Raw genomic sequence first — 66546 nt, 5'->3', positions numbered from 1 at the left:
CCAACACCGACTACCTGGCGCACTCACTCAAACTCTTCCCCTCACTCTTACACGTGCCAGGCTGGTCGGTCGAGTCATCCGAGGTGTCCTTGGAGGTGTCCTTGGGGCCGGCCCGTCCTCGGGGGGCCCATACGGCCGCCCTGCGCTCGCATACGGCGTGCTCGGGGGCCACTTTGAAGCGGCGCGGGCCACTCGGGCTAACTCCGCCACCCGTCCAGTCCACCCCACTGCCCGACCACCGGCAGCAGCTTGGTCAGCCAGCCCGGTCGCACGCGCCCAGGGAGCCGGGAGAAGGACTGCTTCCGAGGTCCCGCTCTCTCTCGCACTCGTGGTGGGACTCGCATGGGCGCGAGAGAGACAGAGCGAGGGAATCCGTCGCCAGAGGCGTTCCGGCAGGGGCCACGTCATCTACCCTCCAGGCTGCACCTCCTTCCAGACGGCTGGCTGCACATCCTCGACAGGCCGCTGGGCTGGCCGAGGGGCTGGGGGCGGCGGGGAAGTGGAGCCAGCTGCTGGAAGGGGCGGCTGGGGGTGGCGGGGCGCGGCTGGGGGCGGCTCGGGGGCGGCGCGACGGCGGCTGGGGGTGCCTGGAGGCCGTGGAATGAGTGAAGGGCTGGTAAGTGCCTCGTGCCTCTCCCGAAAAGGTTTCCAACTAATCCAACAAATGGCGTCGCCCGTACGGAGCGGCGACGCGGAGAGTGCACCCTGCGGCGCGCCTCGCCTCGCCACGGCACTGTAACCGCCCGATCGACCAACACACCGACACGGTACACTGAGGCGGATGATTGCTGCAAATTACAGCGACCCTCCGCCATCGGCTGCACCCAGCAAGGCCACGCCAAGTTTTATCCTTCTTGCCTTTTTTTTCTTCCCCGTTTTTCTTGGCTGCCAGTGACGAACGCGAGGGCCAGAAAGAAGACGACTGAGTAAAAAAAAATTAAATGGTTGACGAGACTGAAGCTGTCAGTGCAATGCAGTCCGTGATTATTGAATTACGTGCCTCGTCCGACTTCTTCAGCCAAGACCATTGGACCGATAACCTCAAATAATATCAAATAAGTTTGACAAAGACAAGTTTTAAGATTAGTTGGACAACAACGTCCACAGCAACAAGCAAAACTGACTCGCGCAAACAAACAAACAAACAAACAAACAAACAAACAAAAAAAGAAACAAACAAGCAAACAAACAAACAAACAAACAAACAAGGAAAGAAACAAAATCTCCTTCTCCATTATTGCTGTTCCCGGTGAAAGCACCTTCCATTGTTTCCTGTCAAGTCGGTGTACACAAGCCGCTCCGCTGTTGTTGCAGTTTGTCGTCGGGCTAAACGGCGCGCTCCAGAAATCCCTGCCGCCGCCTGCCGCCATTTGGCAACGCGATGACTAACGACGACCCTCCAAGTCGGAGCGCCGCGCTAACCAGGCCAAGGTCCAGGCGGGCCAAGCCTGCTACGGTACACAGAAGGTGGGCCCGAAAAATTATTTACATCGGGAGCAACACGAGAATTTATGGCCGCCACTAAGTCCCAAATTGCAGCGGGATTCGCCATAATTCACAAAGCGGAGAGGTTCGGGATGGAAGGGGAGGGGGCTGCCGGCGGGGACGGGGGTGGAGTGGGGGGGGGGGGGGGGGGGGTGAAGCTGTAGACGGGACGAAGGGCAAATACTGCTGGAGAAAGCATTTTCAGGGTGAAGCAGGACAGGAAGGAGAAGAAGTGGTGGAGGGGAGCGGGAGCCGGGCGCCGGCCGTCCTGTTTTCATACATCTTCATGTGTCTCTCTACGTGAGTGCCTACTCGACGGTCCCTATCGATAGGCGCGTAAGTCCGAGCGGCGAGAACGTAAGAGCGCAAGTCCGTCCGCCCGGGACATACCGTCGTATCTCGCCCGGGTCGCGACGTAGCGTGCTATGTAGATACGGAATGATGCAAAGATAGCACGCTACGTAGCGACCCGGGCGAGATACGACGGTATGTCCCGGGCGGACGGACTTGCGCTCCTACGTTCCCGCCGCTCGGACTTACGAGCCTATCGATAGGGACCGTCGTACTCCGATCATGGCGAACCTATTTTTCCATCACTCTGGCGCGCATTTCTGGAAACGAGATTCTTTTTACGGCAGACACCGTGTCTGTGTGTGCGCCTGTCGGTGTTGTCCGCACCCGGTCATTCCGTGGGCGTTCATTTGGTAATGGTGCGCACGGGGCCCGCACCTACGAGCCCCATCAGGCAGAAGGGAGCCAGCTGCGCTCAAAACAGTTCCCTGTGTGCGCTCAATAATTGCCCGGCCATTCGTGCGGCTTAACAGCATTGCGCCAAAGAACAAAATGATTGCATGTGTAAATGCAACTCTGTGAGAGTGGCGCTACCGTGCCTTCGCTTTCCATCCCAGGACGACGCTCACGGACTGACAAGCAGCCGCGCTTACACTGACAAGAAAGTGTTTTCCTCCGGGAAGAAAAACAATGAGCAGGCCGTGCCATTATGTCAGTTACGCCATGCCCATTACGTTAGTGTTACGCGAGCAGGGACTCTATTCAAATTGGGGCCGTGGAGGGGGAGGGGGAAAGGGCCTGGCTCATTATGTGCCCTTTCTTCGGCCTAATCTAACAGCAGGGGGTGGGCCCTGTAACGCAGTAACGTGTGACGAGGTGCGTATGCAAAAGAGAGTACCGGTAGGGACCCGGCCAAAAAGACGAGCAAGGAAAAGGGCATTTCAATGCTGAAGAGCAAGCGCCGTGTCGCTTTTTATGGGACGCTGCTAATGCATTTCTAAACCGGACCAGGTCACTTCAGCTGGCACTCCCAAGAGCGTCCCCCCTCCCTTTGTTTTTGAGTGGGAGTAGGAATCCGGTGAATGCAGTTGAGTGACGATGCAATGCAGCCAGGCGTGTACGTGACCCGGAAATCTGGCAGGACTGTTTTATGGAACCCTGCAAATAACGGTGGAATTACGAGGTTGCGCCAAAACAAGGTCGGCAGAGAGGTGAGAGGTGGCGGTAGGGAGAGAGAGGTAGAGGGTGGTGGCGGGCGAGATGAGAGAAGAAAGGTCGGACGGATTAACGAGAGAACGGCCACTTGGGCAACTTTGCGGGGCTTCGCCAGGGCCGCTGCAATTTCACGCAGCTTGACCGCTTCGCTATCTCGCTTGCCTTTGCCGGCCTACCTCCGCGGGGCACCACCGGGGACCCGACCCAGCGGGGGGCCTCAGCTTGGGGGTGGGTACAGGCAGGGGCAGTGGCGAAGGCACCAAAGGCGTCAACAACAGTACGACTGAGTCGAAATCGCAAGGCGAGCGGCGAACCGACTACCTTGTCGTCGTAGGGTGATCGAGTTCCAGAACCGCGGCATCCCTCATGTGCACATCATGGTCTGACTGAAGTCATATGACTCTAACAAGCTGTCACACGAGCGCCAGCGTTCACCTTGAAAGTGAAGCCGCACCGCGGGTGGTTTTGAAAAACCTCTCGGACTACCCCACAACGAAGCAGCACCGCGTTGGGATACTCCCCGCTGTTCCAGTGGACTGTGAAAATGCAAATTAAAGTGCACGGGCACCCTTTGCTCCCTCGGCGCACGCGAGGAGACACACTGAGCAACAATTGGGTGGCCCGTGGCCAGGAGGGCGTATGTCGCGTGGGAGTTTTGCTCTTGTGACCGCGGCAGTGGCTGCCAGCCTGCTGCACTGCCTCGCGGTCCGTTCGCGGTGCCGCCCCGGCCGAGCTGGCAGCGCAGAGCAGTGCAACAGGCCGGCCTAATTGGGCACGATTAGCTCCTTACTAAACAACTGCCGTGGGCGTGGCCGGCGGCGTGGCCGAAGGGCCGGGGCCGGACAAACGACCTACCTAGGGCCGGGCGGAGCATGCCCTGCAGGGCTCGCCAGCCAACCGTGCCTAGGCCCAAGGACGCGCCATAAATAACATTGGGCCACACACACTTTGAGGCAGTGGCCCGATTCCACACGGCGCTCTCTGTCCCACTGGCACTCGTGGGGCTCGCCCTGGGGATGTGAGGGAGACAAGCGAGGAGACGAGGCTTGGATTGGGCCTGCGGGCGCTCAACCTGTTTCGGCCTGCTGGCTTTCCACCCGCGGCCGGCCGGAGGGAAGGACTCCGACTGTCAAGGGCAGGCTGTGCAGTGGAGGTGCTCTTTTTGGGGCGGCCTGTAGTAATGGTGTGGCAGTAATCCGAGGCGGCTGTTGTCAAGCCGAATGGACGCGTCGCCGGTCCGCGCCCCCAGCCCGGCAAGTAGGCAATCCACCGGCACTCCGTGCACGGCTGTGCTCGTGGTGCCTACCTCCCAGGCGTTCTCGCGCGGCCGCTGCTGGTGCATGATTGCTTTAACTCGTTACCGAGTGGTGGTGCGACAAAGTTAATCAAAGCGTAGCCAGGTGCGTCAAAAATTTTGTTTTGGTCTGCCACGACCCTTACTGTAAACACGCCGGTGGAAGCGGTGCGTGCTCGGCCGTCCTGGACTGTATATTTGAGGTTCCCGCGTTTCGGAATACTGTCCTTCCACCTCTGCAGCGGTAGTTGAGGTGGTCCTTGTGCAAACCTACCAGAAGGCCGGCTTCGAACAGCTGGTCTGTCGTGCTCTCTCTGCCTTGCGGGACAGCCCGTGAGTGCGAGTGAGGCGGGGAGGCCCTCGGGCTGCCTTGTTTGCACGGTGTATCGCCGCTATCGCCGCGGCGCACACTTTGAAACCGTTCGCACCGCGAGACTCCCCAACCGGGACTGGGATCGCGTTTCTCTCTGCGGTCCCCTGCCGCCGCGGGACGCAGCCTGCCCCAACAGCGCCTCTATCACTTGACTCCCTCGCACCCGTTCCGGGTACCCCATCAGAGTGAGAGGGACGGAGCGACGTCTGGAATCAGCCTACAACTGGCGGGAAGACCGCCTGAGGCAAAATGCGAGGCTGCTAGTTCTGGACTTTGCTTTTCTGCTTTGTGTTATGAATTTCGTCTTTTGGTGCCCTCATATATATCCTGCTGGACGAACAACTTCAAACGAAAAAGTTATATCTGGAATATGCTCCAATTTTCTGTATTCATCTGAGATGAGTCAAGATGTGATGTTCCCAGTCACATTCGGATTTGAAGTGGAGCGCATCGATAATTTTTTTGACTAAAATCATAAAAATAGTCAAGTTACGACCCTCTCGGTGGTGCCAACTTTTTTAAGGCGGCCCGGCGGTATCGGGTACCTATGGCCAGCGCAGCCAGGCACCGATTTCTCCCTACCTCGTCAACCCTCCGCCGGCCCTTCTTTCTCCCTTTTCCAGCCTCCCACGCACGCCACTGCTCGGCCACTGCGAATAGTCGCCTGCCATTTCGGACGAGTGCGAATAAAGGTCCCCGGTCAAGGCAACGCCGCCACATGGCCTCTGAGCCGCACGACGACGGGAGCCACATGAAAGCGCCGATGGCTGTCAGCGCCAAGAGCAACAAGAGCCAGGCCGTGCATCGGGTAGGCCGCCTTAACTTACTATTTAGGTACACAATCCCTCTAATTTACGAGTGGGCCGTAAATTTTACGATTCTGCGCGCTGCGTGTTCTGCCAATGCTCTTTACGACGGGCCGGGTTCCATTCCTCCCTCCGCACCTTGCCCCGCCCCGCCCCGCGTCAGGCCTCGTCTCTGTTTCCAGGGGAAATCGCTGGCCGCGATTGGCGGAAAACCACTGCGCGCGCCGATTAACATCGATTTTGAGCTACTCAGCCAGTCGTTTTTCGTTCCTAGCGATTACTGTGATATATTTGTAATGCTTCGCTCAACACATGAATTCCCCCCCCCCCACACACACACAGCGCATAACTGCAGCCATATCCAGCCCACTTGCTCCTTCCCATTATTCCAAAATAAAAGCCGACTCTCCTACCCTGCAGAGCATACGCCTCTCTCTCTCTCACACACACACACACACACACATTCCGATTTCCCGGTTCCAACAACGGTCGTCGCTCACTCCCATCCCGCACCACCTGAATGACGCACTCAACCAGGTGGCAGATGCTGCCGAGCTGCTCCGGTCACCTCACCGTCACTCCGGAGTACTCGCAAAGCCAGCACTGCTTGCACTGCCCGCATCGCCCGGCGGTTCCAGTTTGTTCGGGATCCCATCCACGCGCGTCGGTCGCCCCACAGTGGGCCAGAAGACAGGTGGAGGCGGCCAAAACTCTAGACGCGTTTTGAGCTCCAGAGTCGCTAAGTGGGACTCGAACCGAACGTGTGACCCCACCAATGGATTGCTCTTCGAACGAGGAATCCATTGGTGGGGTCACACGTTCGGTTCGACTCCTGCTTAGCGACTCTGGGGCTCAAAACGCGTCTAGAGTTTTGGCCGCCTCTATCGGTCTTCCGGCCCACTGTGCGCCCACCGCATATTCGACTTCGTGGAACGGCAGGCCGCGAGGGCGGCGATGGCGGTCGGGAACCAGTGGTGGGTACGACCTGCGTGCGGCAGCAGTCTGGCCAGAACAGGCGGCGGTCGAACACCACGAGGAGGTACTTTACGGGGTACCCCCCCGAGGAATTTTGTCCATGCGAGATATTTTATGGAGTTGTCCACCCCTTTATGTGTCCTTGGCGCGACTTTACAGCGAGTCGATGGCCGCGGCCGGGGGTGCGGTGGTGCGAGGGGCGGGGTGGGGTGGGGTGGGGTGGGGCGGGGTGTCCAGGTGGAATTAGGCTGCGGCATGGCATGTGTCACTGGAGCCGTAAAGGTGTCGCACCGCATCTGGAAGTCGATGCGACAGCGCACGGAAAGGAGCGGGTAGCGAAGAAGAAGAAGAAGAAGAAGAAGAAGAAGAAGAAGAAGAAGAAGAAGAAGAAGAAGCTAATAGGACGAATAGGGAAGGTCCTTGAGGTTTGCGAAATCTCGTTATCCTCATTCGTCGTCTTTTTTCCTTGACGCGAAATCTTTGCGCCCCGGAGAGCCTTTCCACTATGGCCCTTTACGCTCGCACGGCAGGATAAACCAGGTCACAACGTGACTTGAACGACTTTCAACCGGCACACACACAAACACACACACACACATGTACATTTACATTTGATGCACAGATACGCAGACTCAAACACACGCATACACACACACACACACACACGCCCAGCCAGAAGCCCCCTGCCGGCCTCGCCTGCCTGGCTAGGCGTAATCCCTCGCTAATTGAGAACCGCAGCCGTAAAAAAGAGAGAGATAAAAAGATGGTGAGCTTCGATGAAAGGGAATCGGGCCGAGAGGGAACCGAGAGCGAAAATGACTTTTGGTAATTAAAAAGAGCTGGGACAACAATGTGAGTCAACCCCACATCCGCGCGTGACCTCGCTGCGAGCCAGTAAATTTCTTGCGCGTCTTTCAAAACTCTTGTTTTGCTTTTAGCACGCGGAGATTAAACGAGCTCTATTGCTGTGCCTCTGCTGCTGGGGATGAAAGTGTCAAACGGTTAAAAAATTGGCTCCAAGGAGAATGTTTTTAACATTTTATTCTTGTCAGGACGGGCTGTTTTGGTGTGATTTTCCACAAACCAAAACTCGAAAAAGGAGAAAACAGGGGATAACCCGGTCGCAAATGGGTTAGCTGCCTGGCCTCGAGCTACCATGAAAACGGAATAAAGCATGAAAATAAAAAAGTGAGTTTTAATTCACTTTCAAGCAGGCCGTTTGCAGCACCACACGCGTGAAGCGCCGACCGCCATCCGGGGGCGCCTGAAAAATTGACTCTCTCTTTTGCGTCCGGACTAACAATTAATTCATCCTGCTTTCCCGCGTCTCTAAAAATCACATTTTGTCTTCCCTTCTTTTCTTTCCCCCCTCCAAATTCGGCTCTCAATTTGTTGAGAGCTTTCGGAAAGTCGCCCCTCCGTCCTCCGTCTGACGAGAGGGACGGTTCTGATAGCCAATACTTCGGGGGGAAGGCATGACGGAGGGAGCGGCTCCAAGTTTTCGACGGCCAGGCACGTCTTTTTGGAACTTGGTAATTTCGTTTGTCAGCCATCAACTCTGGGAGGACCGGCGTGCGTGTTACTACCCCCAGCACAGCAGCCCTCGGGCTCGGGTACCGGCGGGTGCTGGGGTATCGAACTGAGGGCCACCCATCGGAACGGTCGTGTCGTTTGCTCACAAAAAAAAAAGACAAAACAGGGAGCACCATAAAAAAGACGAGAAAAATGACACCTCGTGCTGAAATACTGTGGTTGACAGTCCAGTGAATTCGTAGACTGAAGTGCCGCATTAAGTGTTCAACAAGAATGATCTCTGGCGTCGTTTCAGAAAGCTCGACTCATACGCTGATTGCACCCCACGACAGAAATACGACGGCATTTCTGTCCGTAGAATGCCCCACAAGCAGCCAGGCTGTGTCGTGTCCGATCTCTGGACCCTTGATCCCTGGGCCTTGTGGAATTTGGAACTCCTGATACAGCCCCGGGGGTCCCACTTCCTTGGGTGTACTACCGGGGTCCGGTGTGCGACAAAACTTAAAAAGATTGCTTTTTTTACAAAACAAAAAACGGAAGGCACGCGTTACAAATGCGCAGGGCACGAGAAATATGAAAGTTTAATTAAGTCATTTCTTCCTCTTATCTTGGTGTCGCCCCCAAGGGACGTCCCAGTTTTTGGGGTTTGACAGAGTGCAGTCGGCAGAAGTCTAATCCTCCCCCCTGACGGCCTGACGGCCTGACGGACAGGCGCGCCGCCCGCCCAGCAACAAGTTGCCCTGTGCTGGCGCTGGCTGGCGCCGCGCCCTGCGCCCCTACAAGCTTGCAATCATTCCGCAGCGCGGCCATCTCCAGTCCCCTCCTCGCCGACCGACTCCGTGTCAATCACCCCGGCCCAGGGTCCGGCACACACTCACCCTGGAGGCGGCGACGGCGTCCTGGGCGACACGGCGGGGACGGCGGTGGGGCGCGCGCCGCGGCGAGGCTGCCGGCGAGGATGCGGGGATGCGCGACACCGGGGCGCGAGCGGCGCGACTCGGCGGGGCGAAGGGGGCCCGCGCTGGGGCGCAGGGCACAGTGTACGTCCGGCTGCGGCGAGGGTGGCGGCAGCAGTGGCGCGACGCTCGGCTCCGGCCGGACCGCGCTCGGCTCGGCTCGGCTCGGGCGCCGCTTCGCTTCGGGAGCCCCCTTCCCTTTGCCGCGCCGACGGCCACGCCGCCGACGCCCTCTGCGGGGCCGAGCGGGGCGTGGGGCGGAATGCACGGGGGATGATAGTCCCCCTCTCGCTCTCTCTCGCGCGCGCGCGTGCGCCGCGGGGTCCCGGCTGTCTCTTTCTTTGTCGCGCCTCCACTCTCTCACACACACACACACACGCACACGTGGACGCACGCACACGCAGAGCCGCGTCGAGGGGGAGCGCCGGGGGTCATAAAAGGGGAACACCCCTCCTCCCACACATACACACACACGCAAGCGCACGCACGCACACGCGCATTCATTTGCGCGCGTGCAGGCACTCGCACAACCCCTAAAAAAGAACACTCTCCGCAAGCAAACTTTGCCGTGTTTTAAAAGTTGTCCAACATGTTTTCGGCCCGATGCCACGCGTTTTTGACCACCAAGGCCGAGGTATGTGTGCCTTTTCTGTGGGTAATGTGTGTGTGGAAGAGAGAGAGAGAGAGAGAGAGAGAGAGAGAGAGAGAGAGAGAGAGAGAGAGAGAGAGAGAGAAGACGCTACTAAATTAAGCAGACACTGCCGGGATTCGAACCCAGGAAGTGGCGTGCCGATGCCGCGTGTGGCTGGGCACACAGACGCACCACCGCCGCCCTGGGGACATCCTAGGAAATTAATTTTGCGTTCCTTGGACGTGCGACCCTGCCGCCATTTCTTTCACGCCCACGCCAAAGCCCCCCTTCCCCCCCCCTCCCATTTTTGCTTACCTGCTGCGCTTCCAATTAAGGGCTGTTCCTCTCTGAGGGGCGTCACCGCGGGAATCGAGTCACCTACGAGGGACGTGGAGGGACTGGCTGGAAATAATCGACTCGTTTTTCGGGCCGAACATGGCGGCGCTGTGGCGGGGACGGTGGGGACTCGGACCCCGTGGGAATCATGACCCGCCCGAAATCCTGCTCCCTTTCTCGGCCCTTATAATTAATGTTTGCTCCGTTTCTAATCAATGGAGTCGTCGTCCGGACTGGTGGCGTTCGCATCGCCCCCTTCCGGCGCCGAGGGGAACGAACGGAACGAGGAGAACGAACGGAGAGAACGGAACGAGTGGAACGAGCGGAACGAACGGAACGAACGCATTGAACGCCGAGGGCACTGACCAGCAAATCCCGTTTCGAGATATCGGTCATTTCGGGCTCTCCGGCCGAGTCGGGCCGGGGGGCCGCGCGGGGCTCTGTCAAAGTCAAAGGAGCGAAATCATTTCGATATCTTGCCAGAAGTGCTCCGTCAAGACGCCGGCTGTGCTGGCTGGCCGCGCCCCGGAAGGAGGGCGACGGCACGGCTTGGCTCGGGTCAACAGACGCCTGGCCTTTGCCCTGCGAAGGGTCTGGCGACCCATCTGACCCTCCGACCCGTTCGACTCATCCGACCCACCCAACCCGTCCGACCCATCCGACCCTCCAGCCTCGCAGTCCGGCGAGGACGGCGCGATGTGGCGCTCGCCGCCCTCCTCTCATCTCGTTATAATATTTAATTGAGCGAGATTTTATAAAAATGAACGCCCACGAACGCTGCTGGAAATCCAAAGAGGAAAAAACCAGAATCAACTCAAAATTCTGTGCGACAAATTGACGGATGCGGAAGTATGAGCACTTTCAATTATCGCCTTGTATGAGAAATTTTGAAGCCTGCCCTAGATTTGCGATGCTGGCGTCCCCGACAGCAGCGCTGACGTGAAGCTTATGACGGGCCACGCCACGTCCCGTCACGCCCTGCCAGTGGGAAATTGGATTCCAAACGTCGATAAAGTGAGATATTCCATTATGCACCTGACAGATGCAGCCTCAGTGACTCGAATCCGACCCCGGTGCCGAGAAATGTGCCCACTTTGTTCCTAGACGACGTGCTAACGTCTCGAGGGGTGGCCCGGAATCGAACCTGCAGCTACTTAAACAACGGCGTATGCTTCGGTCTTGAGCGTCACCGCGGTGGCTTGGCAGACCCATGCCAAGAATGCCACCCAAGGTCACATGAAAAGGGGAGGGAGAGAAGAAATATAAGAACAAAATTGGCATTTCTTTATTTTTTTATCACACTTGTGACTCCACTCTATATCGATGTGACGTTGAGCAGCTCTCCAGGAATTCAAATTGGGGCGAGCTTGATTTCGAGGGCGGGTGCGGACAAGAAGCTCCCCCTTCCCCTTCCCCGCTTCAGAGTGGACTGCACGCTCCTTCGTGTTGTCCCCATACAGCGCTGGATTGGTGGAGGGGGAGATAAAAACATCGGTTATGAATTATTCAACCGTATTCATTACTCCTGACTCTCCCTTCCTGTCCCCCCTTCGTCCATATTTCTCCCGTAATCCCCGTTCTTCCCAAACTCCGCTTTCCTCACAGATAATTTCACGGGGCGTCCGCGACGCCGTGAGGCATCGCCTCCATCCTATTGGCGCTTAAGGTAATCGCCGAGGCTGGATACCCGGCCCAGCCGCCCCAGGGCAAGCCCCAGGGCCTTCCCAACCCTTGCCGCGCGGCCAGTGGCGGATCCAGAACTAGTCGGATGGAACGGTGAAAGCCCACTTTTTGCCTGCTTACAGGTGAAAGCGACTTTTGCCCACTTCTCAGGCGGCTATCTAGACGCCAGGTAGGGGAGTCAGTAATCTCGTGCACCGTGACAATTTTCACCTGCTAATACGGCAGCACTGCGCTGGAGAAAGACAGTGGCGCGGTGAGGTCTGGGCGACGAACGCCCAGGAGGTAGTCACCACGACGGCACGCACGCTCCGCAGGCCAGCCCGCCCTCCATTACCATTACCATTAAGGGCTAGACCACACATGATATCGCTTGGCGCTGGGCCGGCAAAACACCGTTTGCAGAGCCGTGAGCGAAGCAGCGAAGCAGCGAAGCACAGCCCGCGCCGCGTGGCCCGGCAGCCCAACTGGCAGCGGCCGCGCGCTGGAAAGTGCGCGGGAATTTCTGCAAGTTCCAAGAGAAATGTGGCAACGACAAGGTGTGGCAGTGCTGGTACGTTGAACAGCGGTAACCCTCTCTGGTGCCCAACACCACTTACCTCGACCTTACCACGGTGTGCTCCAAGCTAGACACGTTGCCCAGTTAACTTAAACTTTGTTTTGTTCAAACCTACCATGAAGCACCATAAAATATCAATAAATCTGATTGTTCGAATAGCGAAGCATTTTTTTTGTTGAGCACTCGCAAACGTCCGACTTTTGACACATACACATGGCTTAAAAACAGAGCCATTTTATGAAAAAGTTAAAAAAAATCTCATTCAACGAACGTTAATGAAAGCAGATGATACTCGTTTGGTTTTCTTCTACGGGGTAGTTGGGCTCATTCCAAAGATAGTATTTAAAAACTGAGTCCTTTGTGCCGTGGCCTGCACCTGCAACTATTATATTTGTAAATTTGAACGTCCCTTTACCACCCGGGCGCCGGCCTTCCCGCCATTTTCCCCGAGCGCGGGGCGGCGTGGCGCTGGGGGTCAGATTCTCGACTCGTGCTGCGGTTGATCGATGTCTCCATGTCGGGATTTTGGACAGTCGATACAGTGGAGTGGCCGAGTTCGGCCGAAGTGGCCCGTGGGCTGATGCTGGTGCCGATGGGCGTGTCTCCGAACCGCGGCCGGCCGGCCAGTGTACCGGTCCCGACCGGCATTCCCGTCGCTGTCTCCCTCACACCCAACCGGGACATCCATGAGTGCGAGAGAGACAGTGACGAGAGCGACTCTCGGAGTCGGTCTGCGGCGGCTTCACTCCGAACAGTCGCTCTCACTCGCTCGCGCCCCGACGGGACGCCTCGCGAGAACGAGAGCGCAAACCGACCGCACAGTGGGCCAGCAGACCGGTGGAGGCGGCCAAAACTCTGGACGCGTTTTGAGCGGCAAAGTCTCTAAACAGGACTCGAACCGAACGTGTGACCCCACCAATGGATTCCTCGTTCGGAGAGCAATCCATTGGTGGGGTCACACGTTCGATTCGAGTCCCATTTAGCGACTCTGGAGCTCAAAACGCGTCTAGAGTTTTGGCCGCCTCCGCCGGTCTTCTGGTCCACTGTGGGCCGGCCCGATTGGCACCACTCCGAGCTTAAGCTTTGCACTGTAGTGCACTGGAACGGCAGGGCCGGGGGCGGCCTTTCCTCGAAGGCGGCCGTTCTGGTCGACGCGGGGAGAAATAGCACGCAGGAGGACGCCGCGGTGCTATTTCGGCGCGGCTTAAGGTGGGAACGTCACGCGCGCTTCGCGCTTCGCTCCGCCAGCGCGATCTTGGAAGAGGATTTCCTCAGACGACGAACCCGATGCAGTTCTCGGCGGCCCGCTCCGCCTTGACAATAAGACTCCCCCAATTACCGAGAGCTGGATTAAGGGGGCGGTGACCGGGCCCCGGCCGCCCACCGCCACCGCCAGCCTGTGCCACAGAACGCCGTCGAGTACTTCAAGTTGGAGGGGCGGCCGTGCTGGGCGTGCTGGGCGCGCTGGCGTGTCGGGGTCTGTTGAACCCGTTCCATTCAGTTCACAAGTGGGGTCGGCAAACCTTGTTTTCTGGCTGGAAGATCAAGCCCGCTGCCTTCCACGAGTCCCTTGAACCGGCCGGCCGGCCGGGCCGCGGCGTCGGGAGTCCTGGGAGGGGCGGCACCCTGCGTCGCCCTGGCTTCCCTCGGCATCCACGGTTCCTGATTGTCACTTTGACGCGGAAAAGACTCCTTTGCAGAGATGAGCCAATCAGTATCTCATGCTTAGTGAATCGGCCACATGCCGCTCGCTACTGTCCACACATGGCACGGCACCGGCACACAGTGGGCCAGAAGACCGGTGGAGGCGGTCAAAACTCTAGACGCGTTTTGAGGTCCAGAGTCACTAAACAGGACTCGAACTGAACGTGTGACCCCACCAATGGATTGCTCTCCCAACGAGGAATCCATTGGTGGGATCACACGCTCGGTTCGAGTCCCATTTAGCGACTCTGGAGCTCAAAACGCGTCTAGAGTTTTGGCCGCCTCCACCGGTCTTCTGGCCCACTGTGCGGCAGCTTCTCTTCGGCACAGAAACGGCGGCGCCACTGTGTGGGAAGCTTGCACACCGCGAACTCCGTATGCCCGTGGATGGCGACGAGGACTCCGCGCGACGCTACACGCGTGACGTGTCCCGGCGGCGCCCGGGTCGGCCGGCCTGGCTCCGAACACGGCGCCGTCGTCGCTCTGTCTCTCTCGCACCCGCGCGGACCCAGAACGCGGCCCACCGGCGGCGTGGCCCGCGCGGACACAGACCCGGAATGGCGACGGACATCCAGGCGCCGGGCCACCGTAGGCTGACGTCACATTGTCTTCGGCCGCCGTCCCCGGTTCGGTACCCGGTCCGCGGGTCGGGTCCGCGGTGCCGGCCGGGTCGTCGCGAACTGGCCGCCGCGCCGGCCGGAACTACACACCCGTTGGCGAAAAAAAGATATCCATAGCCCAGCCGCCGGCGCCGAGAGAGAGAGAGAGAGAGAGAGAGAGAGAGAGAGAGAGAGAGAGAGAGAGAGAGAGAGAGAGAGAGAGAGAGAGAGAAAATAATGTTGTTGTTGGGATGTTCTATGGTCTTTTTTGTTTCCTTTCCAGCATTTTTGAGCCGTTCAACGAGCGATAACGACGGGAAAAGGTCGTCAAGTTCACTCCAAATATGCGAACGTCCGGGACACCCGTCGGGCATGCCTTGGGTGTGTGTGAGAAGGTGTGTGTGTGCGCGCGTGCGTGTGAGCGCGTGAGGTAAGTAGTGTGTGTGTGCGTGTGTGCTTGTGTGTGTGCGTGTTTGTGTCTGTGTGTTTTCGTGAGTTTGTGTGTGTGTGATAGTTTTGCCCGAACTGATCCGCATTTTTATCGAAAATTAGGAGGTTAATTTAAGCGGTCATTCCCTATCCTTCTGGAGAAGGCGCCTTGGGAGCAGCGCGGCCGACTTTTGACGTGCCGGCGCGTGGACGGGCGGGCAGACAGATAGGCAGACAGACAGACAGGCAGACAGACAGACAGACAGGCAGACAGATAGGCAGACAGACAGACAGACAGGCAGACAGACAGGCAGACAGACGCACGGACGGACGAGCGGACGGGCGGAGGCGGGAGATCCTCATTCCAGCGCCTTGAATGGCGGGCGGGGACGCGTTAGCGTTGGCGCCACAAAAATGTGCCGCATCGGTGTGACTCGCCAGGAATGAAATAAAACGTGTGATAATGTTGTGCTGTTGTCGGTGGCGGCGGGCTGGATCCGGGCCGCGCCGCCGTGCCGCCGCGCCGGCCGAAATATAAAGGAAAGTTCGTCAGAGGCCGGCGCCGGCGTCACGGCGTCACCGCGCGAGGCTCACCGCGTCAGGCTCACACGAGTCGTGCCAGATGGGTCTCCGTCGTCACTGAGTTCCGCTTATAGACCGATGATTACTCGCAGTCAGAGTATCTTTCTCCGGTTCGGAAACGAAACTGGGGCCACCCGTGGGGATGATTACGCGTGGGAGGGAGGAAGAAGAGCGGGGCGGTCTCGAATTACGTTCGAGAATTATTTCGAGAGTGATTGCCATCATCATCGTCTGGATGTAGCCCCGTCGCCACTGCTCAAATTAACCAGCCAAAATGCTGAAGTCGGCAGACCCGGTTTATTTTTGGCAGTGCAATGGAGATTCATTGGCTGACTGTGTTCTGCAGCTGCTCCTGTGTAAATCTTCACTGGACTGTGACGACGTTGCGCAAAAGTATAAAGCCAAGCTGCTAAGACTTGTAATTCAGCGTTGATCAAGGTGTTTTTTTCTTGGAAAGCACTTGGAAAACTTAAAATGTTTCCCAATGTATTGGTCCATTTGCAAGAGTATTTATACACGTTCCCTAAACAGCTGTCGCTGGAAATACCCGAGGCACTCGAGGAGCAACCTGCTCTCCCGATTGCAGGTGATATTTTCGTAATTGTCTACCCATATAGACACATGCGTGGTACCCAGCCGCCACGGGCCAAGATAGAGGTATGTCGAAAAGTCTTGAGTATTCCCGGAACGCTATCTGCCGGTGGGAAACGACTAGGTATCCCTGTGGTAAACTGCAAGCATCGAGTCTATTTTTAAAGCAAGGTAGATTTAGCGTTATTTTTGGTTTAGTTTTCACTGTAAGAAGAATTTTTCTATCAATTTTACTCTGAAGTGTATCATGAGTTATTGGAAGATGAGTGCATCAAATTTCTTACTAAAATCGAAAACTTTTGGTTGAATTTAGCCAAGAGAACGAATAGCAGACATATATGTATGCTGTTTGTTCTCTAACTGATTTTCGAAAAAGCGACACTCGGTCCGTTGGGGAATCTCCTCACCTCTGCGAGGGCATCGGTCGCCCCGAAAGTGAATTATTTGTTTACAAAGTTGCCGATGTTGTTGTTGTTGTTGGCGATGTCGTCGTTGGGGTTCGTCGCGAAAAGGATGCGGCCGTGCGACGACACTCCGTGACGCAACGCGTGCGAAAACAGCGTGCCGGCAGGCCGGCGGGCCGGCGGGCCGGTCGCCCCGGTTGGGGGAGAAATCGTCCAGTTTGGAGAATACGTCACGGCGTTTGTGTTGATACCTCCAGCACAATGGTCATCTGGCGGAGTCCCCCTGTGATAGCACACGCACGTGGTGACGATCGCTGACTCCGGGGGGCACGGCACGGCACGGCCTGGTACGGCACGGCACGCCGGACTCGTCCGGACGCTGCAGGGATGCGCGTTGGGCCCACGAGTAGTGGGGGCTCGCGAGCGTCATTTGCGTTCCTGCTGCAAAACGTTCAGTTTTCAATAGATTCCCGTCGTTTCGCGCCTAATAAGTTGCTGTTTTCACATTGATCAAAATCCTTCATGGCCGTGAAAGCAGTAGTCCCAGGTGCAGTAGTAAGGATGGCCCATTGTACTAGAAAAGGTGGCTCATTGCAGTAGTATGGGTGGCCCATTGTAACGGCCGCCTGCCCCTGTAACACTGGCCACTCACGGCCCTGTGATGCGCTGGGGGCCCGTGGGCTGCGCGTAGCCTGTCCTTTGCTTACACCGGAACCAACGCACCAATCCTACACATGAGCCACACCACGTGACTGCCGTTTTGGCTGACGCAAAAATGGGCACTTGTTGATGCGTGGTCTGCAATGCGGCGCCCGCCGGTGGGTAATAGCTTCCCAGACGATAGTGCGCTAATGGAGGCACTCCCCATGCCTGTCTGTCTCTTTCTCTCTCTGCCGCCCCCTGCAGGCCCTGCCCCGCACCGCGTACGCACCGCGTGGCATTCCGGCCGAGGGCCATGCAGGCGGTTCGCACCGATACGAGGCGGCCGAGCGGGCCTCAGGCAACTCGCATACCTCCACCATGCAACAATTATGGCTCGCGACAGCAGCGTCGGGCCGTCCTGGGGCCGTACTGTACTGGGGCAAACGGAGCAGCGTGGTGAACAAGCGAGCGAAGCCCTGGAGGAGCCAAAGCAGCACCAAGGCACCCAATGAAAAGCATCATTCTGGACAGACTCCCACGAAAATATTCCTGAAGAGCCGTCTTGGAGAGCGTCTCCTGAGGAATCTCCCCGCTGGGCTCACTGGAGAGCTGTCCTGGAAGACCCTTGAGGAACTACTTCCTGCAGAGCCTCCTTCGGGAGCTGCTCTGGAGAGACTCCACGGAGGAACTCCTCACGGGCGCCCTGCGCCATCCTGTGTATGTTGTATTCCAGCACCCAAATTGCAGGTGGCGGTGGGCATGTTCGCACGGTAAGCCGGGAAATGGCAACCATGCGCGAAGCCCATCCACGACCATCCATGGGCCATCCATGGGCCATCCACGGGCCATCCACGGGCCATCGACGGGCCATCCATGGGCGCTCCATGAGCCGTCGGTGCGGTAAGGCTTCGCACGTCTGCAAGCAGCGCAGACACGGCGGTCGTTATCAATGATGACCGTGTGTGAAGGTAAAACCCCGCAGTCGGCCGCTGCAGACGTTGTGTGTGTGCTATGTGTGAGTGTGAGTAGGTGGAGGGGAGGTGGTCGGGTGAAAGAAAAGTAAACACTGGATGCATATTCACGTTGTGCGCTTGAACGCTGCTAGATTCAGCCGGCTTTATATGAACGCTGGAACGCCAAACCAGCTGATTTTCTATTATTAACACTAACACCAGAGAAGAAGATTAATTTTTGAAAAAATATTGAATGAATGACACCGAACGAATTTCAATTGTTCCCGCCGATCTGATAACTCTGTTTTTCTTTCCAATCCAGTTTTTTCTTTGTTGTTCCCACCGGTGTGAGAGGATTCGCCCCGCGGGGACCAGTATTGCAATGCATTCAAAATCAATACTTCTTTTCCCCTCCTTTTTTTGGGATGCCAGGCCATGCGCGCGCCAATCCGTGGCCACACCTGGGCCCGCGGCGCGGCGTGCCTGCCCCGGCCCGATAGACGCGCTGCTGCGTATTCAAAGGAGGGGGAGGGGGAAGGGGGGTCGGATTGACAAGCATGCACACACTGGCGGGGGTGGGGCGGAATGCGCGCGGAATGACCCAGTGTGCCGTGCTCGCCGTGCTCCGGGCAGACGTCACCGGAACAGCCCAAGTCGCGTCAAGACGTGTCGCGCGGGGGCCGGCCGGGCCCAGCCCGGAGTCCGGCGGGGGGAGGGGGGCGGCCGGTGCGGCCATCTCGCCAGCTGAGTATATCTACCGTGGACGGCCGCTGGCCGGCATCAGTCCGCCAGCGACCTCCGAGCGAGCACAGCCAGCCAGCTCTCGTGTGCACTCTCTGCCCCGCCGAGCCAAACCCGTGTGTTGTTTGCGTGTTTTCGTGCCGCTCTCGCCGGCCTACACCAAGACCCGCCCCGCCCCCTTCGCGCCGGGACTACCACCCCTTTCTTCAGCTCTTTCAAGCTCCAGACAACAACAACAGCAAGATGGAGGCGCAAAAAGCGACCGTGGTGTGCGCCGCCCTGTTCGTCCTGCTCGCCGCATGCGGTAAGTTTAATTAAACGCAATGCCAGTTAGGTGAAAAAAGGGGCGCTGTGCCCGCACCACGTCGATGGGAGCCGTCAAGTTGGACGCACGCCGGCGGGTTTATTGTCGGCACTGTTTTTTCCTCTTTCTCGTTGCTTTTTTCGCACCCCTCGGCTCGCCAGGGTCCGTCCGCAAAGTGCAAAGTGACTGGCCGGCGTAATTAACTATTAATCTCGCCTCCTGGGGCTTTATGTACGGCCCCGGTGAATGAAACAGGGGTTGATGGGGCAGTAGCTCCCCCGGCGAGCGTCAGTCCTCCAGGACCATGCCTTGAACCTGCCCTTTGCTCTCTGCTGCAGCCGAGGCCGCCGTGCCGCTGAGCTCCAGGACGACCTGCACCGACCCCGAGACCAACAAGGTCCACTCCCTGGACGAGACCTGGTTCACCACCGGTGAGCGCGGCTGCATGCGACTCACCTGCGACGGCGAGGACACCATCAGCGGACTCACGTAAGTTCAAGTGCTTTTAAGTTGAAGTTAGCGCCTCCGTTTAATCAGCGCCTCGTTCAAGGATCCCAGACGCAAACGATGAACTAACGGTGTTCTTGTCCTACTGCAGGTGTGCGCAGTTCCAAGTGCCGTCCTGGTGCTCCGTGAAGCCCGGCAACCGCAAGGCCGTGTACCCCGACTGCTGCCCGACGCCGGTGTGCCCCGAGGAGAACGCCATCGAGGGCAGTAGCGCCAGCACCAAGGCGGCGCACAAGGGGGACTTCGGCGGCTACCCGTACCCCCCTGCCTACTGAGAAGCCTGCCAAGACGGACGGCCAACGCCAACCAGGGCAGGCCCACCACGGCCCCGGTGACCGACTCCAATGGAACAAGCCCGTCGGCAAGTCAGTCGGCAAGCCAGTAGGCAAGCCAGTCAGCAAGCCAGTTAGCCAGTGAGAGGACGACGGCGGCCTCAAGGCGCACCGAGTCCAAGGTCCGGGATCTGTCCAGACGCGCGAAGCGTGTGACGTCACGTCACGTGTACGTCACTCGGACGTCGCGTGGACGTCACGCGCGCAGCGCTGTGACTACTGTTGTGATAGTGGCACGCCACGGCACGCCAGCCGCGGATCTGCCACGACCCCAATGTGATAGCTTCGAACCGGATGCGTCCCTGCCCCAGTCAGCGACGTTGTGACGTTGTACAAGCCAAAGAGACTCCCCTTATTTATGAAGACGTTTTCTGTGTGTGAATCAGTGTGTGAGTGCGGAGGTGGTGTGAATCGGTGTGAGAATGAGAGCAAGAGCGACCTCGTGGCCAAAACCCTCGAGTTTATCGTGTGACTGAATTTATTTAATTTAATAAAATATTAATTTCGTGAAATTCTCCAAGTTGTAATTTCATCCCTTGTACCCCCTCGACCCTCTGAAGTTCCCAACTTGCCACAGCTGGGTTGGGAGAACTCGAACTGTGCCTCCACCACAAGGTCGTCGAAGTTTTCCATACGACCTCACTCCACCGCATTGTGGTCCCGGGGCGGCGCCGTGCGGGTAGGCAACCCATCGTGCGGGCGGCCGACTGGCGCCCTCGCCGAAAGGCTCTTTCTGCCCCTGCGGGCAAGTAAGTCCACCGTGGATTCAAGAGGCGGGCAGCTTTTGGCGGGCAGCGGTGACCGACGGACCAACGCGCTGTCAAAGAGTCGCACAGAACACATCGCCCCCATCCGTTATTGTCACTTTGAATAGCGCCGGTCGGGCTGCCGATCTCACACAGTGGGCCAGAAGACCGGTGGAGGCGGCCAAAACTCTAGACGCGTTTTGAGCTCCAGAGTCGCTAAACAGGATTCGAACCGAACGTGTGACCCCACCAATGGGTTGCTCTTGGAACGAGGAATCCATTGGTGGGGTCACACGTTCGGTCCGAGGCCTGCTTAGCGACTCTAGAGCTCAAAACGCGTCTAGAGTTTTGGCCGCCTCCACCGGTCTTCTGGCCCACTGTGAGCCATGTGCACAGCCCCGCCACTGGCAGCCGGCAGCCTGGGCTACAGCCGATACCGGCGAGAAACAAAACGGGTTCGACCTCCCGCCACGAATAGATGACCTGTGCACTGCTTCCCGGACGTACACAACGGCGGTGGAAGTAATTATTTTGGCGGTGTGTCTGGCGTGCCTCGTGTGCTCCCACGCCCTGGCTCGGCTCGGGGAAGTCCTAGCGGGGATTCCCCGGAGCTAGGCGCGCAGGGCGTACCTACCGCAGCCCTGCGTGAGCTTCGCTGTTGCGAATGGCCATCGCCATGAATGCGAACGAACACCCATCAGGGAATCCCGAGGTACATTCCGAGCCAAAGGCAAGGGCAAATGCCTTACAGAACCCGGAACAGAGGCCGGACGGCGAGTCTGAGCTGTTCCGGTTTTGGAGGCTGCAGGATGGAGCCTGTGCAATAGGGCACTTCCGAGAAAAGCAGACGTTGGTCTTGGAATACAGCTCGGAATCGGCAGAACGGCGACGCAGACGCTCATTCTCGAGAATTTACCATACTCTGTTCTTCTTCATTTCTTTTCAACTTCCGTTCCATGATGTCCGAAAAGTACACTTCTGTTTACATCGGCCTGCGGTTACACTCCTGTTACACGGATCGCGGTCCCGCCGCCGATGACACCGGTCTGCCGGGTACAGTCACGCACCACAACAAAACCCATATGCGCACCGCCGAACCAGTTTCGTCGCGACGTCACTTTTTAACGCGCGCGGTGACGCTCAAGGTGAGGAAGAGGTTGCCGAGCCGTCCAGTCTGCTAGTCGCTGCTGGACCGGCAGCAAGTCATGTCGAACACGACGGCGGTGGTGGTGCTGGCCCTGGCCGCGCTGCTGGTGACCTGCGGCGCGCGCCAGACTGCAGTCCAGCCTGCTGCAGGTACGTTCAGTGCCGGATCCTGGCCGAGCAGGGGGCCCGCAGGGTCGCCGCCGGTCAAACCGCCGAGAAGCTGAACCAGCTCGCTGCCTTCAAAACAACCTCATTGTGTGTATTTGGTGTCTTTGAAAGTTTTTTTTTTCCTTGACCAGTTTGAACTTTGAAGAGCGATAGCGGTCTCAAGTGGTGCTTCCAAAGCGCCATTATCGCATTGGACAAGTTCCTGATGACATAAACAGCGGCAACCTGTGCTCCACGTTTTGCGAGAGTTACAGCCATCCTTATTGATTGGCTTTTGAGTCAGGGTTCGTGCACAGATCATGGGCAATGGTTAATTTACAAAACGCTTACGTTTGACGATTGAGAGCTGCCGATGATATCATGGAAAACCTGGAGTTCCAGATTTGTTTAAATTGTAGGGACCGTTTGTTCCCAAGTCATAAAAAAATCATCTGCCTTTTCTTTAAAAAATTTAGTTTTTTTGAGTGGCGCGGCAGTAACATTATCCCGATTGCGCGAGTGTTTGCGAGGCCCGAAAGGTCATCCGGCGAGTTCAAGGCACGAACGTTGGACACTTTCAAAGACAAAAAGAAGCCGCTCTCCGATGGTGGATGGATTAATTCTCGGCGGAGACAGCGGCAGTTTAAAAAGTGAAAAGGAAAAAGTGTCTGCGCTCGCTCGGACGGATTTAATGACTGTCTATTTCCTCAAAGGAGCAGAAGTTTAGCGAGTGACAAATAGGGCGGACTGGCTTCCCGTTCCATTGGCCCATTCGAGCAGCCAAATTCAGTTCGGCAGAGCAAAGTTAGTTGGATTTCTGTTATGACACCAACAAATAAAATAAGATGAGAATGAGGGCCGGCCGGGAGGGGCGGGGCGGGCCGGGGTTCGATCTGATTGTGCCATCGCGAACTGTCGCGCGATATGAGGCAGAGCAGAGAGTAGCTCCAAGTTTTCGACAGCCACTGACACTCTTTCCGCAACTCCGTAATTTCGTTGTGCTAGCCATCAAGTCGAAGACCCGAGGAGGGAGGGAAGTTGGGTTTGGCGTCCGTCGACCCCACCGCCAGATGCATCTGAAGCAGCCCTGGAAATCAGCGTCCGTTCCAGATGCATTCGTCCCAGATTCCGAATATCGACAACTTGGAGAGCGGATGAAAGCGGCCAGATTAAATGCTTCTTTCTTTTTTGGCTGAGTAGAGTCTTTCTTTTACCATGACGCCGCTGGCTGGAGCAGCGCTGATCGGCTGAAATAACTGGCAACAAGTTCTATATTGAACCCCATTTGACCAACCTCGGTCTTTCTAACGTAATCAAAATCAAACCCAGCCAAACCAAGCCTGAGATCTCTGCAGTGAAAATGCTAAAGGGCCCCAGAAGAGCCTAATTGCGTATGAATCGTTATTTTTGCAGAGACGGTCGTCGGTTGCGAGGTGGACGGACACCACTTCGGCGTCGGCGAGGTCTTCAACACGGGCCCGGAGTCCTGCAACACCTACACCTGCCACGACCACGGCGCCGTCGGCGCCCTCACGTGAGTCGGGACCTCGCAAATAAAAGTAGCCTAATTGACTTTTGCCGACGACAAAGTTGCCAAGTCGTTGTTTACAGGTGCGGCTACTTCTCGGCCGGCGAGGGATGCGAGATCGTGCCCGGCCGCTCGGACCCGGACGCAGTGTACCCCCACTGCTGCCCCTCGGAAATGTGCAACGACAACATCATCAATGTGGACTGAGCGAGCCAGTCAACAGCTATTAGTGTCCTGCTTATTCAGCCTGCTCGCTGCAAACCCACCGTCACGTTCGAAACGGCCGTTGGCAACGGTCTGTGAGAGGGGCGGGGGAAGGGCGGAGCAAGACAGCCACTGATGGAGCAGTTTTGTTTTTAAAAAATTACAGGAATATAATACTTAAGGAGACTGGTGAAATATATTCCTGAGTCGTACTTGTGGTTGGGTTTATCTCCTGCCCCTGGTGTTGTACACCCAAGTTCCACAGTGATGCGTTTAATTAAAATGTGTGTAAACTGTCGTACCTTTACGCAATAAATGAAAACAACTTAAGACACTGGAATCAACGTCGAAGTCCCAGAGAGCCGACTCGTGAACCGAGCGTGATTTGGCGTGGAGTATCGCCAGTCGCGGTGGTGCCGTTGCGCCCTCAGCCCTGGAGGGGTCGCCACTTGTTGCTCGGCAATACCCCGCGCTGGGGCGACGATACGCCTGCCGGGCTGGCGATACTCCGTGCTGCGCGATCCAGCCTGGAGTATTCACCCAGCGCCCTGCCGAAGTCATGCCCGGTCTTGGCTGATTCTCGTAGGAGAGCGAGCGGACATGAACCGCCCCTGAGAAATTGTTCGTGTATTACGTAACCATACTTAACGCTGATGCTTCATAGCACTGTCCTCGTTACCAGTGGCGGATCCAGAGTTGGCCCGGGGGGGGGGGCAAAGTAGCACTTTTTGCCTACTTACAGGGGCAAAGTAGTGCTTTTTGCCTACCTTTCAGGCGGCTATCTAGGGGTCAAGGGGGCAATTGTCCTTACGCCCCCCGCCTGGATCTGCGCTTGCTCGTTACTCATTTGTGTACAAAAAGCACAGTCAGGGAGACGGTTCCCTTGGCTGCACGCGATGACAGTCAAGCTGCCTCGAGCACTAGAATCTCCTTCTCGGGAGCGGCATTAACGAGCTGCTACACTGCGATCCACACAAAGCAGCATGTCCGTCAGCTTGTCGTCCACGCGGTCACCGCGCGCTTAAACACGACGCGCTCCGCGGCACGCGACCGACTGCCGTAGATTGCGGTGCGTCTAAAAGTCCGGCAGTGTGGCAGTCGAGCCAGCGCGGCGAGCAGAACAAGAACGAGGCATGGATCACCTTGCGGGCCGCGTCGCCGTCGTCACCGGGGCCAGCTCCGGCATCGGGGAAGAACTGGCCTTGCTGCTGGCCCGGGCCGGGCTCGTGGTGGTGGCTGTGGCGCGGAGGAAGCAGCGTCTCAAGGTGCGTTCCCTGTCACCCTGTCTCTCTCGGACTAGTGCGCGCCGCTGTGGTCCAGTCCTTAATGGTAATAGTAAAGACAGGGGCGAGGTAGGCCACCCGCCTCACACCTGTGCGGTGCAGTCAGCCGGGCTGCTGGCAGGCGCTACAGCCCCGCGGAGTGGGACCCTCCACTTTTAATCGAGTCATTTGTTCATTCGGAAGGATCTAGCCGCCAGGGCGGCCAAAGTCAAAGGCAAGCTGCATCCGTTCGTCGCCGACATGGCCGAGGCCGGGGATGTGGCCAAGCTCTTCAAGTGGGTGGACACGGCGCTGGGCGGCATCACCATCCTGGTGAACAACGCCGCCATCCTCCCCGTGGACCCACTGCACGGTAGGTGGCGGGCGATACCCCACGCCTTAGTGGCCGCTCGCGCGTGGAGTATCGACGGGCACAACCCTGCTTCGGTGTTGAAACTGAATTTCGGGCGCAGACATGGAGCCGGCCAGGATACAGCAGCTCGTCAACACCAACCTGACCGCCGTGATGCTGTGCTGCCACGAGGCCATGAACAGCATGAGGAGGCACGCCATCAAGGACGGCCACCTCGTCAACATAAACAGGTACAGGAGGCTTTTTTGGAGGGGGGTGCACTTTTTGCCTCGGGGTCTGACTGTGACACGTTGCAGCATCCTGGGCCACACCGTGCTGAACGGGGCGTTCTCCGCGACGGCCTACGCCGCCACCAAGCACGCCGTCACCGGGCTGACCAGGGGCCTGCGCTTTGACGCCCTGAGGATCGCCGGCTTCAACATCCGCGTCTCGGTGGGTCTAGGCTCTTTGTCGAGCCATGTGTTAGGGCTTCTTTCTCCCGTTTCCCAATTCGCAACTTTCGCGGATTCTCCCGTTGAAAATGCTCATCTGGTAATCCTGGCTTAATGGTACCGGCGTCGCGCAACAGGCGGCGGCGTTTACCTGTCTGCGCCTTGAAAGCCTTGAAAGCCTTGAAAGCCCAGCCCCTCGCCAAGTTGTGTTGTTCTCTCGGCTCAGGGAGTAAGCCCCGGCGGCGTCCTCACGGACATGATCTCCCCGCACGTGCCTGACTCCATGAAGCAAGTGATGCTGCATCCGAAGGACGTCGCCGAGACCGTCATGTACATCATCTCGTGCCCGCCGGGCGTGGAGGTGAGGGACGCCTATCGCGCCACTCTCTTCTGGTTTCGGTTGATATTACACTGTTGCCGTTTTGTTTCTTAGATTTCGGAGCTGGTTATTCGCCACCCAGCTGAAGCGGTTTGAGTCTGGAGAGAAATGAACCTCTTCCCTCAATCCAGGCACATCCCACACCCATGCCTTAGAAGCGCCTGCCAGCGGGCAAAATGTTTGGCAAATGCATAGCAATCTCATACTTTTCAGCATGCCCCCACTTGGGTAAATTAAAGTTGTACTACTTATATTCGGTATTGAGGCACCAGTTTATTCAAATATTTTTCAATGAAACGGGCGCGCACAATCTCAGTTTCCTTAAACACGTAACAAGACAAATAAATAACAGAGTATCATAAGGCACAGTGTATAGAAACATATTTTGTTGCAATATTACATTAAAATTCGTATGGTTTTGGTATTAAAAAAATTAAAACTCCTAAGAATTAATTGGATTAACATACTTGCAAAAGCATTCGCCCTGACAAACCATTTCTTGTTTCGAGGGCGTGGGTCCACAAACCCACTCCAAACAGCGCTCAGTCGCAACAATCAGATTGTCGCTAAAGAGTGTCTTTGTTTTCGCCTAAACTCATCACTCAGCACACATGTTCAAAGAAGACACCGGAAATAAAATCAAAAATAGCAAAATATCCAATTACATCAAAGTTGAGGGAGAAAAACGACTTGGCTTTTGTACAGTTGCCGGTGTATAGTGAACCACAAAACTTAGTTTTAGCCAAAATAAGAAGAGCAACATTTAAAAAAAAATTGTAGTGTGTGCTGCTCTTCTGTTTTGCTGTGCTTAGTATATGTCAAACATAAACGAAGTTATTTCACCCGCAGCCAGCCGTCTACAAGTCTGATGTATCCGGATCTGAAACAAAACGAAAACCACGTCAGGACCTCGGGGCGTTCAGAAGACAAAGCTACACCGAGAGGAGGAGGAAAGCGGGCCAACACTTTGCGGAGGGAAAAATAATTGTCCTCTTTCCGCTTGTTTTAGTCATTGCGTTTAGGTCTAGTGAGAGGGAATACCAATCATCAAAAATATTGGCCCTCCTCATTGTTTTGAACACAAAATCTTTTGGCCGCGAGTTAGCATTCCACGTCTGTGAATACAGGAAATCGTACAAACATGCTCGAACGAGTTATTCTAGCTACGGCAATCATCAGGCAGGGCTCAGGCAGGGCGAAGCAATTCCTTGAAAATCAACTCAACTCAACAGGTTTTACACAATTCAAATAAAAATCCCCAGGATGTGAATATCCATCTGCGGCCTTATCATCCCGTTAACTCCTCTGCTCCAACATTGATCATGCCTGCAGGATTGGGTGAACAACATATTGTTCCAATCATTCACTCATCAGATTTTCTCCTTAGTCCGTTAGCACAAAAAGATTGGAAGCCGGGATTAGTACACAAGCAACACCAAGAGCTGTAAAAAGGGAACGTTTAGTGTCACGGAAATATTTCTCTTCAAAAAAGCAAACTGCACCTTTCTGTTTCGCGCAGTCTGGACTAATGAAACATACAATAGTGTTCAGGCAATGTTACATATTAGTCCTATTGACATACAAAACACGCATCACTTCATAATTTACTGCATCGGAATTAGTGGCAATAATTACTTTTTGAACGATTTAAAACGTGAGACAGAGGCCTCTTTAAAAAAAGGGACTGCTTTTGATAGCAGACAGGAAAAAATAAAAAAAATTTGCGCAAGAAAAATAAAGGACTATAGCAACGATATAGATAACATTTCAAAACAAAAATAATAAAAACACCGTTTTCTCAAGGTGAAGTTTACTATGAAGAGAGAATTATTTAGCTTTGACCATTTTTTGTAATCTGAATCATTTAGTTCAATACCAAAGTGAAATTGTTACTGAAAATATATAAACTAGATCTCGCCAAATGGATAAGCGCAATGTCAAACTCACATAAAAAAGAGAGAAAAAGGAAAGAAAATGTTTCAACCAAAAAGAATATTGTTCCCAATACCTTTCTTGAGCAAACCTTTCTATGCGACTTGGATTAGGACTTAAGACCGTCAAAATATCACGATTGGAAGATTCCCCCACTGTCATCCCGTCTTCCAGTGAGAAAAGATCAGATGCCGTCACTACCGGACGCCGCGGTGCCGAGACCGTCACGGGGAGGGGAGGGGTCGTCGGAGGCGGGGGGCGGGGCGGGGAGGCAGTCGTCGTCGAGGAGCTGCAGGGCCTTGTGGAGGTCCTTGCCGCTCCGCACGCGGGGGCACTTGGCGCGCAGGCCCTCGATGACGCCGGGGCTGAAGCCCGAGGGCCGCGCGTGCTGGTCGAACAGCCGGAACGCCCTGGAGGGCATGATGTCGTAGTCGGCCAGGTCGTCGGCCTCGCACTGGCCCCAGGTCTCGTAGTAGCTGGTGTACTCCTGGCCGTAGGCGCCGTGCGCGGGCGGCACTCGTTGGCACGGCGACTGCAGCAGGCCGCTGCCGCCCTCCTCCGACGTGGACGTGTCGTAGGGGTCCATGTCCTCCTGCAGGATGCGCAGCGCGGCGGCCTGCAGCTTGGCCATGGGCACCTTGCGCAGGCGGCGGCCTTTCTTGCGCTGCAGCAGCGTCTGCACCAGGTCGCGCACCAGCCTGTCGGTGACGGTGGGCGACGACGGCGAGGTGATGCCGGAGGACGAGGAGAGGGACACGCTGTCCGGGTCCCTAAGCGCCGCGCCGAGCGGCAGCGTCAGGCACTCCTTGCGGTTGGCCAGCATGCCCAGCTCGGGGTTCGGCGGCGGCTCCTCGGCCACGGGCGTGTTGAGGCTCTCGTCCTGCAGCAGGCGGAAGAGCCGCGAGTGTGTCTGCGCGCGCTGGTACTTGCTGATCTTCCTGGGCCGGCTGCGCGTCTCCGCCGCCACCTCCTCGTTCTCCGCCTCCGAGATGTGGCGGCTCATGTCCGAGGTGACGCCCGAGTCGTCCTCCTCCTCGCTGCGCTCCGCCTTGTCGTCCGTCAGCATGGAGGGCACGTCGTCGTCCCTGGCGGCCTGCTTCAGCAGCGGCAGGTGTCCGGAGGGACTGGCGCTGAGGTGCGCGATCAGGCCGCGGACGCACTTCTCCACGTCCTCGGGCCGAGAGTCGCTCTCCAGCTCCTCCTCCTCGTCGTCCTCCTCGTCCTCGTCCTCCGTGGCGTCCACGCTGGCGGCGGCCACCGGCGCGATGGCCTCCACGCTGCCCCGCGCGCTGCTGCTGCGAAGGCTGCTGCCGCTGCCCGTGTGCACGCACGAGCTCTTGCTGCACACCACGGCACTGCTGGCCCTGCTGCTGACGCTCCTACTGCTGCTACTACTGCTACTGCTGCTGGAGGTGGTGCTGCTGCTGTCGCTGCTGCAACTGATGTCGTCGTCCTCGCTGTCCTCAGCAGCCGGCGCTATGATTCCCTCTTCTTCTCGTTCTTCTTCCTCTTCCTTTTCTTCTTCCTTTTCTGGCGGCGCGACGACGTCCTCGTCCTTCTCGAAGGCGCTGCTTCGCCGGCGGACAACGGTCTGCAGCGTGCCGTCCTCACCCCACTCGAAGTCCTCCTCGACGTCGTCGTCCTGGTCGTCCTGCTGCTGGTCGTCCTTGACCGTCTGGACGCTGGTGCTGCTGGAGTCGTCCTCCCAGTGGCCGTCACTGACCTCGCTGCCGCTGTGCTGGTCGTGGCGCCGCACCGTCTGGATGCTGGTGCTGCTGGAGTCGTCCTCCCAGTGTCCGTCACTCTCCTCGTTGCTCCTGGCCTTGTCGTCCTCCTCCGTGCTGCTCGTGCAGACGGGGGAGGAGGGCGCGGCGCTGGCGGAGGAGAGCCGGCGTGCGCGGAAGGGGAACACGACGCTGACGTCGGACGACGCCGTGCTGGCGCCGGACGTCGGGGTGCTCGGACTCGTCGCCGTGCTGCCGGCGTCCGCAGAGGCACGTCGCGGGACCGACGCCGCGCTGGGGAACGTCGGCCGCTGCTTCTCTGACCTCGGCGACGACGCCGAAGAGTCGTTGGAGCTCGTCGACGACCGCCGCACCTCGCCGACGATGACGGTGGTCACCTCCTCGTCGTTCTCGGACCGCGTGAAGTGCAGCTTGAGCGGCAAGCGCACTGTCACCGTCGTCGACTCGGCGTCGTCGTCATCTTCGTCACCCAGGTCATCGTCAGTGGCGTCGTCGTCGCTCGCCGCCGTCGGCGTGGACGTGCTGAGTTCGCACTGCCTGCGCCGCACGCTCTCGGCGTCGCTCGCGTCGCTCTCTTCGGGGATGACGCTCAGCTGGTGCGGGTACTGCTCGGTCGCGGGGATCACCACGTCCTCGACATCGTCGTCTTCCTCCTCTTCATCATCAGACACCTCGTTACCGGCGTCGCCGCTGTCGCTGTAGACCTGCACGTTGGTGACGGACCGGGCGGAGCGCAGTGGCGACGCGTCGTCGCCGCCCTCCTCGACCTCGGTGTCCGAAGAGTCGTCGTCGTCGTCATCGTCCTCGTCGCTGCGCTCCTCCACGTCCGTCAGGATGGTCTTGTTGTGCTGCAGCGTGGCGGAGACTGGTGGCGGCGGAGCGTCGTCGGCGACCTCGTTGGTGGGCGTGGTGACGGTGATGCTGGGCGTCCCAGGCGTGGCCGGTGCGGCGGGCCACTGCGGGGCGTACCCGTACCACGACGGGTCCGGCGGGTGCAGCTGGTGCGCCGCGAACCTGGCGCCGTAGTACGTCATCTCGTCCGTCGACGAGTACCCCGAGCAGTCCTCGGAGTCGCTGTGGTAGGCCGCGTGCGGCGCCGCTCCCCAGTAGGGGTCGTAGGCGTAGCCGTAGGGCGGGTAGCCCAGCGCGGCGTTCATCTGGGTCATGTACGCGCACATGGCGTTGTAGTGCTCCCAGAACTGCTGCTGCTGCTCCTCTGTGGGGGGCTGGCTGTCTGTCCACTGACCGTCTGTGGGAGGATAGGGGTAGGGGTAGGGGGGCAGGGACGGATCGTACTCGGCACCGTAAGCATCGGAACTAGGCTCTGATTGCGGGCTTGCTGACGCATTCGCGGCTACAAACAGACCAAGAAAAATGTCGTTGCAGCGGGAAAAAAAAGAGAAAAGTATGGAGGATGAAGCTCTGTACAGTCTAATGAAGTGATCATGGGCATGAGCAAAGTCAACTTTACAGGATGGCATGCGATATGCACGGATGCTCACGCTATATCGATTTTTTTTCAAAACTGTTTTTAAATCCGGATTATTTTTAAATGAAAGTGACGAGTGAAGTATGAATTAAAATGACAGAATGACAACGAGTATGATCCAGGGAGGAGCAATAGTAACACTTAATTAAAAATATTTAGTTTAACTACTAATTTGATTATATTTTTAAAAAACGTTTTGATACAGGGAAATGAAATGAGTGGTGTGCGCGAAAGGCAGAGCTTTCCTCTCAAAGCCAGTTTGTGCGAGTCCTCTAAGAGGCACTTTACAAAATGACAAAAATGCACGATACAAAATAAGCGTACGAAAAAGGAAAAAACTGGCCCTCGAATCAAGCGTCCGCACGACAGTGCGGTGGGGACAACCCAGAAGCTCCAACAAAAAAGCTCTGCCTGGTTTGGTTACAGGCGGTCAAGTCAGGGCATGGCAAAATGGGCAAATTGGGCAAAATGGGCAAAATGAGGTGAAGGTGAGAGTGCGTTAGCCTAGCCTCGAGTGGAAGCAAGCGTGTGTCGAACAAGGGCGGGCTGGCAATGCATCAAGTGTAACAGAAACTTTGTTACGCAAAAAAGAGATAAACAAATCGTAATTATTGTGTATAACATCAGATATTAGTATAATAGTATATACACATTGAATGCGTTATTCTTTGCACCACCAGCCTCGGCCGTAGGGTTCCGTACACCGATCGGCAAGGGACTCATGTCCGTGAAACGATATGATGACGCATCGATCGTGACAGCGCCCTCTAAGCAAATCCGACCCCAACCGACACCACATGCTCCGGCTGCGTTTCTAAAGAAAACTCGCGAGACCAGACATTCATTCGGTGCAAATAAGGTTGGCAAAAAGCGACATTCGGTCGCATTTCTTCTTTTCCGGGCTAACCGCACGAAAACGATCAAATTGCCAATTACAAATTATTAACAAATCACGGCATTTTCAGATCTTTTTTAATTTTGAGATTTCGTGGCGCTTAGAACCGCAGCCCCAGCCCGGTTAGTGGAGATGAACATGGAGTGCGACCTGGTCTGCGCAGCGCAGGGTCGTCGGGGGCTCTCTTACCACAGTTCTCCGAGCCCGCCGTCATGGCCTGCAGCATGCGGAAGGACCGCGAAGGGATGGCGCTGCCGGTGTACTTGCGAGGCTCGGCCACCGTCTGCTCGGAGGGAGGGACGTAGGGCTGGCTGGCACTCTCTGAAGAAACACGAAACAGAGCAGTAGTAAGGAATGGGTATTGTAACAGCCGCCATCCGATGCGGACCTAGCCTGAACCTGGGGTATCTTGTTTAGAAATCAGAGCAAATCCTTTGCTAGGCTTTGGCCGTGTAGAAAACGAGCCCCAGGCTGTAACGCCGGACTCTCCCTCCTGAGGCGAAGGCAGTCAACCGAGGGGGAAACGACTGAGAAATTTTGTGTACATCGGATAGGGATAACCCCGGATAGCCCGCGGATTACCTCCGGATTACATCGAAAAATTTCCAGGATTACCATTGGATTACGCCGGATTACCCCGGATTACCTCAGAATTTCCCCGGATCACTTCGAAATTTCTGGTTATCCGGATAGCGGATAACCAATTTGCTGTACATCGGATAACCGAAGTCGTTTCCCCCTCGCAGTCAACCCTACTCTCATGCGCATGTGGTTCTGGTTCTGATAACACGTTTTTTACGGTGACAACTTTTTTTTACCGACCTTGCACAGCCTGCTGGGCAGCGCGCACGGCGGGAGAAATGCGGCTAGGCATGGGGGCACCTGCAAAGAGAAAAGAGTGCGTCAGATTCATTTTCACATTTATTTGCCACAGCCGAGTTTTGAAACAACACCAGCAACTACAAAAAAATAGCAGCAACTTGTACGCAGAATAGGGTCCCATTCCACTCGGCTACTGCATGCGCTGCAAATCTAAAACTGAACACTCCACTCAAAGCAGTGAACTCAAAAGGATCGCAAGCGGGTTCACTCAACACACAATGGATGTCACAAGCTCTTGGAAACGAGATGGCGTGCGTCGTTCCATTATCACAATCTTTTCTAGGAATTCATTTTGCTCTAAGAGCAGAGGGTCATCTGGAATGGGAGCACACACGGGAAAACTATCGTACACCTTGAAAGCAGCTATCCTGCTGGACAGTTGTTAGGAAAGCAATGCAAAACACTCTAAGAAGACAGCCAGTCTTGAAAATCAGCCAATCTATCCTGTCTCACATCCAAGCAATCACGGAAACGACGACAAAGGAGCTCTATGCAGTGCGCCACGCCATGCTTTGCTCGCCCACAAGTAGCGACCCATACTTCCGTCGTCTTCGCCCGTCATGTTCTGCAACATCCGGAAGGCCCTGGACGGGATGGCCGCGCCTCGGTACCGCGGGTCAGCCTCCTGGTGCAGGTAGACCTCGTCGTCCACTGCGGGGCCGGACAACGTGACGTCATCAAACTTTTCCTACTTTAATTAAATTAAACCTTGACCTCGCTGCTGAAGTAAGTTAACCTCGCAAGTACATGGAGTTCAAGGGTCTGACTTTGTTCCTGGGCTATGTGTCTGTAACTCACCCTGCGCTTTGAACCTGTTCATGAGGGCGCGGTCCTCGTCGTTGAGCTGCAGCTTCCGGAGCTGGGCTGCGTTCATCTCGTTCATGCGGCCGGGCTGCTGGTCGCGGGGCACGGACCCGTCCCTGTCGTCTGCAACACAACCCTGCCTTTCTGAGACCAGACACAAACCTACTGCTGTAGTAGTAAAGGCCCACCACAGTCACAGGCGGCCATTTTGGACCCCCCATAGTCGTGGCCTAAACGACCTGAGCGGTTATAACCTTACACAACCTACGGTGGGCCAAGATGGCCGCGCCTATGGGGGACCTTAACTACTAGTTCCAACTTATTACAACACATGAACATGAAAATTTCCTAACCCACTGAGGGCAAAGATCAGTAATGTATCGTGCAAAGCGTCACAAGAGGATAGGCGTTGACAGCCTTCCGGGCTTTACACGAGAAGCTTTACACTGAGAGACAGCAACGACACAAAATGACGTGTTGAGGAGGTCAACAGACTTTCATTTTCAGCTGGTAGGTGCCAAAAGAGGTCGAATGAATGGTGAGCACTGGGTTAGCGCCCCTCAATGAAGTAAAGTCTTTGCCAGGAACGTTGGTTCCTCAAGCACAATAAGCATGCAACGAGTGCACGCTTACCGTCCCGGTCCGTACCCGTGATCTTCTGCAGGACGCGGAACGACTGCGACTGCACTGGCGGTGGACTCGCGCCCCACTCTGGACCGCTGCGACAAACAGTAAACAAAGTTCGTTGGACAAATATTGACACCGCAAATGGAAGGATTCGGAAAAAATTTTGATTTCTTTACAAGTCTTAGATACGTAGGTTCTTCAGGGTGTAAGTTTAAGCTGACCTGTTGTACTGCTGGGGAGCACCCATGGGCGCCATGGGCCGTCTCTGCTGTTGAAATTGTGGTTGCTGCTGTTGAAATTGTTGTTGCTGTGGGTGCTGCGGGTGGAGGGGCTGCCGGATTGGCGGGCTGGTGGTGCCGTTGCTGGAGGAGGGGGACTCGAACTGGATGGGGATGACTCGCTCGCCCGGCTGCACCGCGGGGGAGGGTGGCTGCTAGTGGGAAGAGGCACGTTTCAGCAAACTCAGCGCAGTTACGGAAATCAAAGATCGAGTAGAAATCTCAGAGGGTCTCACCTGCACCGTCCTCCACGGAGCTTGCTGTGACTGTTGTTGTTGGCGCTGCTGTTGCCGCAGCTGCTGTTCGCGCTGCCACTGCGACAGGTGCGCCTCCTGGGGCGTCTGCGGGGTGTGGGCCCCGCTGTGGGGGCCACTGTGGGGGCTCGCTGGCTGGGGTGGCTCGCGGCCCTCGATCTACCACACGGAAAAGGCGCCGTTGTTGGACAGTGTTTATTATTATTATTTTAACTACGTAAAGTGCAAGGACATGCGATAGTCATGCAAAGCAACCCGATTGGAAGAGAAAGGGAGGAAAGCGCCAGTTGCCTAGAAATCTAGGAAGGAACGAACTGGACACATTGTCACGAACAAGACCTCTTACAATGGTGACAAATTTTGAAAATTTAATGATTTTTCGCTGCGAGATCATTGCAATATAATGCCATTTCGTTACTTCCGAGATAAGGATACGAGTTCGGTTAATAGCTTGGACTGATGGGGTTAGGCAACACTACACACACTACCCCATCACCTGGATCGGTATGATACGCGCTCCTGGCTGCGCCGCGGCTGGTGACGGTGGTTGTCGGACCTGCTGCATGTACTGCGGCTGCTGCTGCTGTTGTTGCTGCTGCTGCTGCTGCTGCTGGTAGTTGCTGCTCATCCAGGGCGTGGGCGCCTTGTTGAGCGCGGCCTGCGGGGACGCCGGGCTGAAGTGCTGGCGCTGCGGGGGCGGCGGCGGCGACGCCGAGTCCGTCATGTCCGCCACGGGGGGGATGTACAGGGAGCCGAGCTGCGCGCGAGACACGGCCGGCGGGGCGGGGCTGGGCTGCGCCGTGGCCTGCGCCGCCACCGGGGCGATGTAGAGGCTGCCGGGCTCGGCCTGTGGGAGCACGTTGACTGTCAGCTTGAACTGAGAGTCGCTGACGGCGACCTCGGCGACCTCGGCGACGTACCTGCGGCTCTCTCCTGAGCGGGGCGATGCCGGTGGGCCTCAGGTTGGCGGCCGTCTGCTGCACTGCCTGCGCCGACACGGACGCCTGCGCGCCCCCCAGAGGCGGCGCGAAGCTGGGCGGCGGCGGCTGCGGCGCGGCGGGGAACTGCGGATCAGAGCAGGGCCATGTTAGCGGCGTCTCCGTCTCTCTTGCAAGCGTGCAGTGCGAGAGGGACCCTACCCTGCTCTGCGCGGGGCCGGCGCCGAAGCCCCCTGACGGCGGCGGTGGCGGCGGCGGGGGCAGCACCTGCACGGGGAGGTTGGGCTGCATGGCGGCCTGCGCGGCGGGCGGCAGCGGACCGTGCTCCTGCTGTGCCGGCAGCGGCCCCACGCCCTCGTCCGCCATGTTGCGGTTGATGCGGCGCTGTATCCGCGGCGACCGGATCTGCGAGAGGTCCAGGCCGCCGGGGGTGTACGTGAAGGGCTTCTTGTCCTTGGTCATCATGGCGTTCTGGATGGCCGCCGGCGGCTCACCCGGCGCCGTCGGCTTGGGGCTGCGTCCCCGGCTCTCGATCTGCGGCAAAATAGTTTGTCAGTCTTAAAATTGAACTTTGAATCGAAGTCGTCCCACACAACTTCTCTATCCTGGTTTACTTCACTGACCTCCGAACTGATCCGCATGCTGGGGATGCCTCCGACCCCGAGGCCCGGTGGTGGTGGAGGCGGCGGCGCTCCGAACGGGGGTGGTGGCGGCGGCGGGGGGCCATTGCCTGGAGGGACAGCACCACGCGTTTAAGACACGGCCACCGCTCACTGCCAATCCAAGTGTGAGCGACTGTGCCACTCTTGGATTTGCAGTGTACGTCGGCGCCTGGCTACGCTATGCCGCACCCTGCGGTAGTTTTTCACTCTGACAGCCCCACTCTGCCAGCAGGCCCGTTCTGAACAGTGCTTCTTTCTCACTCGGTCTCTAGCACACCTCTGACCTCATGAGTGCGAGAGAGCCAGAGCGATGAGAGTCCGCCCCGCTGGATAAAGAACTAGCCAGGCGAACGAGTGAACCCTTTGGGAGACGGGCCGGGCCAGGCGCCATGGCTCAGCCCTGCTTTCGGTGGGGCGAAGCCATCCAAGCCAGCCCAGCCAGCCCAGCCAGCCTGCCAGGAGCGTGCGTCCGCATGGACGTTTCCAGGAGGCACGCACACAGTTAAAAAGAGAGACGGACCGAACTGACTGATCATCTGTTGTTATTCGCCAGTCCACCAGCTCGTCCACTCCTTTGTGTTCGTGGCGCGAAATTTTTCCCGTTCTTCCCCTCGTCATTTTTTGCGAGTTCGCCTGTTCGCTGGCTGCTATACTTACTGGAGTCGGTGACGTCAGGGCTCAAGGACTCGCCCGCCTGCTGGCTGCTCTGCCGTCTGCAACAATGAAGGACCCACAGGACATGAATATCGTAATCGAAGTAAGGCACGTCGGTCGCAAAGGGCAGAGGAACAGTCGCGGCGGGGCGGGGCGGGGCGGGGCGGGGCGGGGCGGGGCGCGGCCTGGAGGACTAGCGAGGGGGACGCCACGCTCTGTGCGGCGGCGCGGCGGCGCGGTGGCCCTGAGGCCACGGCGGCAGTCGCAGAAGACGTCTGCATGTCCTCATATGGTCATACGGCCAAGTCTGTTTTCTTTCTTGTTTGCTCTCCGTCTCTCTCGCGCCTTTGCTCGCTCCGTCCCTCGCTCCTCTCTTCCTTGTTTTCGAACTCACACGGACGCGCACACACACATACACGGCGCGTGGTGCTAAACAGCTGGCCAGTAACGAAATCGGCTGTTCTGTTTGGTGAGTCGAATGGGAGAGCATAAGCGTCTGGTTAGCGCGCAATATTCGTAAATTTTAAAAGGATGACTGTCAACTGCACTGTTGTTGTTTCCTTGCTCGGCAGTCATTGCCTAAGGTCGGATGACTGCAGCTTGAACCCGGAGGTAGTGTCCTTCCGTGCTGCTTAGGCAACACTTACGGGTCCGTGTAGAAGACGACGTACTCGAAGCAGGGCAGCGGCCGTCGCTGGGACCGCGTGCGGGGGGGTCTCGTGGGGGCGGGGGCGAGGATGGGGCTCAGGGCGAGCTCCATGGCGGCGGTCTATCGGGGCGGTCACGGTCGCGTCAGGACGTCAGCGATGCCCCGCGCGACGCGGCGTAAATTGGCGCGTCGCGTGGAGTATCGACAGGGCCACGGTCGTCAAATTGAGTCGAAACGTCGGCAAATCGTCCCGATATGAGACAGCCGATCATGCCCGTCCGGTTGGACTGCGTTGCGTGTGGCGCCGAGCCAAGCACCGACCCCAGAGGTCGCGCCAGAGGTCACGACAACGGTTGCCCGTGAACCGCCCGCCGCGCTACAGTTTGTTGTTGTTGTAGTTGTTGTTGTTGTTGTTTTTGTTGTCGTTTGCTCGCGTTAAAGTCTTTCGTCGCGCCGTCCAATGACCACTCAAACGGAGCGACGCGGACAGGGCGCCTCTGTCCGTCCCACTGTTCATCAGGAGCCGTCGGGACTTGAGTCACACTGCACTTGGGTGGGGTTTCGCTAAAGCTGCGTACACACTGGAAAATCAAGGAGCGGCCGTCGAAAGTCGGGGGGGCAGGGGGATCGAGACGCACTAGGTGACTGCAGCAGCGCGGCACTCGGGACGCGAAGCACACGGCTGCCTTGGCCACGCGCCGGATGCGGCGGCAACGGGCGGCAACACACGGCGGACTGATCCTAGTCCACACTAAGCCTCCATGGATTCCAGCAAGTGAAGCGATTGGCGTCGCCCCCTCCCCCTCCCGCCCCTGGCGTCCCCGACGTCCGCGACGTCCACAAGCCCGCGGGGCTGCAGGCGCCGGCTCGGCTCGGCACCGCACCGGCCGGCGCGGCTCGGCTCGGCACGCCTCCGGCTCGGCTCGGCTTTGTCTAAATGCCGCACTTATTCACTTGGGCCGCGACTTATCGGGGTGGGGCGGGGCGGGGCGGGGCGGGGCGGGGCGCCGCTCAAAAACGGAACGGTTGGCCCAAGCCGCGAGCCCACGCCGCCGCAGCCGGCCCACGCTCCCACGTGCGCGATCGGCTGTTCCCAAAAGTGCACGCGGACAAGTGCCTCATTGTTGGGTGCGGACGGAACGCGTCACTAAAGTTTGGGGACTCCAGAAGTGTGTCACCTCGCGAACCCAACCAAACTCCTGACCGTCCTCTTACATCGCATCCCCCTGCTCGGACACGCTTTGTTGAGCGTCTTCCTGGCCTCGAATCACCCCGCCCCGCCCCGCCCCGCCCCGCCACGGAAATAATCCCGTCGCGCGGCGTATTTTTAGCGTGGCGCGGCGGTCCGGTCGGAGCGCGATGCCACGATGCGCTATCCGCGGGGGCTTGGCGTTCGCGGCGTTCGCGGCGTTCGCGGCGGTCGGCGGCGGCGCTCTCACGCGCGGTGACCACCAAGCCGATCGTCTTGACCACGAATCGGAGCGGCCTTCACACCGGCGGGGTTGAGGCTGCGCCAGGCCCTTGCGCTAAGTAGCCAAATAGCCAAAGTGTTGGCTGCCCCGACGGTCGCCCGACGGCCAAGCCGACCGCCAAGCCGACGGCGACCCGGCGCCAAGCGCGCCAAGTGTCACTAGGCGTCGCCGCGGCGCGTGTGCTCTGGCAAAAATACAGAAATACATTTCGCTACTATTTCGCGTTGTCGTTTTTATCTCTTCCGTGGCGGAAGAGTTTGCAGTGCGGGGAAGCCGGTTTGCGCGCGGCAAGTTTGTTGTAGTTCGGGGCTTAAATAAGACGGACTGGCCGCTCGGTGAAGGCGTGAGAGTGAGGAGCGGACCGCCGAGGCCACACTGCAAAAAGTCCCCTCTACCTCAAAATCAACAAGAAAATTAAGGCATGTTAAGGCGAAGCCACGACATGTTTCAGAGCCTCTTGACAATTAATCTGCGGCGAGACCGTGAGAGCCCTCCCAAGCGGCGGCAACTGCAATGCCGAGTGCAAGTCTGCAAGTTGATCCGGGGCGACCCACAGTGGGCCAGAAGACCGGTGGAGGCGGCCAAAACTCTAGACGCGTTTTGAGCTCCAGAGTCGCTAAAGGGGACTCGAATCGAACGTGTGACCCCACCAATGGATTCCTCGTTCGGAGAGCAATCCTTTGGTGGGGTCACACGTTCGGTTCGAGGCCTGTTTAGCGACTCGGGAGCTCAAAACGCGTCCAGAGTTTTGGCCGCCTCCGCTGGTCTTCTGGCCCACTGTGCGACCACACGCTGAGGACCACAGTACGTCGGCTCGGCCGAGCGCTAAAGGCACGCGGCTTAGGTTACCGACATGGCGTCGCTTAGGGCCGACACGACATTCACTCCTCGTGCAGCGTGCATTCTATGGGATCATCTTTTCATGTTTAACTGGATAAGAGTTTTAAGACCCGTCCGGAAATTTGCAAAAGGCCCGTCCGACTGGGATTTCGTTCGCCACAACTGAGAACAGTCAGTTTTGACTTTTCACAGTGTGCAGCACAGACAAGTTGTGCTGACTATCGAGAAGAAGCCTCGCCGGAACCTTTCCTCGACATTAATCTGTGTGACTTGCCGTCGGCGGGCTCGGCGGGCCGGGCAGGTCGAAGGGCTACTTTCTCCCGATCCTCTTGAGAAAGGGAAGGCGATGGTGACCTTGACCACCCGCGCGCCCTGGAGGCGCACTGCAGGGGCACTGGAAGGGCCTGTCACTGGAACACGCCCACTGTCAGGGGACCGGCCGTAAACAACGAGGGCTAGGTCAGCCTCGGCTGACAGGCACACCACACTCAACGGATGGATGGATGGATGGATGGGTAGATGGATGGGTGGATGGATGGTTGGATGGATAGATAGAGGCTTTTTCAATCCAAGCCCATGTTTCAAAATTTGTCATTGTTGTTGTTGTTGTTGTTGTTGTTTGAAGTTCGTATGAAAGTGAACGATTCGTCCAAAAATTGGCAACAACATTTTCCGCCTGCTGCTGGTGCTCACTTACATGATGCTCTCGAGCTGCTTGTAAATGCCCTGGTCCTCGCGGACGCGCTCGGGCGGCAGGGCGTCCACGATGCTGTTGGCCTGGTCGTTGTAGCCGCCCAGCATGCCCCTGTACATGTTGTACACGAGGCGGCGCACCGCGGGGTCCGAAGGGTCCACCTTGGTCGGGGCCATGTCGTTCGCTTTTTACTACAGGCGAATGATTCACACGCCGCGCCGCGTTCCCATTGTCTAGGCCGTCGAGATGGTCGAGACGGCGAGGCTGGCCGTAAGAGCGAAGCCCCGCTGGAGGAGAACGACCGAGTCATCATGAGCATGGGCTTCGAATTCCGCGAGGAAAGAGGAATGGTTTGCTTCGGAACGACTTGAAATGGCGGGTTCGCGAGGGGTCAGCCACTCTAGTAATCGTGTGTCTACACTTCGTCCAGTAATCATTGGAAATCACACGCCAAAACTGGCTATTTTCGCCGTTTTTATCGGATTTTGGGGGGTTTTCTTATGAAAAATGCTCTTGGCTGGCCCAAATTATTGAGTTTTTTGAGTATTTTTGTAGGTAATCACTGGTAATCAGTAATCCTGTGTACACTCCTGAGCTGAGTGGTTGACCCCTCGTGGGTACACGCCTTCCCGGAAGTAAATTTGAAAGAAACTTCAAAAGAGTCTGACGGTATGTGCGAAAATTTTAAAAGTTGCTTAGCGACGCACAAAACCCCCACCCAGCCCGTAGTCGTCCCTGTCCCACTCACGGCGCGTTCTCTGCGGGTGCGAGAGAGACTAGAGCGTTTCGCCGAAGACCCGCGTGCTAATTGTGGCGTGACATCACCGGGCCACCTGGGCGAAGGCGGCTAAGGCGAAACCGGTCCGGAACCGGGAATGCCGCTGTGGCGTATTGGATCGGACAAGCGGCACGGCAAAGCAGACAAAGACGTTCGAAACCGCGCACTGAACTGACAGTGGCAACCGTGGCAAACCCGAAGCCCGACCAGGAAAAACAATTATTATTTTTGAGTGAAACTTATCGTCCCAAGTGGCCTTGACCATTAACAAATCTAACACCAGACCCTTGCTCTCGAACCTTGCAAATTCACACCACGAAGTTTGGCAGTGTCCCACCACGCCCCTCTGCATATTGGAATTGGATTCCTTTTGACTGCCCTTCCCCCTCTCCCTTCCCCCTTCCCTCCCCCTCCCTTCCCCTCGCTTAGCCGATAGCGACCGTCTGATTAGATCCGGCAGTGTGCACTTCCTTCCGACCGGGCATTCATGCCACTCGCAAAAAAAAATAAGAACCCTCAAAATATTATCATTTTATTTTAACTTTGGCCGAAAAACATTGCCCTCTTTCAACAAATAAAAATTGTACACACTGAGAAAACCTTACAAACTATTTTCGGCCTTACAAAGAAAATTAGTTTGTATAACAAAGTATTTTGAGCATACAAAGAAAATACTTCGTAATTTACGAACTATTTCTTCGTATAACAAAGTATTTTAGTTTGTTATATGTATGCTCAAAATTCTTCGTAAGGTTTTAAGAGTGCATGTAGGTAATTTTGTTTTTTTTGACTGAGCGAAAAATCATTTTCGAATATTTGAACCCTCTAGCTAAAACATAGCGCGAAAAGCTTGAATTTAAATTCAGGACATAGCGCGTTAATCGGGAACGTAGTGACTAAACCCCGAGTCACATCCTTTCGGGAGCGTGACTCCGCGCGTTACACAAGCGCAGCAGCAGCACACGCGGATACGGTCCCGTCCAGTCTGATTCCGAACTCGCTTCGTCGCCATCCGTCTCTCTCGCACCTCTCTGCGGAACGACCCCGCACAGTGGGCCAGAAGACCGGCGGAGGCGGCCAAAACTCTAGACGCGTGCAGAGCTCCAGAGTCGCTACATGGGACTCGAAGCGAACGTGTGACCCCACCAATGGATTGCTCTCCTAACGAGGAATCCATTGGTGGGGTCATACGGTCGATTCGAGCATTGTTTAGAGACTCTGGAGCTCAAAACGCGTCTAGAGTTTTGGCCGCCTGCACCGGTCTTCTGGCCCACTGTGGCCCGCGAGTGCGAGAGAGACGGGGCGACGAAAGCGCTGCTGTTGCGCCTGCCGCGGGCCCGCCCCGCCTTGACCTTCGGTCCAGCTGGAGTGGCCGGCGCGCCGCGGCGCCAGCCTCCAGTCAGTCACTGCCTTAGCAGTGCCGTAGCAGTGCGGTGCCTGCCTTCCGGAAGTCATCGACACTGCTGGAGGATGCCGGCTCCCTTCCACCCGCGAGCGGGCCGGGCCGGCGGTCACATCATGATTCAGAAGCAGCGTTGCATAGTGGGCCAAAAGACCGGAGGAGGCGGCCAAAACTCTAGACGCGTTTTGAGCTCCAGAGTCGCTAAACAGGCCTCGAACCGAAAGTGTGACCCCACCAATGGATTCCTCGTTCGGAGAGCAATCCATTGATGGGGTCACACGTTGGGTTCGAGTCCCATTCAGCGACTCTGGAGTCTGGAGCTCAAAACGCGTCTAGAGTTTAGGCCGCCTCCACCGGTCTTCTGGCCCACTGTGCGGTGTCAACGCTAAATCTCTCAGTCGCCGACTGTGGCTCGGGCGTGCTTTTCTCGCGAGCCAGCACACTGCAGCCTCAGCTAGGCCTCGGACTGCACAGGCACGCGGCGCATATTCGAACGACGTGACGAGGACAGGCAGCGCGCCTGAGTCACACAGTGCAGCAGAGTGGGTGAAACCGGACGCGCCTCGCCACTTGAAATTGCAGTTCATGGTGGAATTCCGACTTCTTGGAATTACATCTTGCCCGGTTCCCCTCACCATAAATCTCAAAAGCAAACCATATTCCTTTTTCCTCGACGTTAAATTATTTTCTCATCGATGCATCCATTTCACTTCACTAAAGCGCTGCTCCGAGGTAACAAAGTAACTCTCTTTCGAAAATAACAACGATAGGCGCAAGCGCGCACACACACACACGCCTACATACACACCTACACACACTCTAAAACACACCGACACTCGCGTTCACAGAGACGGGCACTGAGGGACTGGTCCCGATTCCGAATCGGCCGGTTTTGAGGGCAGCGGATCGGTCTGCCTGCCTCGCGGGTACCCAACAACAAACTGACTGACTCCCGACGTACCGGCCGACCGCCTGCTTACTCAGTGTGGGCCGGGTCGGCCGGAGCCTCCGCCCCGCCCCGCCCCGCCGCGCCCCGCCCCGCCCCGCCCCGCCCCGCCCCGCCCCGCCCCGCCCCGCCCCGCCGCGCCCACCAGCCCACCGCACGCCGGGTCGGGTTGAGTGTCAAGTCCAGCGCGGCGTGGTGGACACTGCACTGGGTGGGCACTTGGTAGTAGAAGAGTGTCGCACCGAGTCCGTATCGCACGGAGCCCTTCCTCACAACAATAACAACAATTCATTATATTTGATTTATTTTCCAGCAGAGCTGCGGAGCTGACTGCACTCGTAGAGCCAAAATGGACGACGTCTTAAAGTTTTTCGTTGTGCGGTGCAAAAAATTATTGTACTCGGCTTCCTCGTTCGGGGAACGGACTGCCCCCCCCCCTCCCCTTTTCCGAATCAGAGTGACGGAAACTCTCATTGTTTGAACCGGTCGGAATTCCCGGCGAGTTGCGTCCTCGGCGGACCGGCTGGAACTTTCCGAGCCCTTCGCCTCTCCTTGTCCCCCTCCAGGCCCTCAAGGCCGCACGCCCTACCTGTCCTTGTCTGTCTGCCTGCCTGTCCGCCTGTCTGTCTGTCTGTCTGTCTGTCTGTCTGTCTGTCTGTCTGTCTGTCTGTCTGTCTGTCTGTCTCTGTCTCTGTCTGTCTGTCCTGTCTGTCTGTCTGTCTGTCTGTCTGTCGCTGTCTGTCTGTCTGCTGTCGCGTGTCTGTCTGCTGCTTCTGTCGTGCTGTTGTCTGTCTGTCGTGTCTGCTCTGGTCTGTCTGTCTGTCTGTCTGGTCTGCTCTGTCTGCTCGCTGTCGCTGTCTGTCTGTCTGTCGTCTGTCTGTCTGTCTGTCTGTCTGTCTGCTGTCGTCTGTCGTCTGTCTGTCTGTCTGTCTGTCTGTCTGTCTGTCTGATCGCCCGTATGTCTCTTCTGCTGTTCGTCTTCTGTCGCTTCGGAAAGCATGCGCTTCGGTGGGTCCCGTCGGTCGTCGCATTTACGACTCTAGCTCGAACACGCGTCGCACAGTTGGCCGCTTGACCGGTCTTCTGGACTGTGCGGCGGTGTTTTGCGAGTCTAACTCTGCGCGTTTTCGCAGCTCCTGCGAGTCGCTATGGACCGAACCGAACGTGTGCGCCCACCAATGGATTGCCCGTTCGGAGAGCAATCCATTGGTGGGGTCACACGTTCGGTTCGAGTCCCATTTAGCGACTCTGGAGCTCAAAACGCGTCCAGAGTTTTGGCCGCTTCCACCGGTCTTCTGGCCCACTGTGCGGCGGGGTTTTTGCAAGAGACTAACACTGCCATTCATTCGCGCTGACGGCCAGCGAGTGACTTGCGAGAATCCTAACAGTGTGGAGGTCCTTTAGCCAGGACGCCACCACAGCCAGGCCAACCCAATTTCAGCGTGAGACAAAACGTGACGCCACACTGTAAGGGTGACGGTCGTCTTTTGCAGTGTACGCCCGCCAAAGCCGCCTAATCAGGCCCACTGCAACACCCAAAGCCACACGCGCGACGACGCACTATCAACACTACCGCGCTTTCTTCGCTCCGTCTCTCTCGCACCCACAGGGCGTTGTTGTCGTCCATCCGATAGGTGTCCGTTCTCGTGGCATTGGCATTCGAGTCGGGGGGCGAGGCCGGCCGCATTTACCCGAGCGTCTGTCTCTCTCGCACCCATACGGGACGCCCCGTGAGTGCGAGAAAGACAGAGCGACTAAAACGACTCTCGGAACCAGTCGCCGTTCCCACAGTCCGAGGTGTCCCTCCTGGACCTGGCGGTCCACAGTGGGCCAGAAGACCGGTGGAGACGGCCGAAACTCTAGACGCGTTTTGAGCTCCAGAGTCAGTAAATGGGACTCGAATCGAATGTGTGACCCCACCAATGGATTGCTCTCCGAACGAGGAATCCATTGGTGGGGTCACACGTTCCATTCGAGTCCTGTTTAGCGACTCTGGAGCACGAAACGCGTCTAGAGTTTTGGCGGCCTGCACCGGTCTTCTGGCCCACTGTGCGGTCTGACGGCAGTCAACAAAGCCACGGCACACGTCGCGCCGGAAGTTCCATGAGACATTTCCAAAACGGATCAGCCGTATTGACAGATTAAACTTTTTGCAGTGCGGTGGTGCGGTGCTCTCGAGATAAAAGGCACCCCAGCGCGCTTAGTGCTGGAGGAGGAAATTCGGGCGCGTTTTGCGGCTCGCAAACAATCTCTGGGAACAGTTAGTTACACAATGCAAGCCGGGGATGGGGGCGGGGCGAGGCGGGGCGGGGCGGGGCGGGGCGGGGCGGGGCGGGCGGGGCGGGGCGGGGCGGGGCGGAACGCCCTGCCGCTGCACAAGTTAGAAATAGCAGCCTCGCCTTCCCTCGGCCGGTCGGGCGTCGGGCGGCCGGCCTCTGGTGCGCCACCCCGACCCGCAGCCCTCGCCACAGTGAGCGGCCCGTCCACCAAAAAGGGGAGCCGCCGCCGGCGGGATTCGAACCCACGCCGCCTCCGTGATGTCACCGACGGCAGGCGAGCGAGTCGAAGCTGGACGAGGAAACGGAAGTGGTTGTTCCGTTCCCCCGGCAGCTGTCTCGCCGAAAACGCCGTGGAGGCAGGCAACGTGCGTCACGGAGCGCGTCGCCGTGGAGATGGTTGCCTACCTCAGCCCCGCGCTACCATTACCATTAAGGGCTAGACCACACATGATCGTCAAACAACGATCCACTGACAACACGGCGTCGTCTGGGTTGACACGTGCCTTCAAACACACGCCCACACACGACGCGCGTGGTGAGGAAGGTTTGGCTCACTTTTCGTTTGCCACTCGGATAGTAATTGCGGCGACTCTGTTTTGGAATGGAGAGACGGAGTGAGCGTTATCGAAGACGGAGCGTGCCGGGGCGACCGCGTCCGCGCGTCCGCCCGTCCGCCCGTCTGTCTGTCTGTCCGTCTGTCCGTCTTCTGTTTGGGCGGTTTTCCGCTCGCCCGCATGGAGTCGGCAGATTAGAATTGGGCGACGGCGGAGCCAACCTTTGAGCTCTCCAGCCCGTTCTCAAAGAAAGGTGGCGGTGACAACAAAGCCGACGTCAAATCAACAAAATCTGATGCCTGCTAATGTAATTTTGACTAAGTGGAAACCGTTTGTAGCCAAGGCCGTAAGAAAAGAACGTTTGCCTTTTGCCTGCCTTGATCGACTTGGGGTCGCGTGTGCGGCAAAAGTGGCGGAGTTGCATTGGAGGCCACGTGGACTGCGAGGGGTGACCCACTGTAAAATTTTGTGTACAATGATTGTGCGAATGTGCAAGAATGTGCAAGATTTCTGGCGTTTTTGTCACACATTTTGCCTACTTACAGGCGGTTTTGCCTCCTGAATGTGGAATGTGGTCAAATTTTGTACAACGAATGTGGGTGGCTGTTCCCCCCTGACTGTCTCTCTCTCACTCACCTCCAGGGCGCCGGGTCGCTCATGCTGCTAGTCCCAGTGGGTCGTAAGACAGCGTCGAGCACAACCACACACGCACTCTCGCACTCTCGCTGCCCGTCGGCGGGTTGTTCACTCTCGCGAGGGCATCGGAGTCGGTTGGGGTTTAAGGGTTCGGCCGCCGCGGCGGCGGGGCGGCGGGCGGTTCTCGCGCGGGTTGCCTACCGGCCCGGCATGCCGACGACAGCTTTCGGACGGGTTCGCGCAACCACGGTCTCCCTTCCGACTGCCGGCCGAAGTCGTGGACCGCGTGTGGCGCCCGGCCTAGGCCCTGCGGTCCGTGTTCGCGAGGGGGCCGCGAGCTGGGGGGGGGGGCGCTAAGTGGAGGGGGTGGGGGCGATCCCCCCTCGAAGGGGTAGCCGCGCCCTGCCTTGCTATTCATACTAGTTGAGATTTTCGATTCCCCCTCCACCCCCTGGCTGTCCCTTCGGCGACACACCGCAAGCGCACGACCGCGCGACAGGCGTATAGCTTCGTGTGCGTGTCTTCGTCGCACTTTGAGCGTGCTTCGCGGCGTGCTTCGGCGGGTGCCAAAGCTCTGTTCGAAACAATAGGAAGGGGCGGCAAGGGCTGGTCGGCTGGCTCATCGCACATCTGGCCATCAGTCCCTTCGTCAGCCACGGGCGCGATTCGAGCGTGCGTTCGTGTGTGTGTGCGTGCGCTTTGGTTTGCGCGTGTGTGTGAGTGTGCGTGCGCTTTGGTTTGCGTGTGTGTGTGAGTGAGTGTGTGTGTGTGTGCGTGTCTTTCTAATCTGGGAGCATTGTTTGTTGTTCAGGAGCGTGGCTGATTCAGACTGAACCCTTCCCCTCGGCTCCTCGCCGTGTCCCTGGCCTGTGCAACGCTGCTCGTCTGTGTGTGTGTGTGTGTGTGTGTGTGTGTGTGTGTGTGTGTGTGTGTGTGTTTGTGTGTGTGGGGGGGGTGAATCAGTTTGAATGTATGACACAATCGGTCTTGCACGCTGAACGCTTTCCAAAGTACTTCCCGGACACAGAGGCGTTATTTTTGGAGCAGTGACTCAGGGCGCCATTTGAGGAGTGCCAATTACAGCCCGAAAAAAACCCTCACAAAAATTTCGCCAAATTCGGCAACGATGCTTCGGCACATAATTTTATTTTCCGTCGCAAAGTTTAACGAGTTTACCGCGCTTTGAGGTTTTTGCCAAAGAACCTGCGACGCTTTGTGATACAGTACTAGTGTAGCGGAGCCACCCAGCCAGGTTGCCGGTGGCAATGGCACTGCCAGGACACTGCCAGGGCTCTGCTCACCTGGTCGGCGCCCCCAAGGGCCCCGCCAAGGACCCCGCCAAGGGCCCCGCCACGCGGTGTGTTAGTAAACCACTTCGTTGGAAAGCAACGAACGTGTCACACAGCTGATCGGTACGATTCCTCCTAGTTGATTGCTATGTGCTGTGATAGCCGAGAGGTTAGAGACGTAGGAACACAACAGCAAAGGATAGCATTCGACTACCAGCAGCTGAACCTTTTTCAGACTGGCTGCTCTACGGGGGCGGTTCACAACCATCAGAGCGGAGCCGAGTGCAACAGCACCACAAGTCGGAGGTTCAACTCCCAACAAATATTTGCATTTAATTTTACTGCCTCACCCAGTGGTTCAAAACCCGTGACCTAACCTAACCAACGTTTTTAGCGGATGATGCATACAGCCACCGAGCCAGCCCGTCGCGGGCGGCGCGGGCCGGGGCACTTTGTAGTACCTCCGTACAGTGCCTCCGTACAGTGCACCCGCGCAGGAATAGCAGCGGGTTGAACGATCACTCCGCTTTCGCGTGTGCCGCGCCGCCACCTGTACACGCGTCAGACGAGCAACACACTGACGGACTTTTGGGAACAACTTATTCGAAATTTTCGTTTGCAGTGTAGGCAGCCCGCCGACACGGCTGCGTCCGGGACAGCCTACCCGCCAGGCGCTTCAAGCGACCCTGTTTCTACCGAGGGGGTAACCACTCGCGTAATACCCTGATCACAGAACACGTGTATTACGCATTATGTATGTGATCGTAATACCATTTTTGGGTCAAATAGGCCAAATTTTGGCATTTTGAGGTCGTAATACACGTGTAATATTCCCGTAATACCGCACCGAGTAGTCCGTACACGATTTATTGACGTGGTTACCCCCTCGGTTTCTCCTGTTTCCGCGTTGCTGAACGACGGTTCGCTCTGTCTCTCTCGCACTCATTGGTCGTTCCGCAGGCGTGCGAGAGAGACAGCGACGGCCGTTGGGAATCGTTCTGCTGTCGCGCGTTGCCGTGGCGTTGCCGTGGGGCTGAAAGAGGGAGGTTTCGGGTTTTCGGGGCGAGGTTAGTGAGCGCACACGCACGCGCGCACCGCACGCGCCGAAAGCCACCGCCCTTCCAAACGACGAATTTACAGTGGCTCGGCCGCTCGGCCTTGCTCGGTTCGGCCGATGCACGGCTCTCTGGTGCCACGCAGTGTGCCACGCTGGCACTAATCTCGGCACCGGCCTCCGCGGCCGGGGATTTCAATAAGCCGCCAAGGCCGGCGTGGAAGGGGTGGCGCACAGTGGGCCAGAAGACCGGTGGAGGCGGCCAAAACTCTAGACGCGTTTTGAGCTCCAGAGTTGCTAAGCAGGACTCGAACCGAACGTGTGACCCCACCAATGGATTGCTCTCCGAACGGGGAATCCATTGGTGGGGTCACACGTTCGGTTCGAGTCGAGTCCCATTTAGCGACTCTGGAGCTCAAAACGCGTCTAGAGTTTTGGCCGCCTCCACCGGTCTTCTGGCCCACGCGGCGCCTGAAAGGGGGCAAAACCGGCAAAACGCCCATGGGGCCACTCTGGTTTCGCGCCCGCCGAGCGATGTCGTCTCTCTCGCACGCGCGGTGTCCCCCGGGGGTGCGAGAGAGACAGAGATCGTTGCGCGGAATGAGACAACTGGCTGGCAAGGAGTGGAGTACTCGGAGAAGGAGCACTGCTCGGGGTCGCGCAGGTCGCGCGGCGTCCCAGAAGTGTCCACATGATTTATGCCCGGCCCCGCGAAAATAGGCTTTTCGATGAATCGACGGGCACGTCGACACGGCGAGGCGCGGCGACGCGGCCAGAGGGTCATGCTCGCCGTGCTCGCGGTGCTCGCCGTGCGCACAGAGGACGGAAGTACTTTGCCCCCACGGCGTCGCGCCGCGCGCCGTCAGGAGGGTTAGCAGCAACACAACGTCGAGCCGGTGCCCCGCCCCGCCCCGCCCCGCAGGGTGCGGACGCCGCCACCGAGCTTGATGTGACGGTGGCCGCGAGGATCCCAGCCAAGAGGGCGTCTGGTCGTCCTGGCGGCGGGGCGGGGCGGCGCACGGCAGGGTGGGCGGCGTGGTGAGGCGTCGTGGCGTTAGCAGGAGACCTCGGGGCGCAGCGAAGTGTGCGTCGCGAACGGCTTCCAAGTGGTGGACGCTCGAGGCCCGACGGCCCGACGGGGTGGGGGGCGGCCGGCCCGGGCCGGGGCGGGGCGGGGCGGCGGCAGGTCCCGGCGGGGTATTTTAAGAGAACTCGCGCATCGCGGAAAATCCCTGTGGGTCCCAGCATGTAGGCGTCTCAACGACCGGCCGGCGGAGTGTCCGCGGCGTGGCGGGGCGGGGTGGGTGAGGCGTGGCGGCGAATTGTACGGGGTGTCGCTCAGGGCGGCGGTGGCCGCCGGCACGGATTACCCTTCCCGTCGGTGCAGAGGGGTGCAGGTCATGTGCTGCCCCACTGGGCCTCTTGCTGAGCAAAGGTGTCATGTCGTTCCCCGCGACGCGCGGCGGCCTCCTCGCCGCGTCGGCTCCCACTCCTCCGGGCCACAGTGGGCCAGAAGACCGGTGGAGGCGGCCAAAACTCTAGACGCGTTTTGAGCTCCAGAGTCGCTAAATGGGACCCGAACCGAACGTGTGACCCCACCAATGGATTCCTCGTTCGGAGAGCAATCCATTGGTGGGGTCACACGCCCGGTTCGAGTCCCATTTAGCGACTCTGGAGCTCAAAACGCGTCCAGAGTTTTGGCCGCCTCCACCGGTCTTCTGGCTCACTGTGCGGGCGCCACTTACCGGTCGCTGGCTCTCGCGGTGCCCGCGTTGCCCGCGGTGCTCGCGGCCCCAGGCCATGTTCCCGGCGCTGCCTGGCGAGCCTGGCGTGGGGGCAGGAAGTCCTCGGGGGTCGTCGGGAAGGCGGCGGGCAGGAGGCGCGTGGCGGGCGGGGCGGGCGGGGCGGGGGGCACACTGCGAGGGGTCCGCGGCGACGGCCTTGCTTCTGCTTCCTCCCCGCACAGCCTTTTGCGGTCGTAACGAGGATCCTCCACTGCCCGCTGCGGGGGCGGCGGCAGCGGGGGCGGCGGTGGAGGCGGCGGGGGCAGCGGCGGCAGCGGGGGCGGCTGCGGCGACGTGGTGTGGGGGCTGGCCGCCCCCGCCGCCTCCCTGCTGTCCGCGCGTCGTCCGGCCACCGCGTCGGCGCCTGCTCCCACGTGACCGTCCAGGGCGGCGTGTCCCGGCGGCCCAGCCTCGCCTGCCGCCGCGAATGCTCCAGGCGCTGCTCGAACTCGCGCCAGAAGTCCTCGCTGAGGCGCGTGCCGGGCGGGTCGTACAGCGACTGCTGCGGGGGCGGCGACGCCGGCGCGCTGGGGAGCCCGCGTCGCCAGGGACACCTGTCGATGAGGAAAGAGTCACTGTGAGTTGAACATTGTCGGTGTGAATTAAAAGCTAGTGGGAAAAGTTTTTGGCACTCAAGAAAGTTTTCTTAGGACTTGAGGAATCCTTGCCTGTGGAGGCGAAGATAGGCCACCCATCGTACTGTGTGTCCGCGCCCAATACACTGTTCCCAACGAAGCCCACCATGTCTTACTTGGGGTCCAGCTCCGTGTGCAGGTCGATGAGGTCTGGCGTCCACCCGCCTGGCCGGCACGCCGGGGACGGCGGCGTCCGGGACGTCCTCGTCGGCGGCCTCGAGTCCAGCTGCGCGCGGCACTGCTCGATGATGTTGAGCGCCTCCTCGAACTTGAGCTGGAAGGGGCTTATGTCGCCGCCGGTCGCGGGGGCGGTCGCCGGGGCCTGTGGGCGGAGCGGAGCGGGGGCGGTGGTGGTGACGGGGGCCGTGGCGGGGGTGGCGGGGCGCTCCGGACTCGGCCGCCCTCTCAGGGACTTGGTTCTCCGGGGCAGTGTGCTGCTTATCGGCGTGGTCGCCCTGTCCGCGCTGCGCTCGCGGCGACCGCCACTCCCCTCCGAGTTCCTGCGCAGCGGCCAGCCCGCCAGAGCGCGCTGCTTGTCCGTGGGCCGGACGTTGCCGTCGTCCTCCCGGTCGCCCTGGATCCACCAGGAGTCCTCGCGCACGACGCGCTGCTGCCGGCGGCCGTCGTCGGCGTCCTGCCGCATGCGGTAGTACGTGTCCACCACCCGCCGCCGCATCAGCTCGTCGTCCTCGTCGTCGTCCTGGCGGCCCCGGTTGCGCGCGTCGTCGTCCTCGTCGTCGTGGGTGTCCTCCGGCTCGGGTGTGGCGGTGAGCCGGATGGGCTCGGGCACCCTGACGGGGGTGTTGGGCCGGTCCGGCTTGGCCACGAGCAGCTCCAGGGTGCGGCCCGCGCGCCGGAACACCTCCTGCGCCTCGGACTCCAGCAGGTGCATGGCGTCCACGCCCTGGACGAACAGCACCTCGTCGCCGGGGCACAGCTGGTGGGTCGCCAGGGCCTCGCCGTCAACCTGCCGAGAGAGCGGAGCGTAAAGAGAAGAAGGCAACAGGGCGCGCAGTGGGCCAGAAACCGGCGGAGGCGGCCAAAATTCGAGACGCGTTTTGAGCTCCAGAGTCGCTAAATGGGACTCGAACCGACCGTGTGACCCCACCAATGGATTGCTCTCAGGACGAGGAATCCATTGGTGGGGTCACACGTTCGGTTCGAGTCCTGCTTAGTGACTCGGGAGCTCAAAACGCGTCTCGAATTTTGGCCGCCTCCGCCGGTCTTCTGGCCCACTGTGGGGCGGCTGCTCTGAGTCCGCCTGCGGGGCAGGCAACCCTTCGGCCGGGTGCGCTCGCAGTGCTGCCGGCGCGCGGACCGCAGGCGCGCGGGGAAAGGGGTGGGGGTGGGGGCGGGACACGGGCAAGGGTGCAACTGCTTCGCCCGCTTCGCCATGACCCACATTCCAGGATGCGTTCCTGAAAGGCCAGGAAGGGACCGGCAGGGGTCGCTGGCAGGGAGCATCCGTGAGCCGCGTAAACAGACGGGATGAGTACTGACTTTACCCAGTGCTGCCACACAAGTAGACAAAAATCCACAGTGTCGGAATGGTTGCCGGCCTCAGCCTACAGGCTCGGCAACTTCTGGAGAGCAAAGCCCTGATATTGCCGTGTGAGCTGGCTGAAGTCGACGACCATGCATGGGAATTTTTGTGGGAACACTTCACGTTCACTACGAGATGGGAAATGGCGGCAATGAACGAGAACACCGTTCTCCGCAATGGTTTTTGTATTTTTGGTGAGTTGGTGTTGCTGTGTACTAACACTCTAGGACCAGGGATCCTCCAGCAACACCCGAGGCGCGAGGGCGTGCCGCCCCGCCGCCTCCGCTTCCCCAAAATGGGCCATTGTATGTGCGATGGGCGTGTGTCCAGTGTCGCGGTGGGTCCCGAGAAGGCGCCGCCCATGCAGCCATGCAGCCTCTGCGCGTCAGCTGTCGCCAGAGGATGCTCTCACACAGCGATCGACCAAAAAAAAACGTTGCCACAAAACTAGGCTGAAATGACGTCATTTTGACGTCATTTTGACGTCAAAATGAGCCAAAGTGCGGCAAAAACGAGCTCTCATTGGTTTCTTTTAGGCACACCGTTTTGATCGTTCTGTTTCCCAGTGGATCCCTGCATGCGGACACCAGCAAAGCCACGTGTGGCGTAACGTGTAAACGGGTGCGCGTCAAAAGGGGGTGAAGGGCTGTGCGCCCGGGGGGAGGGGGAAGGGGGAGGGGGTGGGGGGAATGATAACAGTGGCTTATTGCCAATGGGATCTCGAAGACCGCCCTGTGAAGTCGTGCCGCCGCCGTACCGCCAGACAGGGGCGGCGCGGCACCGCTGTGAGTGTGAGTGCGGCGAATAGAGATCACGGTGCACGGTCGTCGACGCCCCCGCCGTGCCGCCACCCTGTTCGAGTCAGTGTCGCCTCTTCCCGAAAACATTCTTCGGAATAATGTTTTGAAACTAGACAAGAGTACAAAAGACTGAACTTTGTAAAAGATATGAAAGTGAAGTAACTGCTCAGGTAAATTGTCAAATAAGACACACGGCCGCGCAGCCCTTTTATGCGCAGGGAGTATCGCCGCGCTCGGGCCTTTTGCACCTCGCAGTACAGTAGTGCGAATGGGTTGCCACCCGGCGCCTCGATCGCAATAAAGCGGCGAGTGGCAACCCGACAGGCGCGGCACCGCTCGGCACGCACCTCCGTGATGCACAGGGGGATCTTGGCGTCGCAGCCGCCGCCGAGCTGGATGCCCCAGGGGACGGTGCGGCTCGCGCGGTCCAGGTGCACGGACAGCATCTGCGGCATGGCGATGGAGGCCTGCTTCTAGTCTTCGAGGACGGCGGACGTGGTCGACGGCGTGGTCCGCGGCCCGGTGGACGCCGCGCGCGCGCGTCCGGTGCGCGGAGGTCGGATTCGAAACGGGCACCTCACTTTCGCGCGCTTTTTCGATTTCGCAGTGTCGAGGTGTCGAAGGGTCGAGTCGATGAGTCGATCTCCGTCGCGCTGCCGCGGCGCGTCGTCCTGGCGGCGTCCCGACGGCGTCCTGACGGCGTCCTGGCCCAGGCGGCGGCCAAGCCCTTCCGAGGGCGGACAGGGGGACGAGATGACTGAAGCCTGAGTGCCGCGCCTCAACACAGCGCCCCGTGTCTGTGGAGGGGCGGGGCGGGGCGGGGCGGGGCGGGGCGAGGTGGGGCGGGCGGGGCGGGCGGGCGTTCCCGATCGGAAGCAATCGACTGATCACCGCTGAACTGCATCCTGGCATCCTGGCCCGCGGCCCAAGTCCCAGTCTGCCAGGGCGGCGCCGCGTCTTGCTGCTGCTGGTCTTGCTCGTGGCGGTACACCACCGCCCCCGCGGCGAGGCGCGGATACGTCAGTGACACGTCAGAGACGCTCTTCGGTAGTGACACCACTTGTCTATATCAGGCCCGAGTGTCAGCGCTGACGCCGCACCCCGTCCATCTCCCTCTGTTGAAACGCTGACAACAGTTCGTCGTGGTTTGGGCTAACTTAAGACGGTCACAGCCACAAACCAACTCAAGATTATCATGCACACTGATTAAGAAATTATGAAAATTAAAGAGGATTTATTGATTACGTGTGATTACTTTTCGGCTAATCGCACTCCGTGACAAAGGTGTTCTTATACTCACCCGTTGAGGGAGATCGATTAGCCACCTTAGATTAGATGCAGTGGCTGCCTAAAGTCAGGCCAAACCACGATTTCTACACATTTGTTACCGTTTCGACAATTTTTGCTGCAATACCGCTCCCAAACCAGAACTCCTTTTTATTGATATTTCATAACTTACTTTTAAACCTGTTATGAAAATGGGAACACCTTGCAATGCGCTTAGCATTGGAATTTTTTTTTCTTCGGCGTGCGACCGGCGAATCAGGCTCCAGACTCCAGGGGGCCCACTGTGCTGCGACACTGCCGCGCCGTTGTTGGCGACTGCAGCGCGCGCAGCAGCAGCCCGATCCCGAAACGGCGCCAAACTGTCTCCGTCGCACGCGTGGGGCGTCGCGCGGCCGGGGCGCGAAGGGAGACGGAGCGACGAAAGCACCCCGTACGTAATCAGTCTGCAGAGCGGCGCTGCTGCCTTGTTTTCCGCGGGGCCTTTTCAGCCCCAGGCCGCCCCAGGCCGCCGGGCGACGGATGTACTTCCAGTGGCGCTCCCCCTTCCTCTCCCCTCCTCTCCCCTCCCCTCCCCTCCGCCACTTCTCTCCTGTTCATCTCCGCAGCGCCCCTCGTGCAGCGCAGCGGCGCACAGTGGGCCAGAAGACCGGTGGAGGCGGCCAAAACTCAAGACGCGTTTTGACCTCCAGAGTCCCATTTAGCGATTCTGGAGCTCAAAACGCGTCTAGAGTTTTGTCCGCCTCCACCGGTCTTCTGGCCCACTGTGCGGCGCAGCGGCGCAGCCACCCCTTTCCTCGAGTGGCAATTGCTTGGTGACGTGCGTGGCGTGGCGCGGCGCGGCTGGCCTACTTACTTTCCAGCTTTTCAGCGCGTGGCGGACTTCCCGAGACTTCCCCGCCGCCGCGCCACTGCCGCGCCAGCGTGCCACTCGGCGCTTCCGCGCTCCGCGGCGCTGGCGAGCCGCCTTTCTTCGCCCCCCGGGCTCGAGAAGCTCGAGAAGGTCGAGAGCTCGAATGGGCGAGGAGTGCGATGCCGCCCCCGCCGCACAGTGGGCCAGAAGACCGGTGGAGGCGGCCAAAACCCTAGACGCGTTTTGAGCTCCAGAGTCGCTGAATGGGACACCAACCAAACGTGTGACCCCACCAATGGGTTCCTCGTTCGGAGAGCAATCCATTGGTGGGGTCACACGCTCAGTTCGAGTCCCATTTAGCGACTCTGGAGCTCAAAACGCGTCTAGACTTTTGGCCGCTCCAGCTCCACCGGTCTTCTGGCCCACTGTGCGGCGGTGGTGTGGCGACGCCGGGCGGGGCGGCAACCCAACCGACTCGGCCGCGCGGTGGGAGCGGTGCCTCCAGGCGCGCGTCGCCGCTTTGTTGGGGTCTGGCCTTCACTGCTTCGCTGCGCCACTGTCATCACGCGAGTGCCCGCACCTCGCACTATGTACCACAGGATTCACAGAGCAGCCGCGTCGCCCGCACTGCAGCCAATGGCGGTGACAGAGAACAACGACGCTGGCGAAGAGCTCCGATTCCTCATTTTGACCGTAGTTCCGCGGACGCGACGCGACGCCGCGCGGATGTCTCGGATGTGTCGATATTGCTCATTCGGTACGAGTGTCGGCCTGTCGGACCCTGTCGGACACGCCGCACGGCAGATAGGAGAGGGAAGAGGAAGTACAGGTGGACGGAGTGGGAGTGGGCGGGCTGAGGCGGGGCGGGGCGGGGCGGCCGGCCGACGCAGCCAGCCGCATTGCCCGATTCAGTAGTGGTTTGCGCTCCGGCCCGTCACCGTCCATCGAGTATCAAGTTCGCCGCCGTCCACTCGACACTCGCCACCATGCCGAACTGCCCCAAGTGCGACAAGCCCGTGTACTTCGGTGAGCGAGAGTGAGAGGGACAGAGAGAACGCTTCGTTTTGTCCGCGACTTGCCGCTCCGCGGACCACCTGTGTTTCTGCCGCTGTTTATCTGACGCCTGACAGCCTTTATCTGTCTGTCTGTCCGCCAAGATGTCTGTCTGTCGATCCGTGTCTGCCGGGTGTTGACGATGCACGGCGAGCGCGGTGTGCACCACTGTAAAATGCGCCAGGCGAGGCGTCCGGATGGTTCGGCGGCGCGCTTTGTAGGTTATGTCCGACGGTGCCGTACGGGTGTTGTGACTAGCGGCGCGCCTCTCTGCCGCTGGGCTGGGGCGTGGCGGGGCGGGGCGGGGCGGGGCGGGGCGGGGCGGGGCGAGGCGGGGCGGGGCGCTAGCACAGAGCCATGTATGGGCTTGTCGAGCCCACCTGAGCCCCATCCTAGGCCCCGCGGCCCCCGCGACCACCACCTGCCGTCGCCCATGGCAACGGATAGTCCTCAATATCATTGCGCTCGTTGATAGGACCGGCACAACGCCAAAGCACATAGCTGGCCGCACTCCGGCGTCGCACAGTGGGCCGCGGCCAAAACTCTAGACGCGTTTTGAGCTCCAGAGTCGCCAAACTGGACTCGAACCGAACGTGTGACCCCACCAATGGATTGCTCTCCGAACGAGGAATCCATTGGTGGGGTCACACGGTCGATTCGAGTCCCATTTAGCGACTCTGGAGCTCAAAACGCGTCTAGAGTTTTGGCCGCCTCCACCAGCCTTCTGGCCCACTGGTTTGGATTCCCGTACAAGCGTCGTGTTTGCAGGGGTTCCCGCGGGCAAGCACGGCCGCGCGCGGACACTTTCGAAGAAACGCCGGCACGCTTTGGCCGGCGAGTGACTCACTTGGAAACAACAACCGAGTCTCGGTTCTGTCTCCCTGCCCTTGAACCTCGGCTCCGTCAAGTCGGTCATAGCGTTGTTGCGGCGCGTCGGCTTTTTTCCCCCGCGGGTTCGTTCCTCACACGTAGCGAGCCCCCTTCCCCCGGGCCATAGCGGCCTGGGCGTGACATCCTGCCGCGCTGAGCAGCGCGGAGCCTCTAGCCGTGCCGAGCACTGCCGAGCCAGCGGGCATTCCGTAGATGACCTGTGCGGTCACATCACGGACCACAATAAACCCGACGCCCGACGGACCGGCTACGCCACCAGGCCCTCGGCTCGGCCCCTCGACCGCCGCGCCGCGAGCACTCCAGCCGGGAACACCGCCACACCGCCGACAGACTCATTCCGAGAGTCGATTCCGTCGCTCTGTCTCTCTCGCACTCAGAGGGCGTCCCGTTGAGGTGCGAGAGAGACAGCGAGCGACGAAGACGACTCTCGGAATCAGTCCACAGGCACAGGGACCTGAAGGCTGGGCGTCGCGCGCCGCGGCTCGCTGGCGGAACGGACCGCTCCGTGCCGAATTTGGCGCCAAAACGGACACGGTCGTCCGAAGTCCGAGTGTGTGTGTGCGTATGTATGTGAGTGTGTGTGTGAGAGTGAGTGAAAGAGTGTGTGTGTGTGTGTGTCGTGGAGGGGAGGGGGTGGGGAGGTCCGGGCGGCACGCTCGGCTAGTTGCCGCCCGTCGGGTAGGCAACCCAACGGCCATGGTGGCTGGCTTGGTTGCCTGTCCGCGCGGCTGATTTTGCACACCGTTCCGTCGCTGTCTATCTCGCACCTGTACGGGACGCCCCATGAGTGCGAGAGAGAGAGAGAGAGAGAGAGAGAGAGAGAGCACGACGGCGGCATTCTGCGGACGCGCTCTGCAGGTGCATGGCAAAGGCATGTGCAGTGGAGCTGGCGTGACGCGTTGAATCGTTTCTGCGATTCCTGACGCAGTTTGGTCGCGAGCGATAGATAGATAGCGCCGTGATAACGGACGTGACTCGTCATCGAATAACGCTGCGGGACGCGGAGGCGCCTCGACAAGTGTCTGAATCAACCCTACCACTCACGGTGTACCGGAACTCGAAAGAAATAAAAGCGTTGATTTTCGAGAATGAGAGAGAGCGTTGTTGCCGTTCCTAGAACATTATTGTTGTTCACTTGTAGCGAAAACGCGAGAACCCCGGACCGGTCCTCCGGTCTGGATCGTGACGGGGTGCATGGAGGGCATGAGGACTAATTAGGGTTCTAATTAGACAGGGGAAGAATACGCGCCCCTCCGGCCTCGTCGCCAACGGGCAAGGGGTGGATCCAGATTCGGCTTGGCGAGGGGGCGTGTGTCAAAGGTTGCCTACTTGCAAGGGGTGGATCCAGATTCGGCTTGGCGAGGGGGCATGTGCCGAAGGTTGCCTACTTGCAAGGGGTGGATCCAGATTCGGCTTGGCGAGGGGGCGTGTGCCGAAGGTTGCCTACTTGCAAGGGGTGGATCCAGATTCGGCTTGGCGAGGGGGCGTGTGCCGAAGGTTGCCTACTTGCAAGGGGTGGATCCAGATTCGGCTTGGCGAGGGGGCGTGTGCCGAAGGTTGCCTACTTGCAAGGGGTGGATCCAGATTCGGCTTGGCGAGGGGGCGTGTGCCAAAGGTTGCCTACTTGCAAGGGGTGGATCCAGATTCGGCTTGGCGAGGCGGCGTGTGACAAAGGTTGCCTACTTGCAAGGGCAAACCTCTTTCTACCCAGCACTTCCACGCTCGCGACTCAGTACGCCAATTTTGTTGCAGCGGAGCGCAAGACTTCGCTGGGCAAGGACTGGCACGGCGCGTGCCTGCGCTGCGAGAAGTGCAACAAGACCTTGACGCCGGGCAGCCACGCCGAGCACGAGGGCAAGCCCTACTGCAACCAGCCCTGCTACTCCGCCCTCTTCGGCCCGCAAGGTGAGGGACGACGATTAAACTTTTCATCCTTTTTTTGCAAGTAGGCGTCGATGTCGTTCAGCCTTTGAGGGGTCTCGCGCTCCTGAATCCAAACGAACGCCTCTCTGTCTCTCTCGCACCCCTCCGGCGCGCGCTGTGAGTGCGAGAGAGACAGAGCGGCGTTCGGAACGGTGCTAATGAGTCGGTAGATTGGATTTTGGCGCGAAAACGGCGCCGCCGCCTCTCGCTCTGACTTTGACTGTTGTGCTGTTGGCAGGTTTCGGCCGCGGCGGCGCGGAGAGCTACGTGTACAAGAAGTGAGACCTACCGCCGCCCTGCCGCCACCCCTGTATTAATGATGTCTTGATGTATAGTCGCTGGCATGGCCCGCGCGACCTTTTTGTTTAATAAACCTGTTGCACCTTGATGCGTGTGTCGCTCGATTCATTTCTTTTTCACATGGGAAGTTTCCAAAATCCTTTTAGTCATTTCGTTTCGGAAAACTTCATGAAATGATTCTGCTGCTGCAGTAGAAAACGTCTCATTCACTCTTTAATTTGTTCAGACTTCATTCACTAACGTATAGGTGTTCATATTTATTTAATCACGTATTGTTTTTAAAATGTAAACTAAGAAGTTTGGATGCATGTAAAAAAAGAAAGTGGCGCATTGGACTCAGTCCTCGGCGGCGATGCCGGTTACGCTCTCGATGTAGTCCAGGAAGTTCGAGACGCGCGTGAAGACGACGGGCTTTCCGGACGCGCAGTCGCCCTTCACGCCGAAGGACACGATGCCGTGCAGGACCCTGGAGGCGGACAGCGGGTCGACGAAGCTCACAGGGCCACCCGCGTCCCCCTGCGAAAAAAATTCACCCGCAGGGTTTTCCATGAGGAAAAAATTGTCAATTCGTGTCAAAATCACTGCAAATTCATTTTGTGACAATCCAGGCTTGATGACATTCTCAGCGAAGGCATGCTCACCGCGCAAGGGCTGGGTCCGTGCGCCCCGCTCTGTCCGGACGTGTCCAGACACAACTTGGTGCCGATGACCTTATTGCCGAACTGTTTCTCGCAGACAGAGTTGTCGGCCAGCTGGACTTGGGCGACCTGGAGCCTGTTGGCATCTGCATGGGGGAGAGAAATGATGGTTTGTTTGATTTACTCTAAAGTTGGAACGGTTGCCCTCCGCAGCCACACTCACTGTTTCCAGCGTCGGAGAACCTTCCCCAGCCCGAGATCACGACGCTCTCTCCCACCAGGTTTTTGGCGGCGTTCGCGTACGTCGGCAGCGCGATGACAGCGACTCCTGCAGTGTCAAAGTAGTAGGTTTATCATGCAGAGGTAGGGTTAGAGTACTTCGGAAAAGAGCTGGAATGAAAGTTAAAACGAACAAAAGTCTCAGTAGTATGAGAATTTAGCTCTGCGGAAGTGGCAGAACGGCGACGCAGACGCTCATTGCCGCCGCAAATCTTGTACAGGCCCGGACTGGCCCGGGCCGCGGGGGCGCGATCGCGCCCGGGGCCTCGCGCGAAGCGCGGGGCCTTTCGGCCGCGGGCCACGGGGCCTTTCCACCGCGGGGCCTTCTTGGCCGCGGCAAAGTCGCGGTCTTTAACAATTTACGTACTTAAATAAAAGGGGTACCCATTTGAAAATTTCTCAAGATTTCGCAGAATTTTGCGTCAAAATTATGCCGGGTTCCGCGAGATTTTGTTGGTATTCCACGAAATTTCTGCCGATTTTACGCATGATTTCGGCAAATCAAGCGCATTTTTTGGCCAACTTTGGTCCCAAAATCGTTGCGGTCAAAGGCAAAATCGTTGTGGTCAACGTCTTCCCGGGACAGGGCATGAAAGAGTGGGGTCTTAAGAACACTAGAACGTCGAGGGAGGCCTTTTACGTCAACTAGATTGGACACAGTGGCCGCCCAAAGTCAGCAAAATCAGCAAATTTCCGAGACTCGACCACTTTTTGACCAACTTTGGTCCCAAAATCGTTGCGGTCAAAGGCAAAATTGTTGTGGTCAACGTCTTCCCGATACAGGGCATGAAAGAGTAGGGTCATAAGAATACTAGGGCGTCGAGGGAGGCCTTTTACGTCAACTAGATTGGACACAGTGGCCGCCCAAAGTCAGCAAATCAGCAAATTTCCGAGACTCGACCACTTTTTGACCAACTTTGGTCCCAAAATCGTTGCGGTCAAAGGCAAAATCGTTGTGGTCAACGTCTTCCCGATACAGGGCATGAAAGAGTAGGGTCATAAGAATACTTGGGCGTCGAGGGAAGCCTTTTGCGGCAACTAGATTGGACACAGTGGCCGCCCAAAGTCAGCAAATCAGCAAATTTCCGAGACTCGACCACTTTTTGACCAACTTTGGTCCCAAAATCGTTGCGGTCAAAGGCAAAATCGTTGTGGTCAACGTCTTCCCGATACAGGGCATGAAAGAGTAGGGTCATAAGAATACTAGGGCGTCGAGGGAGGCCTTTTACGTCAACTAGATTGGACACAGTGGCCGCCCAAAGTCACCAAACACGGCTTACCCTCCCCTGGCTAGTAAATTTAAAACAATGGACGCATATCGGAAAAGGGGGCCCTTGACGTCACACTGCGACCGGGGCCCTGACTTAGCCAGTCCGGCCCTGATCTTGTATACACTTCATTCTTCTTGGGTTCTTTCCGATTTCCATTCCAGCTCTTATCTGATATCCGTGAGTACTCACTCTGGTTCAGGGTCAGCTGCGTGGTCAGCTGGATGAGGGCGATGTCGTTGTCCAGGAACATGGGCTCGAAGTGCGGGTGGATGGTGCGGTCGAGCGCAGTGGTGGTCACCCTCTGCGCGTTGGCGTCATTCAAATTGAGGATCCCCGCGCGTACCTCGATCGCGCCGGTCCTCCTGCAGAGGGGCAAGCAAGCAGTTGCGGTCTCACTTCCACCACTTCCACTCACGGCGTCTCGCAGTCAAATTCAGTTCTCTGTCCCTTACCCGTCGACGCATGTGCCGGACGTGATGACCCAGGACGCGCTGAGGATGGACCCGGAGCAGAACAGGTTGTCGCCCTCGTCAAGCAGCGCCACTTGGAAGGGAAGCGCCGCTTGCGCATTGCCGCCGCCGGAGATGCGCACTGGGCAAACCAAGGGGAAGTGAGCCGGCGATACCCCGCGCTCAAGCGACTCGCGCGTGGAGTATCGCCGGGCTCTGAGAGTCGTTACAAGACACCGGCACATATTAATTTGATGATAACTCACGCTGGTGTGCGCTCCGCGAGGACTGGGACAGCGAAGCACCCGCCTGCAAACATAACACCTTGTTGTAGAGCAGCGCCTCTCATTGCGTGAGCCGCCAGTCTCCTCCGTCCTTTGGCCCACTTGACTGCAGCCGGCCAAACGCGGAGGAAACTGCCCGAGCCGCCAGTTTCCTCCTGTCCTTTGGCCCATTTGACTGCAGCCGGCCAAACGCGGAGGAAACTGTCCGAGCCGCCAGTTTCCTCCTGTCCTTTGGCCCACTTGACTGCAGCCGGCCAAACGCGGAGGAAACTGCCCGAGCCGCCAGTTTCCTCCTGTCCTTTGGCCCACTTGACTGCAGCCGGCCAAACGCGGAGGAAACTGCCCGAGCCGCCAGTTTCCTCCTGTCCTTTGGCCCATTTGACTGCAGCCGGCCAAACGCGGAGGAAACTGTCCGAGCCGCCAGTCTCCTCCGTCCTTTGGCCCACTTGACTGCAGCCGGCCAAACGCGGAGGAAACTAACTGTCCAAGCCGCCAGTTTCCTCCGGCCTTTGGCCCATTTGACTGCAGCCGGCCGAACGCGGAGGAAACTGCCCGCGCGCGGAATGGGGGTCGTGCAAATAGTGGATGCAGTATACGCACCGCGAGGGTGGCCATGGCCGCGCCTAGCAGCAGGCAGGACAGGGCGGCGCCGAGGACGTTCATCGTGGTTCAGTCGGAGTGAGACTGCCCGGGGACTGTCGCCCCGTCGCCGCGGTTGCCACCAGCCGAACGGTTCTGCACACCGCCGCCGTCGCTCTGTCTCTCTCGCACCCTCGTACGGCACGCCATGAGGGCCGTGAGTGCGAGAGAGACGGTCGGCGTCAAGATGGCGGCGCGACGTGTCCTCTTGGCGGGCCAAGAAGGGCCACTTGACGAAAGAGATTAATAATTCGGAGAACGCGATTTAACTATCGGAAGGGAAAAATGCAGACACTGTTATGTAATTGGCCGCCTCCTCAAGGTTTGTGTGACTCAGAAAATTTGGATGTTGGATGTGCTTCGAGGTGGAAGCACGACTTGAAACCTAACCTAAAATTTGGCGCAGTTAAGTAATTTAACATCTTAACGTGGACTTGTCTTCTTTGGTGCCTGTTTGTTTTCGCTAAGGTTTTAAAACTTGCATTTGCTCAAGGAAAATGAGCATCATGATGGTCCCCTCTCCTCTCATATACCGTTTTCCTCCTCACTTTTTTTTGTCGTCAAATCTGTCGCCTTTAATCTGGGCCTATCTTACTAATTGAATCGGGAGAGCGAAGAGGGAGAAGGAAGAGGAGCAAACGTCCGGGGAGTGGGGGGTGGAAGGAGGGCAGTATGTGTCAGCTTTATCAGTTTGTCTTATCAGGAGGTGGCGGACCCGCCTTGTTCGCAACTAGGACCTCATTGGGTGGGGCTGTCTGAGTAAGTCACCGGGGACCGTCCCTAAGCGGCGTCCGAGGAAAGGGGCAGAGAGGCCCCCGCCCCTCTGTGCACTTCGGTGAGACGGACTTTTCCTAGGGACAACGAAAGTACGCCATGGCCGCTTCAAAGACTAGCTTCGCACAGACAGTCCCAAGACGTGGGAATTTTTTGAGACGCCACCAGAGGTCAGCTCAGTAAAGACGAGACTCATTCCCTAACTCGCCCGATTACGCCTCATGTGGCGTCGCAATCGTCGTCGCATCGAGCACCGAGTCGGCTCGGCAGGACTCTATACTCGTCCCAGCGTAACCTTTCCGAAAGTAGCCCCTCGTCCGTCTTTTCCCCAAATCGGCGCATTTTATTTCACAATCCTCAGGAAATAAGTATTGATTCCAAAAATAAAGGCGATTCCGGCAGACAAAAATGTGTGGGGCTTTCACTGATATAAGCAGTTATTATTGAATCTCTTTCAGTTGCTCAAAGATAATCTAAAAAGTCGGGAGCTCGGTCGGGAGGAGAAGCCGCCCTCGCGCACAAAATCCGGGATATCTAAAGAAGAAGGCAAAGTTTCGCAAAATAAAGGCGATTCCGGCAGACAAAAATGTGTGGGGCTTTCACTGATATAAGCAGTTATTATTGAATCTCTTTCACTTGCTCAAAGATAATCTAAAAAGTTGGGAGCTCGGTCTAGAGGAGAAGCCAGCCTTGTGCACTCAAATCAAAATTTCTGAATAATAAGGCACAATTTCGAAAGACAAGGGCCAGCTGGGCATACAACAACGTCTTAGGTTTAGAGAAATGCAAGCTGTCATTATGATATCTCTTTCAGTCACTCAATCTTAGTGCAAAAAGAGGGTCCGAGAGACCGGTGTTTTGAGGGGCTCGGACCGGCGCGTCGTCTGCCCGCGGAAATGCAGAACCCGGAATGCTTAGTGATTACGTCTAAGATTGTTCGTATTTTTTCAACGTTGTTTACTTATACGATTTATTACGATCGCAACGGTCTAGAATTGATTATTAGTTTTTAAAAATCCTATTACCTGCGGGACTATTTTCTGTTCTCTGGCTACTGGCGGAGTGATTTGGAAAGGTTACGCTGGGACGAGTATAGTCAAGAGCGGCGAGCGAGGCGTCGAGCGCCCGCGAGGCAGGCAGCCCATCGCGCGTGGTGCTGAATGGGTTGCCTGCCGCGCAGGCGGCCTCAAGTCAGCGCGGCGGGGCGCAGTGGGCCAGAAGACCGGTGGAGGCGGCCAAAACGCTAGACGCGTTT

General features: G+C 58.1%; 7 protein-coding genes across 7 annotated transcripts; 4 read left to right on the top strand and 3 right to left on the bottom strand.

The window, feature by feature from the left end:
• Positions 1-18801: 18801 nt before the first annotated feature.
• Positions 18802-20434, top strand: LOC117646840 (U-scoloptoxin(16)-Er12a-like). The gene is made up of 3 exons (XM_034388094.1): positions 18802-19083; positions 19422-19572; positions 19682-20434. The coding sequence occupies exons 1-3, from the start codon at positions 19023-19025 to the stop codon at positions 19863-19865; spliced, it is 396 nt and encodes a 131-aa protein (XP_034243985.1). The 5' UTR covers positions 18802-19022; the 3' UTR covers positions 19866-20434.
• Positions 20435-21808: 1374 nt separating this feature from the next.
• Positions 21809-23905, top strand: LOC117646837 (venom peptide HsVx1-like). The gene is made up of 3 exons (XM_034388092.1): positions 21809-21964; positions 23375-23495; positions 23573-23905. The coding sequence occupies exons 1-3, from the start codon at positions 21874-21876 to the stop codon at positions 23694-23696; spliced, it is 336 nt and encodes a 111-aa protein (XP_034243983.1). The 5' UTR covers positions 21809-21873; the 3' UTR covers positions 23697-23905.
• A 213-nt stretch (positions 23906-24118) lies between these two features.
• Positions 24119-26591, top strand: LOC117646836 (farnesol dehydrogenase-like). The gene is made up of 6 exons (XM_034388091.1): positions 24119-24958; positions 25160-25328; positions 25429-25558; positions 25625-25760; positions 25986-26120; positions 26193-26591. Exons 1-6 carry the CDS (start codon positions 24827-24829, stop codon positions 26232-26234), a joined length of 744 nt encoding a protein of 247 aa, XP_034243982.1. The 5' UTR covers positions 24119-24826; the 3' UTR covers positions 26235-26591.
• On the bottom strand, positions 26392-44103 carry LOC117646839. Its single transcript, XM_034388093.1, has 15 exons — positions 43942-44103; positions 40957-41240; positions 37302-37357; positions 36606-36712; positions 35965-36516; positions 35541-35891; positions 35027-35203; positions 34734-34945; positions 34519-34604; positions 33880-34008; positions 33622-33732; positions 33022-33081; positions 32389-32520; positions 28147-31169; positions 26392-27018 (listed from the first exon to the last, which is right to left on the bottom strand). Exons 2-14 carry the CDS (start codon positions 41127-41129, stop codon positions 28255-28257), a joined length of 5061 nt encoding a protein of 1686 aa, XP_034243984.1. The 5' UTR covers positions 41130-41240; positions 43942-44103; the 3' UTR covers positions 26392-27018; positions 28147-28254.
• An 8181-nt stretch (positions 44104-52284) lies between these two features.
• Positions 52285-55360, bottom strand: LOC117647333. Its single transcript, XM_034389053.1, has 3 exons — positions 55001-55360; positions 52695-53277; positions 52285-52343 (listed from the first exon to the last, which is right to left on the bottom strand). The coding sequence occupies exons 1-3, from the start codon at positions 55106-55108 to the stop codon at positions 52285-52287; spliced, it is 750 nt and encodes a 249-aa protein (XP_034244944.1). The 5' UTR covers positions 55109-55360.
• Positions 55361-57663: 2303 nt separating this feature from the next.
• LOC117647216 (cysteine-rich protein 1-like) lies at positions 57664-61045 on the top strand. Its single transcript, XM_034388857.1, has 3 exons — positions 57664-57816; positions 60487-60639; positions 60896-61045. The coding sequence occupies exons 1-3, from the start codon at positions 57777-57779 to the stop codon at positions 60937-60939; spliced, it is 237 nt and encodes a 78-aa protein (XP_034244748.1). The 5' UTR covers positions 57664-57776; the 3' UTR covers positions 60940-61045.
• Positions 61046-61189: 144 nt separating this feature from the next.
• LOC117647215 (brachyurin-like) lies at positions 61190-64594 on the bottom strand. Its single transcript, XM_034388856.1, has 7 exons — positions 64479-64594; positions 63861-63903; positions 63598-63736; positions 63335-63507; positions 61819-61923; positions 61599-61741; positions 61190-61473 (listed from the first exon to the last, which is right to left on the bottom strand). Exons 1-7 carry the CDS (start codon positions 64539-64541, stop codon positions 61294-61296), a joined length of 846 nt encoding a protein of 281 aa, XP_034244747.1. The 5' UTR covers positions 64542-64594; the 3' UTR covers positions 61190-61293.
• Between the last annotated feature and the right edge of the window lie 1952 nt (positions 64595-66546).

This window comes from Thrips palmi, unplaced genomic scaffold, assembly GCF_012932325.1.
Source record: "Thrips palmi isolate BJ-2018 unplaced genomic scaffold, TpBJ-2018v1 HiC_scaffold_2, whole genome shotgun sequence".
NCBI lineage: Eukaryota > Metazoa > Arthropoda > Insecta > Thysanoptera > Thripidae > Thrips > Thrips palmi.
This window is presented reverse-complemented; position numbering and strand designations above follow the sequence as displayed.

Coding starts and splice junctions, on each gene's coding strand:
- LOC117646840 (XM_034388094.1), top strand. CDS start 19,023: ATGGAGGCGCAAAAAGCGACCGTGGTGTGCGCCGCCCTGTTCGTCCTG. Junction 19,084..19,421: donor CGTCCTGCTCGCCGCATGCG/GTAAGTTTAATT, acceptor TCTCTGCTGCAG/CCGAGGCCGCCGTGCCGCTG. Junction 19,573..19,681: donor GACACCATCAGCGGACTCAC/GTAAGTTCAAGT, acceptor GTCCTACTGCAG/GTGTGCGCAGTTCCAAGTGC.
- LOC117646837 (XM_034388092.1), top strand. CDS start 21,874: ATGTCGAACACGACGGCGGTGGTGGTGCTGGCCCTGGCCGCGCTGCTG. Junction 21,965..23,374: donor TGCAGTCCAGCCTGCTGCAG/GTACGTTCAGTG, acceptor TTATTTTTGCAG/AGACGGTCGTCGGTTGCGAG. Junction 23,496..23,572: donor GGCGCCGTCGGCGCCCTCAC/GTGAGTCGGGAC, acceptor CGTTGTTTACAG/GTGCGGCTACTTCTCGGCCG.
- LOC117646836 (XM_034388091.1), top strand. CDS start 24,827: ATGGATCACCTTGCGGGCCGCGTCGCCGTCGTCACCGGGGCCAGCTCC. Junction 24,959..25,159: donor GGAGGAAGCAGCGTCTCAAG/GTGCGTTCCCTG, acceptor TTCATTCGGAAG/GATCTAGCCGCCAGGGCGGC. Junction 25,329..25,428: donor CCCCGTGGACCCACTGCACG/GTAGGTGGCGGG, acceptor TTTCGGGCGCAG/ACATGGAGCCGGCCAGGATA.
- LOC117646839 (XM_034388093.1), bottom strand. CDS start 41,129: ATGGCCCCGACCAAGGTGGACCCTTCGGACCCCGCGGTGCGCCGCCTC. Junction 34,009..34,518: donor CACGGGTACGGACCGGGACG/GTAAGCGTGCAC, acceptor GTTGTGTTGCAG/ACGACAGGGACGGGTCCGTG. Junction 33,733..33,879: donor GAACAGGTTCAAAGCGCAGG/GTGAGTTACAGA, acceptor CCGGCCCCGCAG/TGGACGACGAGGTCTACCTG.
- LOC117647333 (XM_034389053.1), bottom strand. CDS start 55,108: ATGCCGCAGATGCTGTCCGTGCACCTGGACCGCGCGAGCCGCACCGTC. Junction 53,278..55,000: donor TCCCCCTGTGCATCACGGAG/GTGCGTGCCGAG, acceptor CTCTCTCGGCAG/GTTGACGGCGAGGCCCTGGC. Junction 52,344..52,694: donor AGGGCGGCCGAGTCCGGAGC/GCCCCGCCACCC, acceptor TCGCCTCCACAG/GCAAGGATTCCTCAAGTCCT.
- LOC117647216 (XM_034388857.1), top strand. CDS start 57,777: ATGCCGAACTGCCCCAAGTGCGACAAGCCCGTGTACTTCG. Junction 57,817..60,486: donor CGACAAGCCCGTGTACTTCG/GTGAGCGAGAGT, acceptor ATTTTGTTGCAG/CGGAGCGCAAGACTTCGCTG. Junction 60,640..60,895: donor CGCCCTCTTCGGCCCGCAAG/GTGAGGGACGAC, acceptor TGCTGTTGGCAG/GTTTCGGCCGCGGCGGCGCG.
- LOC117647215 (XM_034388856.1), bottom strand. CDS start 64,541: ATGAACGTCCTCGGCGCCGCCCTGTCCTGCCTGCTGCTAGGCGCGGCC. Junction 61,742..61,818: donor GTTCTCCGACGCTGGAAACA/GTGAGTGTGGCT, acceptor TCCCCCATGCAG/ATGCCAACAGGCTCCAGGTC. Junction 61,474..61,598: donor ACGGACCCAGCCCTTGCGCG/GTGAGCATGCCT, acceptor TTTTTTTCGCAG/GGGGACGCGGGTGGCCCTGT.